Source organism: Camellia sinensis, chromosome 7, assembly GCF_055761805.1.
Source record: "Camellia sinensis isolate YWXY chromosome 7, ASM5576180v1, whole genome shotgun sequence".
Taxonomy (NCBI): Eukaryota; Viridiplantae; Streptophyta; class Magnoliopsida; order Ericales; family Theaceae; genus Camellia; species Camellia sinensis.
This window is the reverse complement of record NC_138967.1, coordinates 128318298-128390386: the sequence shown is the minus strand read 5'-3', so window position 1 is coordinate 128390386 and position 72089 is coordinate 128318298. Positions and strand designations below refer to the sequence as shown.

Genomic DNA, 72089 nt, shown 5'->3' with positions numbered 1-72089 from the left:
TTAACATTTTTCATTCTCTTCTTTTTCAAAACCCTAGAGCCGACTCTCTCTTTCTCTATGCTTGTCTTCTCTCTAAGGTATCATCTAACTAGAGTGTGAATCTACCCTAAGTTCTTTGTTAAAAAGATAGAGTGGGTTGACAGCTTTGTTTTAATCTGAAAAATTTGGGATTTGGAGCACGTTGGATTTTGGGTCTTCATCTCCGCTTGAGCTCAAACTTCGAGGTAGGGATACCCTAGTCCTCCTTATGAGCTTTCTCTTTCAATTTTAGCATTTTGATATGTTGGAAGATGTTGTGTAATTTTTGAGAAAACTTGGGCCTTTTGTGTAAATTTACAAAAGTTAGGGTTTTAGTTTTATTAAACCTATATGCATGTTTGGCATAGAGAAATGAGTTATATTGATGGGTTATGGATGAAAATGGAACCTTAGGGTTGTTATGTAACTTGAGGGAATAATGCCCTAACTACATTGATGAATTAATTTGTGAAATTGATTTAAGAAATGAGAAATTGGATTGAGAACGTTGGAATTGGGAGTGTATGGGGTTAAAGGGTGTAGTTGGATTATGTATCGTTCACCAAATTTAAATGTCGATGTTTTATCCATTGATGCATTTATTTCCTGTTTAGAAATAACTACTTTGGGCTATCGGTGGAGGATAGTCTTGATTGTTGTAGACAATGCATGATGATTAGGCAAACTAAAACTAATCGATTGAGTATGCTATCGAATATAGCGGTTGGAATAATACATTAACTTTATGTATTGATTGATTGTATATGATCTATGTTTATATACATGTGTTGTGTGGGAGGAGATAGGGGATATACTCCACGGTTTAGGGGAAGATAGGGGATGGACCTCTAAACCAGATTTTGTGTGACATTGATACAACACTACAATGTGTATCAAGTGTTGATTATGGAAGTGTTTAAATTGATTTGATATAGCACTAAAATGTATATCGTTATCAATTGTGAAGTTGATACAGCACCAAAATGCGTATCGTTCGTACAGTATGGAAGTGGTTTATGTGTTATTATCATGAATTTCGAAAGTGTTTTAAAGATGAGTCTTAATCTCATTAAGTTGATTGGTTAGGTGTTGAGCTTTGTTTTCAAACTCAAAGTTGAAAAATGAAATGAGAAGTGAAATGTAACATGGACTTAATGTCATGAAACCGAAATGTGATATAAGTGGATGTATCTGTGTTGACCATCTGTCAACTGCTAATCTTTCAGTCATTGTTCATAGCTGGTTTAGTGTATTTCTACTAGGCTGTGGCTCACCCTATATGGGATATCATTTTTAGGTACAGGTAGCATGCCACCTCCAAGGACATAGCTTGGGAGGCTAGAGACGGACAGGCTTTTGTTGTCTTATTTTCCCTTTTGATGTATTACATGTAAATTCAAGCTAAGGGCTTAAATGTGTAATTGAGTTAGCACTCTCTTTTTGTGACCAAGTGTTAACTTGGAAAACTGTAAGCCCGTGGGGCATTTGTTTTTGTTGTTAACATGTAATACTTTTTGTAATGAATTACTCTGATGAATAGAATGACGATTATCTTTTATATCAATGCATGTCTAGATTGATGGGCTTAATGTTATTAATTTGAGGGCGTTACAACTTGGTATCAGAGCGTACCGGGTTCGAATACTTTGGGTACGTGGGAAATGATTAGTATCACAATGGGTTTGTCTCGCTTGTTAGAGACCTATTTGTGACATTATTTGTTTGTTTGATAACAGGCTTATGTGACTATGTGGGTATGGAATTTAGTTTCTAGGATGTTGATTGGATCCTTGGGTTTCTGTGAGTCTTGTTGGAAAAGCACTTGATCAATGCTGTTTCTAATCGAAACTCTAGTAACGCCTCGGGACTATCATTATCCGGAAATGAAATTCGTAAGTGCTTATGTGTTTATGTGCTTACGTGGAGTGAATTACAGTTGTCCATGTATTAGGACGCGAGTGTTTAGTTTTGGCACATTTATGACTGTGCTAATGTTCTTCGTTACCTTTATTAGGATGTCAGGACGAGGAAGAGGTGGTAGACGTGACAGGCGTGGTAGGCAAGAGATGTCTTTACCGGATAATGTTCCGGCACAGCAGGAGGGAGTTGGCCAGGCCAATGTGGCTGAGCCAGCAGGTCAGCAAGCTATGGGCGACTTAGCCCGAGGAATAGCCGATGCTTTGAGGGAGGCTATGGGTATTCTCAGACCTGAGAATCCAGTTCAGGCTCCAGTGCAGGCCCAGGTTGTTGATGCTGGGCCTTCCTTCTTGAAGAGGGAGTTCTTCCGGTCTAACCCGGACAAGTTTATTAGGGATCCGAATGAGCCACTGAAGGCTGACGAGTGGCTAGAGCAAATGAGTAAGACGTTCGAGATGCTTGGCATCGAGGACGGAATGTTGAAGGTGACCTTGGCATCCTTCCAGCTAAAAGGGGGTGCGGGTCAGTGGTAGAAATACATGAGGGGCCGTATTGCTGGCACGTGGGAGGCTTTTGTGGAGGCCTTTCAAGAGAAGTACTTATCTCCAGTAGTCAGGAAGAAGCTGAGAGACCAGTTCTGTCAGCTTTTGCAGCTGAGTTCTTCAGTAGCCGAGTATGAGGCTACTTTTACTAGCTTGTCTAGGTTCGCACCTGAACTTGTGGCGTCCGAGGAACGCCGTTGTATTGAGTTCGAGAAGAGGTTGAGGCGCGGCCTCAAGTTGAGGGTTGGAGGTTCGATGATCCGAGACTATGGGCGCTTGGTTGATGCTGTAGCCCATATGGAGATCATGATATAGGAAGAGAAGGGACAAAGAGGCTCCAAGAAGAGCCATGATGGTCAGGGTGATGGTAGGAGACAGAGGAGTGCTAACCCTTAGCAGTCTCAGGGGGGTGTTGCTAGATCAACCTTTCCGGTGCCGAGTGCGGGCTCGGGAAGAGGCAATCATGGGGATTTCACCTGTTACAAGTGTGGTCAGCTAGGCCACAAGGCTTCAGTTTGCCCACAGAGGGGAGGAAGTCAGAGAGCTGCTTCATCTTCAGCTAGACCGCAGAGCCAGAGTCAGGGCAGGGGCCAGCCCTTGTCTTGTTATTAGTGTGGTCAGCCTGGGCACCTGAAGAGGTTTTGCCCACAGTTGAGTGCCACTTCGGGCGCGTCTGGTTCTAGGCAGACGCAGGGTTTTCAGCCAGCTCAGTCTGTGCAGGCCTCGAGGGCCAATCCGGGAGCTTCGTCATCACAGTCTGTGCAGCAGTCGTATGTTCCGAGAGGTGAGTAGGTGGATCAGGGGCCTACAGGGCGCGTGTATACTGTTACCGCGCAGGACCTAGTACCGGCTCCATCAGTAGTGAGAGGTACCTTTCTGTTTTGCAACTCGGTTGCTAGTATCTTGATTGATACGGGTGCGTCTCATTCTTTTGTATCTGCTGCATTTGCATCTGTTTTGGAATTGGAGTTGGCACAATTAGCATCTCCTATATGTGTAGTATCGCCTGTTGGGGGTGAGTTGATCTTGAAGCAAAGTGTTAGAGGTTGTGATATAGAAGTCGCCGATCGACGGCTTCCGTTTCCTTTTGTGGTTATGCCTATGTTGGGCTTTGATGTCATTTTGGGTATGGACTGGCTATCGTCATACCGGGCTGTTATCGATTGCTACCGCCAGAGGGTCACAGTATGTACCTTGAGCGGGGAGTGTTTCCATTTTTTGGGGGATCGGGTTGGTAGTGTGTTTCCATCGGTGTATGATCCGCGAGGGCAAAGTGAACTTAGTGGTCTACTTGCTAGCTTTTTGAGTAGTGAGTGCGGTGAGACCCAGACTGTATTGTTGAGAGTGGTCTGTGAGTACTCGGACGTCTTTCCCGAGGATCTCGTTAGTTTGCCACCTCATCAAGAGATTGAGTTCTCTATTGATCTAGTGCCCGGCACGTCGCCAATTTCTATGGCACCTTACCGTTTTGCCCCAGCAGAGGTGGTTGAGTTGAAGGTTCAGCTTCAGGAATTGCTAGATAAGGGCTTTATTCGCCCTAGTGTTTCGCCGTGGGGAGCACCGGCCCTCTTTGCTAAAAAGAAAGATGGTGCCTTGAGACTTTGTATTGACTACCGGAAGTTAAATCGGGTTACTGTCAAGAATAAGTACCCTATGCCCCGTATAGATGATTTGTTTGACCAGTTGAAGGGTTTCCATTGTTTCTCTAAGATAGACTTGAGATCGGGTTACCACCAGTTGAGGGTCAGGGAGGAGGATATTCCGAAGACGGCATTCCGCACGCGGTATGGCCACTATGAGTTTCTGGTGATGCCTTTTGGGCTCACCAATGCACCGGCAGTCTTTATGGACTTGATAAACCGGATCTTCCGGGAATTCTTGGATCGTTTTGTGGTTGTCTTCGTGGACGACATTCTGATTTATTCATCTTCGGAGGAAGAGCACGAGGGACACTTGAGAGTGGTGCTTGAGTTACTTAGAGCCCATAGGCTATATGCCAAGTTTGGGAAGTGTGAGTTCTGGCTAGGAGAAGTCAAGTTCTTAGGCCACGTGGTTTCTGAAAAAGGGGCGTCTGTTGATACATCCAAGACTGAGGCAGTGCAAGATTGGGCACAGCCTAAGAGTGTGTTTGAGATCTGCAGTTTTCTGGGATTAGCTGGGTATTACCGCCGGTTTGTGAGGAATTTCGCCAGACTAGCTTCGCTGTTGACTAGATTGACTAGGAAGGGAGTTAAATTTGTATGGAGTGAGACTCGTGAAAAGTCGTTCCAAGAGTTGAAGGTTAGATTGACCACCGCCTCGGTTTTGATTATTCCAGAGAGAGGGTTGGGTTATGCAGTCTATTGTGACGTCTCACGAGAGGGTTTGGGTTATGTGTTGATGCAAGAGGGGAAAGTGGTTGCCTATGGCTCACGTCAGTTAAAAATACACGAGAAGAATTACCCTACGCATGACCTAGAATTAGCAGCAGTGATCTTTGCCTTGAAAATCTGGAGGCACTACCTTTATGGTGAGAGATTCGAGGTGTTCTCGGATCACAAGAGTCTGAAATATCTATTTACATAGAAAGACTTGAACTTGAGGCAGAGGAGGTGGATGGAGTTTATTGAGGATTACGATTTCGAGTTGCATTATCATCCGGGGAAGGCCAATGTGGTGGCCGATGCCCTTAGCAGGAAATCCATAGGTGATGTAGCTTGTATAGCCATCCGGGAGTGGGAGATGTTGGGTGCTCTTGGCGAGTTTGATTTGCTTCTAGGCGAATCTGTTGAGGCTGCGGCCTTGTTTTCTGTTGTTGCGTAGCCTACACTTGTGACTCGGGTGTTAGAGGCACAGAGAGGTGATCTTGAGGTAGAATCCCTCCGAGAGAAGATCTCCAGTGGGAAGATTGAGAAGGGTTTGATGGTGTACCCTGACTTGAGTGTGAGATACCGAGACCGTTTGTTTGTGCCAGAGGCTTGCCGAGAGGAGGTACTCCGAGAGTTTCACCATTCACGCCTTACGGTGCATCTGGGAGGCACTAAGATGTATCGAGATTTGGGTCGCCAGTTTTGGTGGAGAGGCATGAAGAGGGATGTGGCAGTTTTCGTGTCTAAGTGCCTTACTTGTCAGCAAGTGAAGGCCAAACATCAGAGGCCAGCGGGTTTGTTACAACCCTTGCCTATTACCGAGTGGAAGTGGGAGCATGTCACTATGGACTTCATTGTAGGTCTTCCGAGGACTCAACGGGGTAGTGATGCCATTTGGGTGGTTATAGACCGGTTGACTAAGTCGGCGCACTTCATTCCTATGCGCGTGAGAGATTCAGTAGATCATCTTGCCCACTTGTATATTCGGGACATAGTGAGGTTGTATGGGGTCCCAGTGACGATCGTCTCAGATAGAGATCCTCGTTTTACTGCCAGGTTGTGGCAGAGTTTGCAGAGTGCCTTGGGTACTAAATTGACCTTTAGTACGGCTTATCATCCTCAGACTGACGGGCAGTTCGAGCGTACTATTCAGATCCTTGAGGATATGCTTTAGGGTTGTGTCCTTGACTTTAGTGGGACGTGGGAGAGGCACTTGCCCTTGGTGGAGTTTGCCTACAACAACAGCTTTCAGTCTAGTATCGGTATGGCGCCGTTTGAGGCCTTGTATGACCGACCGTGTAGGTCTCCAGTTTGTTGGGCCGAGGTGGGTGATACACCTTTGTTGGGTCCAGAGTTGGTGAGGGAAACGACGGAGAAAGTCGAGCTTATCCGTAGGAGGCTTGTTACAGCCTAGAGTCGTCAGAAATCTTATGCCGACCGTAGGAGGCGACCTTTGGTATTTGAGATGGGTGATCATGTCTTCCTAAAGATATCACCAAAGCAGAGATTGATGAGGTTTGGGAAGAGTGAGAAGTTGTCCCCTCGGTTTATTGGTCCTTTTGAGATCCTTGAGAGGATTGGCGAGGTTGCCTATCGTTTAGCTTTGCCGCCGCAGTTGTCCGGAGTTCATGACGTGTTCCATGTGAGTATGCTTCGGAAGTATGAGCCGGATCCATCGCATGTATTAGATTGGACCGACTTGGAGGTAGATGAGGATGCCTCGTATGAGGAGAGACCAGTTCAGGTCTTGGATAGACGGGATCAAGTTTTGCGAGGCAAGACCATCCCTTTGGTAAAAGTTTTGTGGAAACATCACGGGATGGAGGAAGCCACTTGGGAACATGAGTTGGAGGTCCGAGAGAAATATCCGGATCTATTTGTAGATGCTTGAGCACATGTTGTATATTTTGTTATAATATTGAACCTTAAGAGTGTGTTTGGTAACGTTTACGTTTTCAGTTTAAATTTACAAAAATTTTATAAACTGGTTTTTGTTTATTTTTAGAAAAACATAAATTACAAACGCGTTTGGTAATTGACAAAATGTTTAAAAAAATTTAAAAATATAAAAAAGAATGAGAAATAACAAGTGGTGGCAAGTGGCGGCGGAAGACGGTGGTGAAAAGTGGTGACGGTGAGTGGTGGGTAGCTGGTGGTGGTGGGTGGTGGCGGGTGGGTGGATGGATGACAGTGGCGGGTGGTGGATGGTAGTGAGTGGGTGGTTGTGGTGGCGGGTGGTGGTGGGTGGTGGCGGGCAGGTGGTGGGTGGTAGCGAGTGGGTGGTGGTGGGTAGTGGGTGGCGGTGGCAGGTGGGTGGCGAGTGGGTGATGGTGGTGGTGGGTGGTAGGTGGTGGTGGCGGATGGGTGGCAGGTGGCTGGTGGTGGTGGGTGGCTGTTGGCGGCAAGTGGTGGATGGTGGTGGCAAGTAGGTGGCGGGTGGTGGTGACGGGTGGTGGATGGTAGTAGCGGGTGGTAGGTGGTGGCGGGTGGATGGCAGGTGGGTGGTGGTGGTGGTAGTGGTGGCGAGTGGGTGGCAGGTGGGTGGTGGCTGGTGGTGGCGGGTGGTGGTAGGTGGCTGGTGAGTGGTGGTGACAGGTGGTGGTGGTGGGAGGTGGGTGGTAGTGGTGGAAGACGGTAGTGGAAAATGGTGGCAGGTGGTGAGTTGGGTGGTAAAAAAAAAAAAAAACTGAAAACTAAAAACGGAAACACATTTTTTGTGTTTTCATTTTTTGGCCAAATTTATAAACTGAGACCACTGATTTATAAATCAAAAATTTTACCAAACAAGTTTTTATTTGAGTTTTTTAAATTTTCGTAAATATAAATAGAAAACTGAAAACATAAGTGTTACCAAACGGCACCTAAGTGTATTGAATATAACTTAGGTTGTGAAACATGGTTTATGTTTGAGTTTACGGATGTATTGTAAAACTTGGCTAGAATTAGAAGTTTGATATAACATTGCATATGTTGAATGTGTTATAGAAATGAGATTATATCATGATTATTGAATATGATATGGAAATGAAAATCATGTTTATTGTCAACTATTGAAATTGAAAGGAAAGTGCATAATGATAATGCAAGTTGAAATATATGTTGTTTTACATATTGTGAGATGCCTCTTGACAAGAGATGGGATGACCGGTAATGAGTCGAGTTATTGAATGTTGAAATGTAACATTGTTTAAATGGAGAAAAACTTGTTTTTGAAAACTTGTATTTAATTTCGGGGTCAAAATTCTTTAAAGGGGGGAGGTTATAGCGATCCCGGGTTTTACCCCTTCCTGTACAGTGATCCGGACATGGTTCCGTGAATGTTAGTAGTTGTAAAAAATCTTGTTTATATCCTTTTATACTTCGTAATTGAGTTATAGGATGTGTTGGGCAGGTTTGTTACAGGTTAGTTGTGTTTGGGAACAAAAGTTGCTGCCCAGAATTCTGGTCCTTCGCTCGAGCGAGAAGTTTGTCGCTCGAGCGAGCTTCTTGTTTTGGTTATTCGCTCGAGCCAGGGTTTCTTCGATCGAGCGAGAGTTGAGTTTTTCTGTGTCTAGTGGGTCGAGCCAGAGTGGCTTCGCTCGAGCGAGCGTTTGTGTCTGGTTCTGGACCTGAGAGCTGTGTTTCTATGCTCGAGCGAGGTTTTCTTCGCTCGAGTGAGCGAGGTGTATGTTTTCGAGGTCCTCGCTCAAGCGAGCATTCTGTCGCTCGAGCGTGCTTCTGGGTTGCAGACCTGAAGCTTCGAGTTTTTGGCTTGAGCGAGACTTTTTTCGCTCGAGCAAGGGTTTCTTGTGTCTGGTCGCTCGAGCGACCAAGTCTTCGCTCGAGCGAGCCTGTTATATATCAGTAGACAGCAGCGGGTTACACTTAGCATTTTTCATTCTCTTCTTTTTCAAAACCCTAGAGCCGACTCTCTCTCTCTCTATACTTGTCCTCTCTCTAAGGTATCATCTAACTAGAGTGTGAATCTATCCTAAGTTCTTTGTTAAAAAGATAGAGTGGGTTGACAGCTTTGTTTTAATCTGAAAAATTTGGGATTTGGAGCACGTTGGATTTTGGGTCTTCATCTCCGCTTGAGCTCAAACTTCGAGGTAGGGATACCCTAGTCCTCCTTATGAGCTTTCTCTTTCAATTTTAGCATTTTGATATGTTGGAAGATGTTGTGTAATTTTTGAGAAAACTTGGGCCTTTTGTGTAAATTTACAAAAGTTAGGAGTTTTATTAAACCTATATGCATGTTTGGCATAGAGAAATGAGTTATATTGATGGGTTATGGATGAAAATGGAACCTTAGGGTTGTTATGTAACTTGAGGGAATAATGCCCTAACTACATTGATGAATTAATTTGTGAAATTGATTTGAGAAATGAGAAATTGGATTGAGAACGTTGGAATTGGGAGTGTATGGGGTTAAAGGGTGTAGTTAGATTATGTATCGTTCACCAAATTTAAATGTCGATGTTTTATCCATTGATACATTTATTTCCTGTTTAGAAATTACTGTTTTGGGCTATCAGTGGAGGATAGTCTTGATTGTTGTAGACAATGCATGGTGATTAGGCAAACTAAAACTAATCGATTGAGTATGTTATCGAATATAGCGGTTGGAATAATACATTAACTTTATGTATTGATTGATTGTATATGATCTATGTTTATATACATGTGTTGTGTGGGAGGAGATAGGGGATATACTCCACGGTTTAGGGGAAGATAGGGGATGGACCTCTAAACCGGATTTTGTGTGACATTGATACACCACTACAATGTGTATCAAGTGTTGATTATGGAAGTGTTTAAATTAATTTGATATAGCACTAAAATGTATATCGTTATCAATTGTAAAGTATAGAAGTGTTTCTATGTTGTGTTGATACAGCACCAAAATCCGTATCGTTCGTACAGTATGGAAGTGGTTTATGTGTTATTGATACAGCATCAAAATGTGTATCTATCATGAATTTCGAAAGTGTTTTAAAGATGAGTCTTAATCTTATTAAGTTGATTGGTTAGGTGTTGAGCCTTGTCTTCAAACTCAAAGTTAAAAAAGGAAATAGGAAGTGAAATGTGACATGGACTTAATGTCATGAAACCGAAATGTGATATAAGTGGATGTATTTGTGTTGACCATCTATCAACTGCTAATCTTTCAGTCATTGTTCATAGCTGGTTTAGTGTATTTCTACTGGGCTGTGGCTCACCCTATATGGGATATCATTTTTACGTACAGGTAGCATGCCACCTCCAAGGACATAGCTTGGGAGGCTAGAGACGGACAGGCTTTTGTTGTCTTATTTTCCCTTTTGATGTATTACATGTAAATTCAAGCCAAGGGCTTAAATGTGTAATTGAGTTAGCACTCTCTTTTTGTGACCAAGTGTTAACTTGGAAAGGTGTAAGCCCGTAGGGCATTTGCTTTTGTTGTTAACATATAATACTTTTTGTAATGAATTACTCTGATGAATAGAATGACGGTTATCTTTTATATCAATGCATGTCTAGATTGATGGGCTTAATGTTATTAATTTGAGGGCGTTACATGCTGTTCTTTTTGGGAACCAGAATTTTGAGGGTCGTGTTCATCCATTGACAAGAGTTAACTACCTTGCCTCTCCTCCTTTAGTGGTTACTTATGCCCTTGCTGGGACCGTGAGTAACAAAAACAAATGGTGTTGGTTTTTTTTATTTTTATTGTTTTGTGTTTCAAGGAATTTATTCATCATTTCCTGATGAGATTTAATGTGGGAACAAATGAAAAAAATGAAAGCTGAATCCCTTTGGTAGTAAGGACTTGCCTTCATTTGGTTTTTGAGTTAGATACTTGCCCCTTCAGTTGTCCTTGGAGGCATTTTTGTCATCTAATTGTAGTGCTTCGAGGTGGCCAATCATGTGGTCTTACGTCTTGAAATATGCCAAACACCCAATAGTTAAGTCAACCCCAAGGGGTTGGCTTAGTGGCAAGACCTTGGGTCTTGGGAGTGTGCTCCCTCCACGGTTCAGGAATTGAAACCTCTTAGGTACTAACAATTTGGGACCGTCGGACTGGGAAAAAACTCTTGAATTAACCATGGTGTACTTGTGGAAAACTCCTTGCCAAGGGCCTGTGTATACCTGGGGATTAGTTGTGCTTTGATCCAAGCACCTCGGTGCCAATCAAAAAATAAATAAAACCCTACTTAAGTCCTGATTTGTGAGAAAAAAAAAATCTATATGCCTCATGCTATATCATTCCCCTTATTTTTCCTCCCAAGGAGACTATTTCCTCAAGCTAAGGTGTCTCCGCCATCTGGTCCATTTTATCTATGCATGCCTCCTCCCATAAGGATCCTAATGATCCATAATTAGTTATAAATAGAATTATGGACCCATTTTTGAATTTTCACAAAACGCTTTTGGACATTAAGGTGGGTAAGTTGGACTAAAAAAAAAAGAGGATGGTTAAGTTAGCCAGTTATTGAGATTCCTTGGAGTCCTGGGTTAAACTTATAGGCACGTGCAAGATGCCATTCTAAGCTTGTGTTGGGTGCTACTAGGCAAGCTTGCATAATGTCATTCTCACATGAAACATGCACTTCACAAGGCAACATGATTAAGCAACGATGCACAACTGATATACAATATAACCTTTTCTTTAGGTGTCTAGGACTGCAAATGAACTGAACTGCTCACGAACAGACTCGGCTCATTAAGGGCTTAGCTCGTTTAATAAACGAGCCGAGTTCGAGCTCAAATATTAGGCTCGTTTAGTAAACAAGCCGAGTTTGAGCTCGAATAAGTTCGACTCGTCCAACTCAGATCGTTTGTCTTTATTTAAATTATATAATAAATATATTGTTTATATAGTAAATAATATATAAATAGTATTAAAAAAAAACTTATTGAGCTGAGCCTGAGCCGAGCCTGAGCCTAGTTAGTTATCGAGCCGAGCTCGAGCTTAGCAAAGCTCGGCTCGGTTCGTTTGTAGCCCTATGTTTAAAAGAGGCTTATTGTTAAGCATAATTTGAAAGTACAAGAAAAATGATAAAAAGGGACACAAAATAATAAGAATGCAGTTGGAGAGGGCATTGCGCATTCCAAGTGGCATGGAAATCCAGTTGTGACACTTCACCACTAAGAAGCACGGAGACGGATACGGATGCAGACACAGACACGGTAAGGACATGACAATAAAATATGTTTTCATATATTTTTATTTGCTATCTAAATTGATATTATACCCACAAACAATCAATATTATCAAAAATAAATTTAATTCTTTAAAAAAAAAAGCACTTTTAAATTAACACTTACAATTTATATCTTTTTATTTTTATTTTTTATGGATGATCTATTAAATATTTAAATCTAAGAAAAAAATAATAAACATTCAACATTCATCAAAAGCACTAAATAGACAATTTGGCGTGTCCCTAGTGTGTCCCATACGTGTCCCCAAAGTGTCCGCGTCCCTAAAGTGTCCGTGTGTCCGACACAGATACAATATTTGTTTTGAAGTTATGTTACCAGAAAATGTTAATATCCTAGTGAATTATGTATTGGTACGCATGTTTTAAAACATGGTATACTTTCATTCCAAAATGATAAATTTAGTGAATCGAAGCGATCTCAAAAGTTTTTTCCAATATATTTCATTAAATGTTACCTGAAGAGGGGGAAAAAAAAACTATAATGAATTAAAATCAAAGGTGAGTTAAGTTTTGACATGACAAAAACATTAAAAATGAGTCATAAAGAAATTATATTTTATTGGATATCTAATAGTTAAGAGAAAATTACTCTAGAAGTAATATATCAAGTCTTACTCTTATCGTACCATATTTTAGAGTATGTGACGTACCACGTTCCCATTCTCGTTCCCGTTTCATATACCGGAACGATTCACATTCTAGGTAATATCGGTGCTTCATAGCTTCACCATCTAGGTTGGCAGCTAGCATTAGTTTCACATAAATTACATATAATCCAAGTAGGGTTGATCACTTGGTACATAGTCTTTTATCTTTGTATTGACGTATTAATTGGTCACTTAAGAATAGTCTATTTGTGTTAGCTGCCACAGTTAGACATGTGCTTTAGCATCACATTAGTGACTAATAACCCAAGTTGGCTCGTGCATGGTCTTAACTTTTGCATTGGTATACTATGGATACTTACTTTGTGTATTGAGGATACTACTTAAGAAGAGTCTGGACATGTGTTTTGCACCAAATCTTCTTGGATTCTCTTGGTAACTTTTGACACGTGGTGTTACTTCTAATACCCTTCCTATGATGGTGGTGGCAGTAGTGGTGGCGATAATGGTAGTAATGAGATTATAATAGCATTTATAAATTCAGTTAGAATTATATAAGTTTCATATGATTTAAATTTTTTTTTTAAGTTTGACCTACATTTTAAGAGATTTAAATTTTTAAGTGATATCAATTGTAATTATTAAATAGATTTAATTGATTATTAATTAATATATTTAATTTTAAGTGTTGAATCAGATTATCAAACACAAGTGATGCAACGATAAATAAGAGAGGCACACAACTCTTATACTGTTCTAAATTATTTAACTGACATAAAAATAAGTACCAAAAAATATATGTATTATTGTGTCAAATTTTTTTAGTTTTTCATCAATTAAAAGATTTTATCAAGTGCTTTTAGTTTATGAAAAAAGAAAATTAATTTTTTTGCATAAAAATTATATTATTTTAAGTTCTTTTTGATATTGGACAAACAATTTGGGGGCAATTAAAAAAACTCCCTAGACTTTAGTTTTTTAACAAAATAAACCCTCAATTTTAATTTTTTCAATTTAAACTCTAATATTTTAATTTACTTTCAATCTAAACCATTAACCTATTTTTCATAAATAAAACAAATGAAAAAAATATATTTTAATCATTAAACTTAATGTAAGCATATATAAAATGTCTAAAATACTATTTATCATTGAGTTTAATGATTAAAATATATTTTTTCAATCAATTTTACTTAACAAAAATAGACAAATAGATTATGTGGGAGTCGAATATCAGGGAATTCAGATAGGCCGAGTACATATTTACAAAATCAGGATATATATTATATTCGCCCGTCTCGTACGTTCTAAGTGCCGAGTATATTAATCGGCCATGAAGCCAGTTGAGCGGGGGGTCGATTGGAAGTTGGAATACAGCAAAAGGAAGGCCGAATGAACAATCACACGACGGATTAAGAGTGAGCCCTACCCTGATGTAGACACCCCATTTTTGACCGGCCCTAAGACTTGGGCGCTTTCTTTTGATTACTCGATGATGACAATTAGAATGTGTTTCTCACAAAATTCTCAGTAAGAAAGATGGAATTTAAGTTTTAATCCCAACCTTCACCCATTTTTTGGCCAAACTATTTTAGACCTTAAAACCCTCTTTTCAAAATATGTATTTTTTAAATGTTTCTACGATGTCCCGAGGCTCCCATTTCGATTAAAATATTGCACTTTCCAGTAAACCGAGTAAGGACAAAGTGGAAATAAATGGAAGGGAGGTGAAATTTTTGAAAAATATTTAAAAATATCTTCTTTATAGGTTTGGAGTTGAAGGAAATAGGAGGGGATGAAAGAGAGCTGGTTTAGGAAAAGGATGAGTATCAAATCATTAAGAAGGAAATGAGCAGCCTTCACTAAATTAGGCATTTCTCTTTGTACACTTGGAATTTAAATGTGAGGCCACCACCATTGGAAAGTAGACTTCTGGGGCTTCAATTTAGACCCAAGAACCACCTTAGACCAAGTCTAAATAAGGGAGATATGCCCATTTGAAGTTAAGCTTAAGAGCAGATTTTGTTGACCCAGCCCGAGACAGCCTTCACTAAATTAGGCATATCTCTTTGTACACTTGGAATTTAAATGTGAGGCCACCACCATTGGAAAGTAGACTTCTGGGGCTTCAATTTAGACCCAAGAACGGCCTAAAACCAAGTCCATATGGCGGAGATATGCCCATTTGAAGTTGGGCTTAAAAGCAGATTTTGTTGATTCGACCCAAAACAACAATAGCCCATTTTTCTTGGTTTTGGTTCGGTTGGGGCAACCCATTTACCTATTTTTTGAGCCATTCAAGTGCATCCACTCATCCTCCATTATACCTAATCATCCTCCATTGTCAAAAAGAGGTTTTGTTTGCATCCATAAAGGAGTATCCCATGCAACCACCTTGAAAATTTGTCCTCCTATCACATTCTTGTCTCCCACCTTGTCTCCCACCTTCTTTTTGACCTTTACTCTCCCTCATTGCCTATATAGAATGATCATATTGTAAGAGAGGAGGAGAACCACGAAATTGAAGAGAAAGGAGTGAGAAAAGGGTGAAAAAAGTGAGAAAAATTGAGTTTTTGAACCAAAAATATTCTTATCTTCCATATACACCTCATACCTTCCATAGCTGCTGAAATTCCTCATTTCCATACACCAAAACCACTCCAAAAATTCTGATATAGCCAAAGATCAATTGCCTCGACCATAAGGAAGAATGTTTAGTGATTGAAAGTGAAAAAAAACTAGAGAGTTAACCACTTTTCATACCACAAACTCCATAAACTCCATAATTTCGAATTAAGGATTTGAGAACACATTTCCTACACTTGAGGGTAATCAAGAGGAAGTTTGGAAATCAAGAAGTTCAATCTTTCTTTGGAAGGTGAATTTTTAATCTTTCATTTTCTTATATTTTGTATCTTATATTTATTTTCTTACTTCTTATTTCATTGTGTTTTGTTATAATCCAAGTGGTTGTTTATCTCATATTTATTTTCTTACTTTATATTTCATAGTATGTTGTTATAATCCTAGTGGTTTGTTTAGCTCATAATTATTTATTTATTTTTATTCGCATACTTTAATTTCATATTAGTTTTGTTGTAATCTTGCATGTTTTACCTCATATTTATTTTTTTCGTGTATTAGTCTCGTATTAGTTCTGTTATAATCTTGCATGTTCTATCTTATATTTGTTTTATTGCTTTAGGTTTATATTGTGAGTTTGCATTTTTTATTTTATTTTATATTTATTTTCTTTTTTAATCTAACCGGTAGTGGTTAATTGAGCCACCTACATATTTTTTTTGTTTGTTCCTTTTCTTGGTTTTGCAACAAGACAGGTTTTGCTTGGCCTAGTTCGCCGGCCGGCCTATTTGGCCGGTCGGTTAGCTTCTTCCGAACAAGATGGCGTAATCTCCCAATATTGACCAATTTCCGCCGGCGGTTCTAAAGAACATGAAGCTTTTATTTTATTTATTTATTTTATTTTGAGTGTATCGTGAGGTTTTTATTTTGTTGTAATATTCTCCTCATCCCTCTCTAATTTGGTTTGTAATTGTTCTTTAAATGTTGTAATAATTCCCCGCCCCGCTTCTTTCTATCCCGTTCTTTTACTTGCTTTCTTTATTTGTACATAAACATCATATTTATTTTTCATCATAATTATGCTTTGCATCCATGTTTCATGCATCTTGATTCGGCTAAGTTTGCATTTATGGATTTAATCAATTCCTATGTGATTATGTGCGCTACCTCATGTTCTTGAGATGATTCACATATCATAGTTTAGAAGCCGAATCTTTAGTTGCATCTCATGAGTGAATTGCATTAGGATTTTGTATATAAGATCATGCATATTTTACTAACTTTGTTTTGCAGCTTGTTCGTGGGACGTCAAACATGTGAGTTTTTATGCTTTAGCATCCCGTGTGTGTGTGTTTTTCTTACTATGTCTAGCATTCTACCATGAGGCTAGTTGCTTATGTGATATAACTCTATGAATGCCAGTGGATGGAGGTTGTGTCGCTTAATTTGGAATGATGTTGATTTTTCATGCTTGTAAACTCAATTTATTTGGGTTGTACATCGTCAAAACTCTTTCAAAATGCATGATATCAAATTGTTCCAAAATGAATGGCATAGTCTATACTTGTATGCTTCACATAGTAAATTTTAGGATTTATTAACTAATCAGAACATGAACATATAAATAAAATAAAATTCATATCATGGTTAGTAAAGGCCGATCTTTGATCGGGTGAGCGGGGGTGCTCATTATTGACCTTCCCCTCTCATACCTAAGGTTCCGAGCCAAGAATCCTTGGTAACGACGAATAGTGGCCTTGGCACGAGTCATGGGTTTCCTAATTTTCCCAAAATAAATATTAGGTGGCGACTCTGAGATCTGATGACGCAGTCCATTTTTGACAAAATTGCAATAAAATAGATTTTCAATAAAAGTTGCCAAATCTGGACTCTCATCTATGTTTCACATTGCACTCATGAGACTAGATCAAAGAGATCTCGGGAGTCCAAACTGTTTAACGCGCGTGGGTACCCCCCGGGCATGTTACACCTGAGAACCAGGAGCGTATATAAATAGAAGAACAACAACCAAAGAGAGGTAGGTGAGAACAAGTAAGTTTAACTTGAGATATAAGCAATCAAGAGAGTATACACTGACGTATCCGTCGGAGTACTAATTCTAGCATCCCCAACCGAAGTATTCATTCCTTTTCAAGTGACTAGCTGAGGATCACGAGCGTCTTATAGGACCCAAAGAGTATTTCCGAACCACTTCTCCACAATTGGCGCTGTCTGTGGGAATACGCAACTACATCCATGGCGAGCGTAATAGAAGATCCTCTGATAGTCGCTGATGAAACTACACCGAGAGATGACCTCACTCCAAGAAACATGCTGGGACCGGAGAATATCGCCGGAAGACGTGCCTTGAACTTCGACTCAGTTGCCCAGACCTTACCATCGACTTCAGCACATGAGACAATGCAAGCGATCATGGAACAGGCGAAACAAAACGAACAGAGATTGGAAAACATGATCGCTGAGAACGAGTGCCTTCGTCAGGATTTGGCCTTGGAAGTGCCAAAATCCCAACAAGCTGCACGCCAAGATCTAGGACGACCTCAGAGAGAGGATGGTCGACGACCTCGAGTTTGGAGACAAGATAGTGACAGTGATTCTGACTCATTATCCCCAAAACCCAAAAAGAAGGGACGAGTCGAAATCTCCAGTTCCCCCAAAGAGAGTCTGCGTGCACAGAATAAGCGAAGACGAAATGGTTCAAACGAAAAGGACCAACATGATCCCTTTGTGCAACGGATCGCAAAGGCAGTACTACCCAAAAAGTTCAAAGCTCCATTGTTCACCCTGTATGACAAGAAATCGGACCCCACTGATCACATCTGCCATTATAAGCAAGTCATGACGTTGCATACGGACGACGAGGCCATCATGTGCCAAATATTTCCGAGCAGTTTGGAACCATTGGCTGTCAGATGGTATTATAAATTGGAACTGGCATTGATTAAGACCTTCCATCAACTCCAAAAATCCTTTAGGGCAAGGTTTATCACCAATGAGGTCCAGCCGAAGCAGGCCTATTCTCTCTGGAAAATGCAAATCCAACTAGGGGAAACCTTACGAGCGTATTCGACGCGCTATTGGGAATGCTTTAATCTCGTAGATGATCCTGCAATGACTCCATGGCCATCACCGCCTTTAAAATGGGATTGCATCCTGATAGTTCCCTCCACAGTACCTTGACCAGAAGGCCCCCCAAAACAATCTAGTCGTTAATGAAGAAAGTCGAGGAATATTTCAAAGTGGAAGATGACGCCCTGTGGGTCAAAGCCAGGCACAAGGCCAGCAAGACGGCCCCATCTGAAATCATTCACCTGATACATTCTGTACCGTCATGGAGCCCTGAACCATAGAGTCGGGCTAAATGAGACAAGAGGCGAGAATCGCGCCGATCAACTGACCAATGTTTCCACCGAGCTAATGAACAACTTCAAGTGGATAGCAAGCGCAAAAGGCGCGCGGACAAGAAATATACAGAGTTGTTGGAGTCGATTAGCACGGTTATGACTAAAGTTCAACATCTATCGTTCTTCAAATGGCCGTCCAAGATGGTGGGACCTCTTGACACGAGGAGACGGGATAGGCGGTGCGAATATCACAAAGATCACAGTCATGATACCGACAGTTACTATGCTTTGAAAGATCACCTTGAGGAGTTGGTATAAGACGGTCGGCTTCAGCAACACATCCGAAAGAACAACTCAACCAAAACAGTTACTTTACGGCAGGATTCACCTTCGCTCGGCGTAATCCATATGATATATAGCTTGCCGATGGCCTCCGCCGTACATACAATTCAGTCACATCTTAGCCCCCAAAAGCAAATCATTCCAGCAAAACGGCCCCATGAAGCTGCGAGCATTGTTTTCAATGATTCAGATTTGGCCGGCGTAACACTTCCCTACATTGATCCCTTGGTCATCGAGCTACGTGTAAATTGATTCACTGTTGAGCGTGTTCTCATTGATCAGGGGAGCACTTCAGAAGTTATGTATTACAAGACATTTGTCAAACTTGGCTTCACTAAGTCAGACCTATCTCCACCTCATTATTTATTATTCGGCTTCAACGCTAATCGGGAATATCCGTTGGGCAAAATCACACTACCAGTTCGGGCAGGCTCCCGATTAGTGGATATAGAATTTTTGGTTGTCAAGCTGCCTTCGCCGTATAATCTTATCATGGGAAGAACTTGGCTGCATACCATGCAGGTCGTGCCTATCACATATCACTAATTACTTTACTTTCTGACTGAACGCGGCATCAAGCAAATTTGAGGTTCCCAGAATCGGCGCAGGCATGTTATCTTCTTGCCACAAAGACATCAAGAGGGCTGGAAGTGAATTCTATTGAGGTGCCAGATCGAGAGAGCCTCGACAATGTTGGGTGGCTCCCAAGTGAAAAGGCAACGGAAGCCTTGGATCGAGTTGAAATTAACAGGAATCCTGACAGGTTCTTCATGGTCGGCGCCTCCCTGAATCAAGCCGACATGCAGTAGCTAATTTCCTTCTTGCTTGGCAACCTTGATGTATTTGTATGGACACCATATGAGATGCCGGGTGTGGATCCATCTGTTTCTCAGCACCGTTTAAACGTTTAACCCAAATGAAAGCCGATTATTCAGAAAAGCCAACAATCAGCCGTAGAATACCGCTGCCATTATTGAAGAAGTTGACCGGTTGCTTGATGCCGGGGCAATCCAAGAAGAGACCTATCCTACATGGCTGTCGAATATTGTGGTTGTAAAGAAGAAAAATGGGACTTGGCATATTTGTGTAGATTTTGCGAATTTATGCAAAGCTTGTCCCGAGGATTGCTTTCCTCTCCCTAGAATAGACTAGCTCGTAGATGCCACGACACATCATCAACGAATGAGCTTCTTGGATGCCAACAGAGGCTACCATCAAATTGCCATGCGTCTGGAGGACCAAGATAAAACTGCATTTCTCACCCCAAGAGGAACCTATTGCTACAAGGTTATGCCTTTCGGGCTGAAGAATGCAGGGGCAACTTACCAAAGATTGGTCATTGCCATGTTCAAAGAGCAACTCGGCCGTACTATGGAAGTCTACATTGACGACATGGTGGTCAAGTCCAAAGAAGAGCAAACTCATCTAGCCGACCTGGAAGAGACATTCAGCATTCTACGCAAGTACAAAATGAAGTTGAACGCTTCCAAATGTGCATTTGGGATCGGATCCGGCAAATTCCTTGGCTACATTGTTAATCACCGCGGAATAGAAGCCAACCCGAGGCAAATCACAGAAATTCTAGAACTTGGCTCTCCTCGGTCGATTAAGGAGGTTTAAAAGCTTATGGGGATGGCCGTCGCACTCAACAGGTTCATCAGTCGTTCCACAGATCGTTGCCAAAAATTCTTTCGTACCCTTCGGTAGGGTAAAGCTTTTGAATGGACCTTCGAGTGCGAAGCCACTCTGAACGGTTTGAAGACCTACCTCCGATTAGTCCCACTTTTGACAACACCTTCGGCAGGTGATCTGTTCATTTTATATCTGGCAGTTTCTGACCGAGCTGTCAGCACTGTACTGATAAAGGGAGAACTTGGGGAGCAGCGGCCAGTCTATTATGTGAGCAAAGCAATGGTTGATACTGAAACATGTTACCTTCCGTTGGAGAAACTCATCCTTGCACTCGTCATGGCAACAAGAAAACTGATGCATTACTTTCAAGGGCATACCATTGGGGTACTAACAGACTATCCCCTCCAGTCAGTACTTCGTAGTGCAGAAGCATCGGGGCGCGTCTCAAAGTGGGCTCTCGAGCTCAGCCACTACGATATTCAATTTCTGCCTAGGACCTTAATCAAGGGGCAAGTTCTCATCGACTTTGTGGCCGAATTCACTGGAGGCCTCGCTGACTTTAATCTGATCAAATTCAACCTAAGCCGAACTGGAGAATTTATGTTGGGGACATTTGGCAGTTGTATTGTGACGGGTCGTCCAACCAACGTGGCAGTGGGGCGGGCATATTGATCATGGCTCCCGACGGGGCAATAATCGAGCAGGCGGTCAAACTGGGCTTTGACGCATCGAACAATGAGGCCAAATGCAAAGCATTGTTAACTGGCTTACGGAATGCACTTCTACTTGGTGCTCGGCAACTGTTTGTTTTCTGCGACTCAAAACTGATCATCAACCAATTGAAAGGGGAATACATAGCTAAAAATGACCGAATGACAGCTTACATGAAAACGGCGAATTCTTTGCTGGCAAAATTCGACCATCATGAACTAAATCAGATAACCCGGGATCCGAACACACACGCCGACGCCCTGGCTTGCCTAGCCTCCGCTATCAACTCAGAAATTAAACGGACAATTGATGTAGGATTCATCCTTGAGCCGAGCATTGCCTTCTTAGAGTTAGTTCAGATCAATGTCATAGAATCAAGTCCGAGTTGGATGGACCCCATCGCCGCATTCCTATCTTCCGAACAGCTCCCGACGGATAAGAAAGAAGCACATAAACTGCGAAACAAAGCCCTGCAATATTACTTGGATCCGCAAGGAAAGCTCTACAAGAAATCCCTTTCTGGTTCATACATAGAATGCGTTCATCCGGATAAAGTCGAGGAACTCCTAACTGAAATACATTAAGGTAGTTGTGGTGCCCATTCTGGCGGACGCTCTTTGGCTCATCAAGCTATGACACAGGGATATTATTGGCCAATAATGAGAGCTGATGCCGAGTGTTACGTCAAGAAATATGAACAGTGCCAGAAGTTCTCCCTTTTAACCCATATGCCTGCTGAAGAGTTAAGCTCTATAACCAGTCCTTGGCCATTCACCCAATGGGGACTTGACATTGTCAGACCATTACCTCGCGCCCCGGGCAACAAGCGATTTTTAATTGTTGCGACAGATTACTTCACGAAATGGGTTGAAGCAGAGGCACTAACGCACATTCGAGATACTGATGTGAAGCGTTTTGTATGGAGAAATATCATAACACGATTTGACATTCCAAGAGCACTTATTTCAGACAACGACACCCAGTTGATTGCGGCGTCTACCGAGAATTGTGCAGCAAGTATGGTATTCGGCCCTATTTCTCCACCCCGGCTTATCCACAGAGCAATGGTCAAGTTGAAGCCTCCAACAAAGCCATTTTGGACAGCATCAAGAAACGGTTTGAGAAAGCTAAAGAAAAGTGGGTTGAAGAGCTCCCAGTGTATTATGGGCTCATCACACTACACCAAGGCGATCAACTGGAGAAACGCCGTTCGCCCTGTGCTTTGGAACTCAGGCAATTATCCCCCTGGAGATCGGCTTACCCACTCTGAAAACAAAGGTCTTCGACTTGGGCCGTAATGACATGATGCTAGCTTTGGATCTAACTCTGATTGAAAAACGACGAAATCGAGCCCTCGCGTCTATGGCACGGTATCAGCAGCAGCTTGTTAAATCATACAATCAACGTGTGCAGCTGCGACGTTATATACCCGGAGAACTAGTTCTGAAGAAAGTTCTTCCTGTTACTAAGAACCCCGCTGACGGAAAGCTAAGTTCCAACTAGGACAACCCATATCAGATTGAGTCAATCGCCGGCACAGGGGCATATCGGCTCAAAGACATGTCTGGGAGGAGTCTGCCACGCCCTTGGAATTCCACGCATTTGTGTAAATTCTATCATTAACCTGACCTGTGGGGCATGATACTTGTTTTGAATGTTCACCATGTACAAATTTTACTTTTGCAATGCAAAGTCTCTTATTTTCTCATTGTGAAATTCAGTTCGTTAAATCAAAAGTCTTCTGATTAAGCCTCCGGATTCGGAGCGCCCTTCATGGATATCACGATTGGCTAAGTTATAAGCCTCCGAATTCAGAGCGCCCTTCGTGGATATCACGATTGGCCAAGTTATAAGCCTCTGAATTCGGAGCCCCATCAGTGCATGACACTTTTGGGCCGAATGAGCCTTTGGATTCGGAGCGCCCTTCGTAGATATCACGATTGGCCAAGATATAAGCCTCCGAATTCGGAGCCCCATCAATGCATAACACTTTTGGACCGATTAAGTCTCCGAATTCGGAGCTCCATCAATGCATGATACTTTTGGGCTGAATAAGTCTCCGAATTCGGAGCCCCATCAGTGAATGTCACTTTTGGGCCGAATAAATCTCTGGATTCGAGGCACCTTTTGTAAAAGCCACGACTGGCCAAAAGTCTCCGAATTCGGAGCCCCATCCGTGCAGGACGCACTCGAAGCCAAATGAGCCTTCGAATTCGGAGCACCCTTCGTAGAAATCACGATTGGCCGAGTCGAAACGCCTCTGAACTCGGCGTTTCTTTCGTTTGAATAATGATTGACGAGCATAAACACAACAGATGAAAAATGGTAAATAACAGAAACAATTTGCCAACATTTAAAATGATACGTTTCATTAAATTGATCAAGTTTACATAATTTACATTCAATTTGTGTTAAAAATGCTACAATAGATGCAGCTTTATTCAGCGCCACCTTCGTCGTCACTCTTTTCGACTTCGTAGGCCGAAAAAGGAAAATAGTTACTCTAATATAACGGCGACGCCAAGTTGATGCCTGCTGCTCGAAGAGCCTCTGTGGCTTGGAGAGCCTTAACCCACCCGTGCTTGAATCCCCGATTCTCGTATTGGCAAACCTCCTCAGCAAGCTTTTCCTTCGTCTTGTCTATCTCAACTTTTCGGCCGTCGTGGAAGCCTTGTTCATAGGCCCTGGTCTTTGTAGACTCTATTGCAAACATGCTTGCCGTATCTCGATCGACAATCGCATGACTTATCAGCCGTTGGGTCACCCTTTCCTCCACAATTGGGTTAGCTGGGCCAGCTGAATGTGTCTCGACAGTCTTAACCTTCCTCAGTTCACGCTCAACCTTCTCTACGCGAGCTTCTAAATTCCAAATGTGCTAATCCTTTTGCTCTATCTCTAGCCACGCGGCACGTAGATGCATGCTAACTTCATAGGCGGTATACAACCCTCTCACCGCTCCATGGATGCCTTCCCGAAACACTTTGAAATCCTGTCGACCGACCATCGACTGTTGGACTTCTAGTGAAAAAATCTGTCGAGTGAACTTGACTGCCACATTTGGGTCGTGAACGATTAAATCCGCTTCCGTCATCGGTTTGTTCTCTACAAAAACCGCAAAACTCAACGGACGCGGTGTCGCACCAGATTCTCCTCTGGAGCGCGGTTGAGAGGATTTGCCCCGTTATTGCTTTTCCCTTCTGGGTGACCTACTTCGACGACGTGGAGACTGGCATCTCTCCCGCTCCCTTGACACCCTACTGCTCGTGCATATAGGCTCGCCACTTTGATTCATCTTTGCATCCAGCTCAGCCAATGTCCTCCCCTCTCCTCTGTTATTGAAGAATAGCCTATTTGACATTCACACTTATCTCTTCAATAGACTGGTGTGAGTTGAGTCTGAACACTCTAATGGGACCTGCACGCGCGAAGCGCTCACCCCATTTATTTCCTACGGATGCAGCACCCCCAAGGCAATCTCATTAATGCTACACTTTAAAAGCCTGGCCCCGATTGAATCATGTACCCCAGCCGCTCCATGGGCCAATATCATTCGGCGTCCCAGTTCATGCACCAGCTGGGGCAAGGGCAGATTCATTAATCTAATCGGCCATAAGGCAAGCCCTTGCGCCGAACAAGTTGAGTGCCCCAGCCGCTCTATGGGCCAATATCATTCGGCGTCCCAGTTCATGCACCAGCTGAGGCAAGGGCAGATTCATTAATCTAATCGGCCATAGGGCAAGCCCTTGCGCCAAACAAGTTGAGTGCCCCATCCGCTCCATAGGCAATATCATTCGGTGTCCTAGTTCATGCACCAACTGGGGCAAGGGTAGATTCATTAATCTAATCGGCCATAGGGCAAGCCCTTGCGCCGAACAAGTTGAGTGTCCCATCCGCTCCATGGGCAATATCATTCGGTGTCCTAGTTCATGCACCAGCTGAGGCAAGAGCAGATTCATTAATCTAATCGATTGCACTGAACAGGTTGAGTGCCCTAGCCGCTCCATCCCAGTTCATGCACTAGCTGTGGCAAAGGTAGACTCATTAATCTAATCGGCCATAAGGCAAGCCCTTGCGCTGAACAGGTTGAGTGCCCTAGCTACTCCATGGGCCAATATCATTCGGTATCCCAGTTCATGCACCAGCTGGGGCAAGGGCAGATTCATTAATCTAATCGGCTATAATCGACTAGACGCCGAAGCCTTAAGCTGTTTTATTTGTTAGTCTTGAATTTTCATGCACCTTTAGAAATTGTTAACTGCTGATTCTTTTAGTTATTCGGCTAAAGAGCAAAGAGGCCGAGGATGTTTAATTGATTCAGTTAACCTATTGGATATACTATTTACTCATATAACAAATAGAAGAGCATAAGGAATTGTCATTTATGAATTAAAGACAAATAGTATATGTAGTAAACTCGAGAGCATAGAAAATTTTTATTAATAAATTGAGCGCTAATAGTAGTCATTTTACACATGAAAATTAGCTTACATTTAAAAAAATGAAAATCTACTAACAAAAGCCTACAAAAATTGTGCATCTAAGATGCCTACCAAAAAAAATATGCCTTAATCAATCTTCAGGGTTAGATGCCAGCGGCTCAACGTCCACCTACTCGTATGGAATCGGCTGCGCCAATGTCACATTCGCAGCAGTGAGGGCTTTGACCCAGCCGTGTTTGAAGCCCCGATTCTTGAACTTCGACACTTCTTCCACGTAGCTTTCGAAAGTGGCATCCTTCCCAGCTTGGAACGCTTTGGAAGTCTCGGAGTGGGCTATTTTCTTTGCCTTCTTCGATTCTTCCAAGTCGGCTTCCAACTTGGCGATTACCTTCTGGGCTAACTTGAGCGCATCCTCGCTCTCCTTTGCCCTTTCCTCGGCGGCAAGCCTTAATTGGTCGGAACTCCTCGCTCACTTGGCCTCCGAGTCGGCTCTCGCTCGTTCCTCCGCCGCTTGCGCAGCCTCATAATCGGCCCTTTGAGAGGCTACCACAACCTTGTTCTTTTCATTGTCAATTTTGGCTTTCAAGAGGCCGATCTGTTCTATGGCGTCATGTTGACGACAACTGATCTCGGCTATCCTGCCCACCGTCTACAGAACAAGGAAATAGAGTTACAACAGACAAATAATAAGAAAAATATTTATACATATATATGTATTTAGACGAAAGACTGCAGATAAGGCAAGTAATGTACCAATAAGGCCGATTGAGCGACCAAAGCAATTAGCGTTAGATCTGGCTCCACACGAAATGTGGCTCTGTCAACCGGCAGGGATATTGAGGAGGCCATACTCAAGGCCACAATCGGGTCCTTCAAAGCCGAAGCATCAGAGGCAATCGGCGTATTCCTTATCCTTGGTTGAATAGTAAATGGAACAACCAAGTCCGATTCCTCAACGCGAGGCCGTTTGTCGCTTCGGTCTTCACCGTGGACGGCTTCTTGCTCTGCGGGGCACTTTTTCCCCATTTGCTCAGCCTCATCCGCCCATTCTACCTGCTTCATCTCGGCTGTTTCGATTTGAGCCATTTCTTCTGCAATAACAGGCGGAGTAGACTCAGCGACTGTGACGGGTGGATTTTCCGATCGAACGCTGAGAAGGTCTCAGCCATATCCACTTCCTTTCGGCGTTGAGTAGACTCAGCAAGTTGTGTAAGCGATTCCCCAGCCATATCCTCAGGATAAGCGCCGAGAAGGTCTCCTAAGTTTGTAAAAATGTCTTCGAAGGAGACGTCCCCTTGGCCTGATGTGGATGGAGGGTCGGACGAATTGAGTCCAGCTTCCTCAAAGGCCAAGTTAAGAGCTTCGTCTACCTCGGCTTCCAACTGATTCGGGTTCTCAGCGACCGGATCGGCTGTTTATTCTTCTACGTGTTTCGAATCGGAGGCTTCTAAACCAACCTCCTTTAGGTTTTTGAAGCCGGGGAAGATAAGGGCTGTAAGATGATCTTCGCTTCTCGGAATTGGAATATGGTCTGCCGCAGAAAACGTTGCGTAAGTCGGCGCGTATCGCAAGAGAATGTGGGCCGCCCTTCCTTGTTTCTGAAGGTTTGGACAGCCAATGAACTGTAGAGCGATTTTAATTTCCGCAAGTACACCATTGTCGGCTGAAACCAACACTTTCTTCAAATCGTTGCCTGCATAAACAAAATGGTAAATACATGGAAGGAAAGCCGAATACATATAAGGTGAAAATAAACTAGAGTGAGCTATACGGCTACCTGGTTCGCCTTTTCGCCTTGGCATGGGATCTAGGCGATCTTCACCCTCGCCAAATTCCTAATTGCCTCGGACAATGACCATCACGTCGTCGACACACTTGCCAGAGCTGGCAAGCATAGTCACTAGGTGATGATCGGTATCCTTGGCCTTGAGAAAATAACGTCCCAGCCGGCCAGTAGACTTGGCTGAGGCATAATAATGCCGAATTGCAGGTATACCTAGGTTAATCCTAAGACGACGATTCAACTCTATAATCTCCATTATGATGCGGAAAAAGTTCACGTTAGGCTGGGAAGGAATTAGACCCCAGTGTCGAAGGACGACCTTTAAAAATGGGTAAAGGAGAAAACGAACTCCGCCCTCAACAATCAATAGGAGAGGAAAGATGATTGTACTCTCATCGGTCCTCTCCATATCAGTGGTGCTATCTGCCACAAGTGATAGATGGACATCATCAGGGATGGAATAATGGCGTTGGAAGCTGGAAATTCGATCCGTAGAAAGGAGCTCTTTCAAATTTTTTGCCATCCAAGCCAGTCTAAGGATTATGCAAAACTAAAAGTAAACAAGGAAATGATATTGGGAGTGAAGGAGAAGAAAACTTACGAGAAGCAGAAAGGATAATGAGAAATAGGAGAAAGTTGCAGAGGTCGCGAAGTGAAGGAGTTGTACTCGAAGGCGAACCAGAAACTTTGAGTATTCAAAACATACATTTGAAGAGACAAAGTTTTAAATCACATTAAATGAAGGAAGCGTACGAAGGGGCGGGAACTTGTAATGATGACCAAAAAAACGTGTGCGTTTTGACACACGTTGGAATGAGGTTAACCGCCGAATTTTTGACTTTCCAAATTCGAAACCAAACACGCCGACTAACTGGTGTTAGTGGGGTATTTAGGGGGCAATTGTGGGAGCCAAATATTAGGGGACTCAGATACGCCGAGTACATATTTACAAAATCAGGATATATATTATATTCGCCCGTCTCGTACGTTCTAGGTACCGAGTATATTAATCGGCCATGAAGCCAGTTGAGCGGGGGGCCGATCAGAAGTTGGAATACAACAAAAGGAAGGCCGAATGAACAATCACACGACGGATTAAGAGTGGGCCCTACCCTGAGGACCAGGAGCGTATATAAATAGAAGAACAACAACCAAAGAGAGATAGGTGTGAACAAGTAAGTTTAACTTGAGATATAAGCAATCAAGAGAGTATACACTAACTTATCCGTCGAAATGCTAATTCCAGCACTCCCGACCGGAGTGTTCATTCCTTTTAAGGTGACTAGCTGAGGATCACGAGCGTCTTATAGGACCCAAAGAGTATTTCCGAACCACTTCTCCACAGATTACATAGAAAGCAAGTCAAAAGTTTATGGTTTAAATTGATAAAATTAAAAAATCATGATTTATTTTGTTGCAAGGGTCTAACTTTGAGGATTTTTGGTAATTATCCCAACAATTTATGACGGAGATAGTATTTTTTAAGGTAAATTACATTTACATACTACTTTTTAGGATAAATTACATTCACATTCCCTGAGATTAGGTGAAAATGCAGTGACCATCATATTTTTAATATAATTTCACTGATCTCCTTTATTGTTTGAATTCAAATAATAATTATATCTTTTTTAATTAGTAATTTATTAATTATATGAATTAAGAAAATGATATTGCCATACATTTTTTACTAAAGTGTATACTTATTTTGTTTATTTTAGTGTTGACCCATTATTTATATTAATTTTAATTACTTTAATCTGACTAAAAAAGAAGTAAATAATTATGTTAAAATATGAGATTAACAATCTTTTGTTCAAATCTCGTGGAGGTTATTGTAATTGGGCTGGGTTTCCCTCCAGTCCATGATCAGACTAAAGGGTATTGTTGGGCTTGTGAGCAGTGGCGGAGAGAGTGAGGGACCAGGGGGGTCACGTGCCCCCCATGGATTTTGGGATTTTTTTTTTCTTCAAATTTTGTAAACATAAAGAAAATATTTTAAATAAAAAAAATTACAAAAATATTATTAGAGTGAAATGTCAATGATATTTTAAAAATTATGAAAACAATAATGGTTGTTTTAATTAAAAATGAAGAGACTACTATAAACCATATTATCTATGAAAATTTTTGAATGTAACGGTGATGTTATTATTATTAACACAAGTATAAATAATCTCACTATAAAGATATGAAATTTATTGGATTGTTAGTTACATTTGACATGTGAGGTTCACTCTCTATATATTTATGTACTATTAGTTGGTGATATCACATATCAATAATGACATGATATTACCATTATATTGAATATTTAATCAAATTTTATATAAAAAAACATTTATCATTATATAATTTATTTTAAAACTTATATCCAAATTTTTTTGGTATTGTCCATTATATATTAGTTACAAATAACATTATTTTTTTGATATTTCTAGAAATCAATCGTAAAAACTTGCATGAAATATTTTTGAATTTTTTTTTGATATTGTAATTAATAAGTGTTCTCTCTAATTTAATTTTCTAATTTCGCCACTACTCGTGAGAGCTCACCACGGGTCCCGTTTCAATAATCCAAACTGTTCAATGTGTAGAACTCGTCGAGTACTACATACCTGTAAAAAATCACGTTGATCGGATATTGATGGCTATCTCATCGGATCAGATTTCTGTCAACAATTTATTTTTTTTACCATGCATTTTTTTATACAAAACTAATTTGATCACGTAACTATCGATATCCAATCAAAGCGATTTTTAATAAGTATATAATATTCGACGAGTTTTACATATTGTATGATTTAAATTATCAAAATAGAACCCGTGATAAACTTCACAAATTCAATAGTATCCCCTAGTTCAATTACGGGAGGAAGCCCGCCCCATTGTAATTTACTTTATTTTTTAGGCAAATTACATATACCCCTCGAGGTTTAGCTAAATTACAGATACCTCTGAGGTTTGAGAAATTACAGATACTTCTCTAAAAGTTATATTTTCATAACAAATTAGTGGGCAATTTATTATGAAAATGTAAACCCCAAGAGGCAATTTGTTATGAAAATATAAATTTCAGGAGGGTATCTGTAATTTCTCAAACCTCAAGAGAGTATCTGTAATTAGCTAAATTTTGAAAGTGGTATACGTAATTTGCCCTATTTTTTAATATTGCATATGCTATTAGTACGGAATTCACGTGTTTCATATACAGTATAATCAGCATTTCTTGTCCTTTTGGTTGACGTGGATAGATCTCAACGACCCTTTATTTTTCAAAATAAATAAATAAATTTAAAAAAAAAAAAAACCAAATAGATAGCCCTAGAAATGCTCCATCATATTATGGGGTCATTTGGGAAGTTGCCAAAAAAGTCAATTTTTTGACTTTTCAGTTTTTTTAATCAAAAAATCGCTTTTTTTTATCTAAAACAATCCAGTTTTTTGTCAAAAAATTAAAAAATTAACTTTTTACCAATTTTTCAAAACACCACTATATGTAACTTATCACAAAATATATAATTTTATTATAAAATTGTGTAATATTAATTATAAAATATATAATCTCGTTATAAATTAACATAATAAAATTGTCGTAACTAAATTATAAAATTTTATAACATTAATTACAAAATTACAAACTTTTGCAAGACCAATTACAAAATTTTTAAAATTTTTGTTACGTCAATTTGTAGTGAGATTACACATTTTATGGTTCATATTATAAAATTTTATGATAAAATTATACATTTTTATGATAGGTTACAGATAATGTGCACCCCTAAATGTGCGCACAGGAGAATTTCCCCTCACTGTTCAAAGTAGCGTGAGAGGTGAATAAATACAGGCTAGAATGATTCTTTACTGAAGTTACAAGACTATTCTGAGAATACATTTGGAGCTCTCTTTTAGCTGGGAATATATTTGTGTAGAATTGTTATGTTTTGCCCTAGGCATTCACCAATATCATAATATTTATGTATATATTTATGGACAGCAACAAAACTAATCCAGAGCTGGGTTTCCCAGGAAATCTTGGTTTGCACCCTTCACTACTTTTGAGGATCTCTTATTTATTGACAATTTCTATCTCTTCCTATCCATTTATTTATTCATCCATGTGGGGTTTTGCAATACAATTGAATAATGATTCTCCAAGTTGTTTGTTTTTTAATAGATATATATATATATATATATATATATCCATATACATGTGCTTATATGTGTGCATATATAAACATTAATATGATTACAATAATGGGTAGCTAAAATATTGGGACTTGGATTATTCCCATTTAAACTTGTTCTAGTTCCCCTTCCCCATGCCGGTTTGTTCTTGTATTCTGGATTTAAGAATCAAATTATTCTATGCATTCAATTTTTCCATTTTATGCGCTAAATCTCCCTACATTATTTGGGTTTTCTTTTTTCTTTTTTATGTTTTTTTCTTTTTTTTCTTTTTTTGAGGACTTGGGTTCTGAGAGTTTTGTGACCCACTTTGTTTGGTAATCTTGAAAATTTCACTTGCTTGTTGTATCTGTTACAAAACTCGAGCATGATTCTGTGGGTCACAAAACTGGGTCTCTTACGCCGAGCTAAATTTCACGCTCGAGCATGATTCTGTGTCTTACGCTCGAGCGGGGCTTTCTACGCTCGAGCGTAGAGTCGATTATATCAGTCCGTGATTTCACTTTTTGGATCACTTTTTGACCTACTTTTCCTTCATAACTTTTTAAAAACCGCCCCTGGAGTGTTTTTTTTATCTCTCTCTCCCTCTACACACCTTCTCTCTTTCGATTGATCTACTTAGAGTGAGTTTCTACCTTAGATCCTTTATTAAAAAGTTAGAGTGAGTTGAGGGCTTCATTTTAATCTGAGAAACTTGGGTTTTGGAGCACGTTGGTCTTTGGTCTTCATCTTCATCTTCTCCATACGGGTTATTTTCTTCGAGGTAGGGATTTTCCTACTCCATTTTATATGCTTTGTTCTAAGTTTGGTATTTTGATAGGTTGGGGACACTTTGAAAATTTTGGGAAAAAAACCCTAGTTGAATTGCTAAATTGATTTGAGTAATTAATTTAAGAAAATTGGGGAATTTGGTTAAATCCATGAAATTGGGGAATTTATTGATTAAATGGTGTAGTTGGATAATATAAATCACTCGCCTATTGAATTGTTAGTATATTTATTTTTCGAGTCTAGAAATAACTGATTTGGGCTATCGGTGGAGGATAGTCGTGCTTGTTGTAGACATTGCATGCGGATTAGGGAAAATTGAAACTAATCAATTTGTTAAGTCATAAATTTAGACTATTGAATTAATACAGAAATTACATGTATTGATTGAGCATTGCATATGCATATTGTTTGGGAGGAGATAGGGGATGTACTCCACGGTTTAGGGGAAGATAGGGGATGGACCTCTAAACCGGATTTTTTGTTTGGGAGGAGATAGGGGATGGACTCCATTAGCACCATTTTTATGTGTGCTTATTATATTGAAGTGTTTTTACATGATTATTGATACAGCACTAAAATGTGTATCAAATGGGAAGTATGAAGTGTTTTGATATGAGCATGAGTCTCATTTGTTTTGTTGATATTGGAAGTAATGGGAATATGATATATAATTCACAGTTATAAGTTTGGCTAGGTTCTGAGCCATGTTGATAATAATGGAAAGTGAAATGTGTCTTAGACATTAGTGTCATGAGACTGTTTAATGATAAAATTGATTATCTTGGTTAACCATCTATTGAATGCTATAGCTTTATTCAATGCTTATATTTGGTTTAGTATTTTTCTACTGGGCTGTGGCTCACCCTTTATGGGAACATCATTTTCAGGTTCAGGTGATAAGCTACCTCCACGGACTTAGCCTGGAAGGATTTGATGTTTGGGATTTTGAAGACTTGTCTTTAGTTATATGTTTTATTTTGTTATTTTTGAGATTTCATGTAAACATTCAAGCCTAGGGCTTAACTTGTAAATGAGTTAGTACTCATCCTTTTTGTGTCCAAGTGTTAGCTTGGAAAGATGTAAGCCCTTAGGGCATTTATTTTGATGTTGCAGGATGTTACATGTGATGTCTTTCAATAAGAATACTCTGATGAATAACTCAAATGATTCGTTTTCTTTTATAAATGCATGTTAATGTTACGGTTATTATAGGTTATTTTGAGGGCGTGACAGTTCTTGCTGGGATGAAATTGAATCTTATTTTGCATGACACGAATTGCAGTGGCTTCCTTGGAACTGTGGAAGGTAATCTCTGAATGTATACACTCGTATTGACAAAAAACTGTCTTTACTTGAGACAACCAAAACAGAACATGTTATAAGGATTAGTTATTTGCCTTGGCATAATAGGAGTTCGCTACTAATTACATTTTTTTGTTGAGTATCAAGTTCTTTCTTGGATGTAGAGTCTCAGTATAAGTTTCTTATAACTACACTATTTTTTGAAGATCTATGCTTTTAACGGCATGTTCCTAGTCTTCTTAGAAGACTAGTTATATAATTGTGACCAAACTGCCGACTTTGTTGAGCATATTTTAGCCTTGATCTATGGATATTGTCCTACTACACCAACCATTGACAAAGAAGTCTTTTGATGTCTTTGTTGTAATTTTTTATGATAACTTGAATGCCCAGTTTGGCATAAGGGCATTTTCTGTTTGCTCTTGGTTTGGTATGGTACTTTCAATTCTTTCTCTTTGAGTGACATTTGAGTTTTCATTCCTGAAAGTTATGCCTAATGTTTCTTAGATATGACAATGAAGTTGTGCTAATATTTCGTATGAACAATGAATTATAAGCATGTATAAATAAAATGACATAGGGTAGAACCCTCAAGTACTGATCTAATTAGATATACTCCTGTGAAAGCATAGTTGTTATCAAATCATTAGTTGTTTTGGTATTAATAAGAGAAAACTATATCAAAAATAATTTATGTTTTCTAGACCACAAGCAGCACTCATTAACCTACTCAAAGATGGTAAAAAAAAAAAAAAACATTTATATTCAAATGAAATTTATCAATAATGAATAAATTCTATGTGAACGACAACTCCTTTCAATGAAAAACAATGATGACTACGCAAGAAAATTTGAACTAGCTTCTCTCTCTCTCTCTCTCTCTAAAAAAACAACGTTCAATTAGTACACATTAATGTGTGTTTGGGAGGGGAAAGATTGAGTACATACCGAACCTTTGGCATAATGCATAAAGTGGTGGTCCCAAAACTTGAACCCATAACCTTGAGGTTGTTAGGCCAAGTCTTAACCATTGAACCAATAGTCACCCCCTTCTCTCTCTCTCTCTCTCTCTCTCTCAAGCATCAAAATAAGAAATGAGAAATTTTGAGAAGTTGTCTTTAATTACCTATGTAACGCCCTCATAATGAACCCATTATATTTACATCATTGACATGCAATATTTAAAGAAAACACTTTGATAATTCATTATAATATTCATCAGAGTCTTACTAAACAAAAGCATTACATGTAACATCAAATTAAATGCCCTACAGGCTTACATCTTTCCAAGCCAACACTTGGACACAAAAGTATGAGTTCTAACTCAATTACAATTAAAGCCCTAGGCTTGAGTGTTTACATGTACTAACAAATAAAAGCAAACAACTAAAAATAGTCTTCAGAATCCAAGTCCTTCAAAGCTAAGTCCTTGGAGGTAGCTTATCACCTGAACCTGAAAATGATGTTTCCATAAAGGGTGAGCCACAGCCCAGCAGAAATATACTAAACCACATATAAGCAATGAATAAAGCAATAGCATTCAACAGATGGTTAACCAAGATAATCAATTACTTCATTTTACAGTCTCATGACACTATTGCCTAAGACACGTTTTACTTTCCAACTTTATCAACATGGCTCAGAACCTGGCCAAACTTACAACAGTGAATTATATATATCATATTCACATTCTTCCAATATCAACAAACAAATGAGACTCAAGCTCAAATCAAAACACTTCATACTTCCAGATTGATACACATTTTAGTGCTGTATCAATAAAACACTTCTATATAAATAAGCACACATAAAAGTGATGCTAATGGAGTCCATCCCCTATCTCCTCCCAAACAAAATCCGGTTTAGAGGTCCATCCCCTATCTTCCCCTAAACCGTGGAGTACATCCCCTATCTCCTCCCACACAAAACAATGTATGCAAATGCAATGCTCAATCAATACATGTATTTTCTGTATCAATGCAATAGTCAAATTTAATGACTTAACCAATGTGATTAGTTTCAGTTACTCCTAATCCATATGCAATGTCTACAACAATCACGACTATCCTCCACCGATAGCCCAAAACAGTTATTTCTAGACTGGAAATAAATATTTCAACATTTCAATAGGCGAGTGGTTTAAATTATCCAACTACACCATTTAATCAATAATTTCCCCAATTTCATGAATTTAACCAAATTCCCCAATTCCCTTAAATTAATTATACAAATTAATTAATTAACACAACTAGGGTTTTTCCCAAAATTATCAAAGTAACCCCAACTTATCAAAATACCAGAACTTAGAACAAAACTTATAAAGTGGAGTAGGAAATCCCTACCTCAAAGACAACAACTCAAATGGTGAAGACAGAGATGAGTGCCCAAATACCAATGTGCTCCAAATCGCCAAATGTTCAGATTAAATGAAAGCCCTCAACTCACTCTATCTTTTTAATGAAGGATCTAGGGTAGAAACACACCCTAAGTGGATCAAATCTAAGAGAGAAGGTGAATAGGGAGAGAGAGAAGTCGGACCTAGGGTTTGGAATCAAAAAGAATATGAAAAAGACTAATCAAAACCCGCTGTTGCGTATATAAACTGGACAGGCTTGCTCGAGCGAAGACTTGGTCGCTCGAGCGACCAGACACAGAGAAACTACGCTCGAGCCAAGGAAGCCTTGCTCGAGCCAACAACCCAAAAGTTCGCTCGAGCGAAAGAAAGCTCGATCGAGCGAAGAACTCAAACCCTCAGGTCTGTAACCAGACACACGCTCGAGCGAAGGAACTATTGCTCGAGCGAAGAACGAACTAACTCGCTCAAGCGAAGAAAAGCTCGCTCGAGCCAAGAATGCAAAGCTACAGGTCCAAACCAGACGCAAACTCTCGCTCGAGCTACCAAACCCCGGCTCGAGCGAAGAACCAAAAACAACAGCTCGCTCGAGCGACAAACTCCTCGCTCGAGCGAAGATCCAAAATTCTGGACAGCAACACTTGATTTCTAAACCCAACCAACCTGAAACAAACCTGCCCAACACATCCTATAATTCCAAAAGAGAAAATAAGGGACAACAACAACCATTATACAATGACAGAATCTACGGAACCTATGTCCGAACACAATAGTCAAATGGGAAAAGACCGGGGTCGCTATAACCTCCCCCCCTTCAAAGAATTTCGTCCCCGAAATTAAGCATAAATTTTTGAAAACAGTTTTTTTTTTTTTTTATAAGACAGTTCATTAGTAAACATCTTGACCCAAAACTGGTCATTTCATCTCTTTATCAAGAGGCATCTCACAATATACATATAAAACAACATATATTTCAACCTGTATCATTTATTATGCATTATTCCTTTCAATGTTAACAATTCTCATATCATATTCAATCGCATGATATATACAACCCATTCAACAATGTACTCAACAGATGCAATGTTACACTAAACTTCTATAATGAAGCAAGTTTCAAGATACACTCTTTTACCAAAACAAACTCAATGTTTTACAACTTAAGACATATATAAAGCTCTTAAGTTCAACAATATAACAGAATCTAATTATAAGATTACAAATCAATAAACATGTCCGGATATTTCTCGCGGACTTCTAACTCACGTTCCCAAGTGGCTTCTTCCACTCCGTGGTGTTTCCACAAAACTTTGACCAAAGGGATGGTTTTGCCTCGCAAAACTTGATCCCGCCTATCCAAGACCCGAACCGGTCTCTCCTCATATGAAACATCCTCATCAACCACTAAATCGGTCCAATCCAACACATGTGATGGATCCAGCTCATACTTCCGAAGCTTACTCACATGAAACACGTCATGTACTCCGGACAACTGCGGCGGCAAAGCTAAACGATAAGCAGCCTCGCCAATCCTCTCAAGGATCTCAAACGGACCAATGAACCGAGGGGACAACTTCCCGCTCTTCCCAAACCTCATCAAACCCCGTCTAGGTGATATCTTCAGAAAGACGTGATCACCCGCCTCAAACACCAAAGGTCTCCTCCTACGGTCGGCATAAGATTTCTGACGACTCTGTGCTGTAACAAGCCTCTTACGGATAAGCTCAACTTTCTCCGTCGTTTCCCTCACCAACTCCGGACCCAACAGAGGTGCATCACCCACCTCGGCCCAACAAACAGGAGATCTACACGGTCGGCCATACAAGGCCTCAAATGGTGCCATACCGATACTAGACTGGAAACTGTTGTTGTAGGCAAACTCCACCAACGGCAAGTGCCTCTCCCATGACCCACTTGTAACGCCCTCAAAAAAATAACATTAAACCCATCAAATAAGACATGCATTGACATATGAACTAGCCACATTCTTTTATTCATTAGAGTCTCATTACATAAGTATTACATGTTAACATCAAAACAAAATGCCCTACAGGCTTACAGCTTTCCAAGTTAACAATTGGTTACAACAAAAGAGTACTAACTCGTTTACACATTAAGCCCTTGGCTTGAAGTTACATGTAATGCATCAAAAGTAAAACGACAAAACATGTCCGCCTCTAGCCTCCCAAGCTATGTTCTTGGAGGTGGCATGCTTCCTGCACCTGAAAATGATATTCCCATGTAGGGTGAGCCACAGCCCAGTAGAAATACACTAAACCAACCATGAACAATGACTAAAATGTTAGCAATTGATAGATGGCCAACACTGATACAATCACATAAATCATATATTTATGTCAAACGACTTACAAGTCCCAATTACCTTTCATTTCCCCTTTTTCAACAGATAGGCATATAAGCACTACCCACATGCTCAACAGATATGTACAATAACAATATCCACATTCTCAGATAAGCAAATAGGCTATATCCACATTCTATAACAGATATGTATAACAACAATATCCACAGATAAGCATAAAGGCTATATCCACACATCACAAAGATAAGCATATAATCTCTATCTTCACTTCTTTAGACAAGCATATGAGCTGTATCTACGGAGTTCATCCCCTATCTTCTCCCAACACTATCCGGTTTAGAGGTACATCCCCTATCTTCCCCTAAACCGCGGAGTGCATCCCCTATCTCCTCCTCTACACATAACGTATATAAACACATTGGTTCTATATACAATCACCCAATACATACAGTTAATGTATTCTATCAACCGTCAAGTTCCATGACACATTTCACTGATTAGTTTCAGTTTGCCTAATCATCATGCATTGTCTACAACAATGACGACTATCCTCCACCGATAGCCCAAAGCAGTTATTTCTAAACAGAAAATAAATGCACAATGGATATTCAATCAACATTTCATTTCTTCATTTTTCTCAATTAATTATCCCAATTAATTAAACAATGTAATTAGGTCAATTCCCATAATTAACATTTCAACCTTTAGGTCTCATTTTCATCAATGATTCAACAATCATTCCATTTTTTTATGCCAAACATGCATCTAGGTTTATTATGAATAAAACCCCAACTTTTGTAAAATTACACAAAAGCCCCAAACTTTCACAAAATTACCAAACCAAGCCCAACATCTCAAAATACCAAAATTTAAAGACAAAATCCATAGAGAGGAGTAGGATATCCCTACCTTGAAGTTTTAGCCAAAAAGGAGATGAAGACTCGAAGATCAACGTGCTCCAAATCCAAACTTTTTCAGATTAAATCGAAGCTCTCAACACCCTCTATCTTTTTAACAAAGGCCCTAGGCTAGATTCACACTCTAGGGAGATCAAATCTTAGAGAGAGTGTAAGTGTAGGGAGAGAGAGGCTCGGATTTAGGCTTTGGATCAAAAAGAAAGTGAAAAAGTGATGTTTAAAATCGCTACTGTCCGCTGATATAAAACACGCTCGCTCGAGCGAAGGCTTGGTCGCTCGAGCGACCAGACACAGAAAACTCTCGCTCGAGCCAATAAGTTCTCGATCGAGCGAAGAAAAATCCAGACCGCTCGAGCGAAGGAAGCTCGCTCGAGCCAAGAAAGACAGCTCTCAGGTCCAGAACCAGGTGCAACCGCTCGCTCGAGCGAGCCACTCTGGCTCGACCCACCAAACACGAACCCCACTCTCGCTCGAGCGACCAACTACTCGCTCGAGCGAAGGTCCAAAATTCTGGGCAGCAACACTAGGCTCCCGAACACAACCAACCTGTAACAAACCTGCCCAACACATCCTATAACTCAAATATGAAGAAAAAGGAATGTAAACACGATAATAACCAACTACCAACATCCACGGACACATGTCCGGATCACTGTACAACAAGGGTAAACCCGGGATCGCTATAACCTCCCCCCCTTAAAGAATTTCGCCCCCGAAATTAAGCACAAGTTTTCAAAAACAGGTTTTCCTCCATTTTAGACAATGTTACATTTTAACATTCAACAATTCGACCCATTACCGGTCATCCCATCCCTTTAACAAGAGACATATCACAATATGTAAATAACATATGTACTTTTAACATGCACCAACATTATGCACTAACTTTCCAATGTCAACAATATACTTAACACATATAATGTTACATTCAACTTCCATATGAGGCAAGTTCCAAAACATACTTCCAATAATCAAAACATTTTCAATGTTTCACGACTTAAGACATATATAAAAGCTCTTAAGTTCAACAAAATGTAAAATTTAAATACAAGATTACACATCAACAAACAAGTCCGGATATTTCTCACGGACTCCCAACTCACGTTCCCAAGTGGCTTCCTCCACTCCGTGATGTTTCCACAAGACTTTCACCAAAGGAATGGTCTTGCCACGCAGGACCTGATCCCGCCTATCCAAGACCCGAACCGGTCTCTCCTCATACGAGGCATCCTCATCTACCTCTAAATCAGTCCAATCCAGCACATGTGATGGATCTGGCTCATACTTCCGAAGTATACTCACATGAAACACGTCATGCACTCCGGACAACTGCGGCAGTAAGGCTAACCGATAAGCAACCTCACCTATCCTCTCAAGGATCTCAAAAGGACCAACAAACCGAGGGGATAACTTCCCACTCTTCCCAAACCTCATCAGGCCTCGTCTAGGTGATATCTTCAGAAAGACATGATCACCTACCTCAAACGCCAAAGGCCTCCTCCTACGGTCGGCATAACTCTTTTGTCGACTTTGGGCTGTAACAAGCCTCCTACGGATAAGCTCAACTTTCTCCGTCGTCTCCCTAACCAACTCCGGACCCAACAAAGGTGCATCACCCACCTCGGCCCAACACACTGGAGACCTACACGGTCGGCCATACAAGGCCTCAAACGGTGCCATACCGATGCTAGACTGAAAACTGTTGTTGTAGGCAAACTCTACCAATGGCAAGTGCCTCTTCCACGTCCCACTGAAGTCCAGGACACAACCCCGAAGCATATCCTCGAGGATCTGAATAGTACGCTCGGACTGCCCGTCAGTCTGAGGATGATAAGCCGTACTAAAAGTCAACTTAGTGCCCAAGGCACTCTGCAAACTCTGCCACAACCTAGCAGTAAAACGAGGATCTCTATCTGAGACGATCGTCACTAGGACCCCGTGCAATCTCACTACGTCCCGAACATACAAGTCGGCAAGATGATCTACCGAATCTCTCACGCGCATAGGAATAAAGTGCGCCGACTTAGTCAACCGGTCTACAACCACCCAAATAGCATCACTACCCCGCTGAGTCCTCGGAAAACCTACAACGAAGTCCATAGTGACATGCTCCCACTTCCACTCGGCAATAGGCAAGGGTTGCAACAAACCCGCTGGCCTCTGATGCTTGGCCTTCACTTGCTGGCAAGTAAGGCACTTTGATACAAAAACAGCCACATCTCTCTTCATACCCCGCCACCAAAACTGGCGACCCAAATCCTGATACATCTTAGTACCTCCCGGATGCACCGCAAGGCGCGAATGGTGAAACTCTCGGAGTACTTCCTTTCGGCAAGACTCCGGTACAAACAAACGGTCTCGGTATCTCACACTCAAGTCGGGATAGACCGTCAAACCCTTCTCAACTTTCCCACTGGAGATCTTCTCTCGGAGGGATTCTACCTCAAGGTCACCTTTCTGCGCCTCTAACACTCTAATCACAAGTGTAGGCTGCGCAACAACAGAAAACAAGGCCGCAGCCTCAACAGATTCGCCCAGTAGCAAATCAAACTCGCCAAGTGCTCCCAACATCTCCCATTCCCGGATGGCTATACAAGCTACATCACTAATGGATTTCCTACTAAGGGCATCGGCCACAACATTGGCCTTTCCCGGATGATAGTGCAACTCAAAATCATAATCCTCGATGAACTCCATCCACCTCCTCTGCCTCAAATTCAAGTCTCTCTGTGTAAACAGATGCTTCAAACTCTTATGATCCGAGAATACCTCGAACTTCTCACCATAAAGGTAGTGCCTCCAGATTTTCAAGGCAAAGATCACAGCCGCTAACTCTAGGTCGTGTGTGGGGTAATTCTTCTCGTGTATTTTCAACTGACGTGAACCATAAGCTACCACTTTCCCCTCTTGCATCAACACACAACCCAAACCCTCTCGTGAGGCGTCACAATAAACCGCATAACCCAACCCTCTCTCCGGAATAATCAACACCGGAGCGGTGGTCAATCTAACTTTCAACTCTTGGAACGACTTTTCACAAGTCTCACTCCACACAAACTTGACTCCCTTCCGAGTCAGTCTAGTCAACGGTGACGCTAACCTGGAGAAATCTTTCACAAACCGACGGTAATACCCAGCTAACCCCAGAAAACTGCAGATCTCAAACACACTCTTAGGCTGTGCCCAATCTTGCACTGCCTCAACCTTGGATGTATCAACAGACACCCCTTCCCCGGATACCACGTGGCCTAAGAATTTGACTTCCCTCAGCCAGAACTCACACTTCCCAAACTTGGCATACAGCCTATGGGCTCTAAGTAATTCGAGCACCACTCTCAAGTGTGCCTCGTGCTCCTCCTCAGAAGACGAATAGATAAGGATATCGTCCATGAAGACAACCACAAATCGGTCTAAGAACTCCCGGAAAATCCGGTTCATCAAGTCCATAAAGACTGCCGGTGCATTGGTAAGCCCGAATGGCATCACCAGAAACTTGTAATGGCCATACCGCGTACGGAATGCCGTCTTAGGAATATCTTCCTCCTTGACCCTCAACTGGTGGTAACCCGATCTCAAGTCTATCTTAGAGAAACAACGGGAACCCTTCAACTGGTCAAACAAATCATCTATACGGGGCATAGGATACTTATTCTTAACCGTAGCCCGATTCAACTTCCGATAGTCAATACACAATCTCAAGGCACCATCTTTCTTTTTAACAAAGAGGGCCGGCTGTAGATACCCCATTTTTGACCGACCTTAAGACTCAGACATCACCGATTGAGCGCTTGGTGATGTTGCATGTTGTGCTTGTTCAGAGGTCTCAGAGTCGCGGCTACGAGCCCCGCCTCCGGACTTCCGAACCCTCTTCTGTACCTTGTCTCGGTTTGCGAACCGGACTCGATTTTCTCTGTTTCTTTTCCTAAGGGAAGGGAGAGGTCCCGTAGACCCTCTCTCAATGTTCGTAGGCTACATTTGGTGGCTGTAGGCCATTTTTCCCATTTCGGAGTCCGGTTCCCGGTTTTCGGAGCCGTCAGGCCGTGTGCCTCGGCTCGGGACCGCTTAACCATCTCCTATTGCTCTGATTTTTGGCATGCGTCTTATTTGCTCCCTTTTGAGGGACACTGGGGTCTGAGAAACCCACTTCGTGGCCGAACGCCACTTTCGGTGTTTAACGGGCAGTTTCCGGGATCCCGAACTGCGTGTTTTGGCCCCCGAACATTCGTTTTGCAACGGTTTTCGTTCATTTTTGGCAGGTACCTCTGTTTTATCACAGGAAAGGTCACTGAAGGACGGGAGGCTAGTAATTGTTGCAGCAGCCAGTTATCTCTCCTCCGGAGCCTCCCGGCGCCCGTTTTTCCAACTTCCGGGCTAATGTTGAACACCTTGGAGTTAATGTTGCCAACTTTGAACCACATATCTGTGATCTACACACATGAGAGGCCACTAAAAGTTGGTGGCCGGCCATTAAGGTCACCTGACCCTTTTGACCCCTTTCTTCCGGGCTAATGTTGAACCCCTTGGACCATTTTTCTTGAACTTTGAGCCACATATCTGTGATCTACACACATGAGAGGCCACTAAAAGTTCATGGCCGGCCAGTAATTCAAATTGACCCTTTTGAACCCCTCTTTCCGAGCTAATGTTGAACCCCTTAGACCCACTTTCTTGGAATTTTAACCACATGGTTGTGTTGTACACACATAGGAGTACCTCCCCAGTAGCTGGCCGGCCAGAAAATCTCATTGAACCTTTTGACCCCTAGCCGGCCGGCTAGGGGGTGTGGCCGGCCGGCCACCTCCAACAAAAGTAATGGGTCGGCCTGCTTCCTTGCACTGTGCACTTTACAGCTGTGGGGCAATATCCCCCAGATATTATCTGTATCCGGGGGATATTTTGTGGGGGAGTTTTGCTCTCCTTCTCCCCCACCTTTACACCCCCTTTTGAACCCTTTTAACCAGCTGGTGGCCTCACTTACAAGGGTTAGAAAAACTCTCCTTCAAGCTTCCATAGCCAACTCCATCTTCTTCCTTCTCAATTCTTCAAAAAACCCTAAGTCCCTAACCATCATTCCTTCTACACCACCAAGCTCTACCACCACCATCTCATTTCCAGCAACAAGGAAGGATTCTTGAAGGCTAAAGAAGCTGCAAATCCATCCAAGAAGCAACAAAAGTTTGATTCTTCAAGGGTAAGTAATACTTTTACCCTTTTGAACCTTTTTCTTGATCTATTTCTAAGCCCCACTTCTTTTTGGTTTCAAGCTCCGGCCCTAACTGAAAAGGGCCATCTTTTGAGCTCATCTTCACTTCTCATTAAGGGCTCAACCCTGTTTGAGCCCTCCATAATATACTTGCTTCATTGATCATTTTGTATGTCATGATTTTGCATGCTATTTTTGGCCCATGAGCAATCTGTTTTTGAGCATGTTATAAACTGATATAAGGCTTATTTTGAGCCCCTCTTCAACATTTCAGAAGGGCTCAACATTGTTTGGTGCTTCCATGTGTCACTTGTAGTTATATCCCCTATTTGGCCCCATTTTTGCATAAATTGGCAACCCTCTTCGCTTATGTTTTTGGACCTTGGTCCGAACTGAAAGTGGTCTTATTTTGGCCTATACTTCATGTTTCATTCCCACTTTTTTTCTTTTTGGTGAATATTTTGTATACTTCATGTTATAGCCATTGTTGAGCCTTGTCTTGCATCACATTTTTGGCATATTTGTATACTGATTTGAGGTCTTCCATATACTGTAAATGTTCATATTTTTGGTCCATATTCAGTGTTGTAGAAGGAAATTTTTCAGTTTGGGTTTTGCTTATACCACTTGCTTCATTACCCCTCTTTTGGCCCCTATTCTTGCATGCTATTTTTCCCCTACCTATACTTGCTGTTTGGCCATGTTTATAACTGTGAAAGTGCATCTTTTGGGACTGTCTAGCTTCTGTCTTTGCATTTCATGTCCATATTGTGCATGTTTGGCATAGCTATAGGCCATTTCGGGTGCCTAATGTTGCATTTCGGGACATTTCTTTGCATTTCATGTCATTTCGCTTCATTTCGGGACTGTTTTCCCCCATATTTTAGTGCTGAAATTCCATCAGTGTGCTTGCATATCATTTTTGCCATATTTCATCACATTTTTGCATCGCCTCGATTTGCGTGCCAGTGTGCACGCATTTCGAGGCACTTCATTTTCTGCCAACGGCATCCTATGTGAGTGCGGCTGAGGCTCTCTCATGTTAGTATAAGTCCATTTGTCATTTTCCATGTCATTTGCATTGCGTATGCACCGCCTCGGTTTGCGTGCTAGTGTGCACGCATTTCGAGGCACTTCATTTTCTGCCAATGGCATCCTATGTGAGTGCGGCTGAGGCTCTCTCATGTTAGTATAAGTCCATTTGTCATTTTCCATGTCATTTGCATTGCGTATGCACCGCCTCGGTTTGCGTGCCCGTGTGCACGCATTTCGAGGCACCTCATTTTCTGCCATCGGCATCTCATGTGAGTGCGGCTGAGGCTCTCTCATGTTAGTATAAGTCCATTTGTCATTTTCCATGTCATTTCATAACATTTTGTCACCGCCTCGGTTTGCGTGCCCGTGTGCACGCATTTCGAGGCACTTCATTTTTACCCGCCGGCATCCTATGTGAGTGTGGCTGAGGCTCACTCATGTTGGTATAAGCCCATTTGTCATTTCCGTGTCATTTCATCATATTTTATCATCGCCTCGGTTTGCGTGCCCGCGTGCGCGTATTTCGAGACACATATCATCGCCTCGGTTTGCGTGCCCGCGTGTGCGTATTTCGAGACACATATCATCGCCTCGGTTTGCGTGCCCGCGTGCACGTATTTCGAGACACATATCATCGCCTCAGTTTGCGTGCCCGCGTGCACGTATTTCGAGGCACCTCATTTTCATAGCATTTTACTATCGCCTCGGTTTGCGTGCCCGTGTGCACGCATTTCGAGGCACCTCATTTTCATCATTCTTGCATTCTCTCGGTTTGCGTGCCCACGTGCACGCACTTCGAGGCATCTCACTTTCATAGCATGGTGTATGTTAGGATTGTATCTTAGTCGCATTTCATGCATATCATGCATATTGCATCATGTTCGGGATAGAAGTTAGCCCGGGCACGGGAAACGAGGTACATTTCGTACTCCGAGTGACGGAATGTGTCTCAATTCCCCCAGTCACCGACACTCCGGATTATCCATGATGGAGTTAGGTTTTAGCTGTAGTTTCATGTGCATTCATCCTATATTGAGTTGTGCATTTCGACTCCTCGGCCATCATGCCTCGGTATGCGTGATTGGTGGCACGAGATTCGAGACATGCATATATCTGTGCAAATACATTGCTATGCCCCTTTCCTGCTCTCTGTTGCAGCAAAATCAGGAATCAGCAACCTTCCGGGACTTGGCACGCTTTTCAAGAACAACTGGTGTAAACAGAGGCTAATTGGGGCATTCCGGTGGATTTTCGCGCAAGACAATCCGGACATGCATCATCCATCAGAAGCAAGGCAGTCCTTGGCCTGCACGCCAGTTTTATTTGCTTTCTTAGTTAATTCTTTAATTAATTAGAATTTTGTAATATTTTGGACTGTAATATTCTTCTATTTGGGACTGTAATATTTGGACTGTATATTTATTCGGACCCTCCGAGTGGGGACACAACTGTAATAAGTGTGGGTGAGTGTGATGTATGTCTTCCAACCCCACGTCTTTCTCCCTTTTATTTATCCGCTTTTGATGGTTAGATTAGGGCATATTTAAATTAGCATACAGTATGACAGCATGCTTGCATCATTCATTTGTATTACATGCACCGGGCTCGGCGCATCATACTAACTGCATCGCACTTTCAATTCTAAGTTGAATACATGGTAGTTGTAGCATTTCATATACCATCTTAAAATAGCCGAGCCTGCTATAGTTGCATTTTGCATGTGTTGCACTAAGCATTTTTGTATACTTAGGATCATGCATGATTTCTAATGTGGTTTCTATTTTGGCTTGGAGTACTCGGTAAGCTTTATGCTTTAGCATCCTTGCATGCGTGTGAGTGACTGCCATGAATAGCATGCTTACCATGAGGCTATATGCTTATCTGATATATCTGCCTGAATGCCTGTGGGTGAAGGTTGGGTTATCTGAATTGGAATAAATCATCAAATGTTTCAAGCCTACCTGCGGGTAGCAAACCATTTTCAAAAACAAGCATGAAATGTTTTGTTCCATTTCGGGCGATCCAGTCTATACTTGTATGCTGTGAGCATCACATAGTAACCTAGGCTAATAACCGGAATAAGAACTCACAATGTTTCCAAAAATGGATATCATGGTTAGTAGAGGCCGATCTTTGATCGGGCGAGCGAGGGTGCTCACGAAGTGACCTTCCCCAATCGTACCCAAGTTCCCGAGCCGAGGCAACTTTGGTGACGACGGACACGTGGCCTTTTGGCACCGAGTCAGGGTTTCCTAAATTTCCCAAAATAAAATATTTAGGTAGCGACTCTGTATCTGGCAAAGCAGTCCATGCTTGGCACTACTTTTTCAAAAATCAGTTTCTCAAAATGATTTGCCGGATTTGGACTCTTTGGTTCAGATTAGGAACCGTGACATTCAAGAGTCCGAGCTGTAGTGACCCCAAAATGAACAGAACGGGAGCTCAACCCTCCCGGGGCGTTCGGGGGACGTCTACACCGGCGCTCCCCACGGTGAAACACTAGGGCGAACAAAGCCCTCATCGAGCAATTCCTGGAGCTGAACTTTCAACTCAACCAACTCTGCTGGAGCAAAACGGTAAGGTGCCATAGAAATTGGCGCCGTACCAGGCACTAAATCAATAGAGAACTCTATCTCTCGGTGAGGTGGCAAACTAACAAGATCTTCGGGAAAAACATCCGAATACTCACAAACCACCCTCGGCAACACAAGCTGGGTCTCACCACTCTCACCACTCTCAAAGCTGGCAACTAGACTACTAAGCTCACTTCGCCTTCGCGAATCAAACCCCGGTGGCAAAACACTACCAACCCGGTCTCCCAAGAAATGGAACCACTCCCCGCTCAAGGTACATAACGTGACCCTCTGGCGGTAGCAATCAATAACAACCCGGTATGACGATAGCCAGTCCATACCCAAAATAACATCAAAGCCCTTCATGGGCATGACAACAAACGGAAAAGGAAGCCTATAGTCGGCGACCTCTATATCACATCCTCTAACACCCTGTTTCAGGATCAACTCACCACCCAAAGGCGATACCACACAAATAGGAGATGCTAACTGTGCTAACTCCAATTCCAAAACAGATGCAAATGCAGCAGATACAAAAGAATGAGATGCACCCGTGTCTATCAACACACTAGCAACCGAGTTGCAAAACAGAAAAGTACCTCTCACTACTGATGGAGCCGGTACTAAATCCTGCGCGGTAACAGCATACACGCGCCCTGTAGGCCCCTGGTCTACCTGCTCACCTCTCGGAGCAAAAGACTGCTGCACAGACTGGGATGACGAAACTCCTGGATTGGCCCTCGAGGCCTGCACAGACTGAGCTGGCTGAAAACCCTGCGTCTGCCTAGAACCAGACGCTCCCGAAGTGGCACTCAACTGTGGGCAAAACCTCTTCAGGTGCCCAGGCTGTCCACACTGATAACAAGTCAAGGGCTGCCCCCTGCCCAAACTCTGACTCTGCGGTCTAGCTGAAGAAGAAGCAGCTTTCTGACCCCCACCCTTCTGCGGGCAAACTGAAACCTTGTGACCCAGCTGGCCACACTTGTAACAAGTGAATTCTCCCTAACTGCCTCTCCCTGAGCCTACACTCGGCACTGGAAAGGTCGATCTAGAGACTGCTGAGGGTTATAACCCTTCTGTCTCCTGCCATCACTCTGACTATCCTGGCTCCTCTTGGAGCCCCTCTGTTCTTCCTCCTCCTCCTGCATCATAATCTCCATATGAGCAGCAGCATCAACTAGGTGTCTATACTCTCGGATGTAAGACCCACCAACTCTCAACTTGAGGCCCCGCCTCAACTTCCGCTCAAACTCATAGCAACGGCGTTCCTCAGACGCCACCAGTTCCGGTGCAAACCTGGACAGACTGGTAAAAGTAGCCTCAAACTCGGCCACTGACAAGCCCTGCTGTTTAAGCCGGCTAAACTGATCCCTCAGCTTCTCCCTAGCTGCTGCAGACAAAAACCTCTCCTGAAAAGCATTTATAAACGCCTCCCAAGTACCACCAACACGAGCCTTCTCGTACTTCCACCATTGACCCGCATCTCCCTTTAGCTGGAAGGATGCCAAGGTCACTTTCAGTGCTCCGTCCTCAATGCCAAGCATCTCGAACGTCTTACTCATCTGTTCTAACCACTCATCAGCCTTCAGTGGCTCCTTCGGATCCCCAATAAACTCATCCGGATTAGACCGGAAAAACTCCCTCTTCAAGAAAGAAGGCCCTATCTCAGCTACCTGATTCCCAGCTCTAAGAATACCCAAAGCTCCTGCTATCTCTCTGGCCAAGGCACCCATAGCCTGCTGACCCACTGGCTCGGCCACATTGGCCTGCCCAACTCTCTCTTGCACTGTCGGAATCTCACCCGGTAACGGTACTTCCTGCCTCGCAGGTCTACCACGCCTAGCTCCTCTTCCTCATCCTGACATCCTAATAAAGGCAACACAGAACGTTAGCACATTCACAAATGTGCCGAAACTAAACACTCACGTCCTAATACATGGACAACTGTAATTCACTCCACATAAGCACATAAACACATAAGCACTTACGAATTTCATTTCCGGATAATGATAGTCCCGAGGCGTTACTAGAGTTCCGGTTAGAAATAGCATTGATCAAGTGCTTTTCCAACAAGACTCCCAGAAACTCAAGGATCCAATCAACATCCTAGAAATTAAATCCCATACCCACATAGTCACATAAGCATGTTATCAATTAAGCACATAACATATGATACTACATCTAAGTCTCTATCAAGCGAGACAAACCCATTGTGATCCTAATCACTTCCCACGTACCCAAAGTATTCGAACCCGGTACGCTCTGATACCAAGTTGTAACGCCCTCAAAAAAATAACATTAAACCCATCAAATAAGACATGCATTGACATATGAACTAGCCACATTCTTTTATTCATTAGAGTCTCATTACATAAGTATTACATGTTAACATCAAAACAAAATGCCCTACGGGCTTACAGTTTTCCAAGTTAACACTTGGTTACAACAAAAGAGTACTAACTCGTTTACACATTAAGCCCTTGGCTTGAAGTTACATGTAATGCATCAAAAGTAAAACGACAAAACATGTCCGCCTCTAGCCTCCCAAGCTATGTTCTTGGAGGTGGCATGCTTCCTGCACCTGAAAATGATATTCCCATGTAGGGTGAGCCACAGCCCAGTAGAAATACATTAAACCAACCATGAACAATGACTAAAATGTTAGCAATTGATAGATGGCCAACACTGATACAATCACATAAATCATATATTTATGTCAAACGACTTACAAGTCCCAATTACCTTTCATTTCCCCTTTTTCAACAGATAGGCATATAAGCACTACCCACATGCTCAACAGATATGTATAACAACAATATCCACATTCTCAGATAAGCAAATAGGCTATATCCACATTCTATAACAGATATGTATAACAACAATATCCACAGATAAGCATAAAGGCTATATCCACACATCACAAAGATAAGCATATAATCTCTATCTTCACTTCTTTAGACAAGCATATGAGCTGTATCTACGGAGTTCATCCCCTATCTTCTCCCAACACTATCCGGTTTAGAGGTACATCCCCTATCTTCCCCTAAATCGCGGAGTACATCCCCTATCTCCTCCTCTACACATAACGTATATAAACACATTGGTTCTATATACAATCACCCAATACATACAGTTAATGTATTCTATCAACCGTCAAGTTCCATGACACATTTCACTGATTAGTTTCAGTTTGCCTAATCACCATGCATTGTCTACAACAATGACGACTATCCTCCACCGATAGCCCAAAGCAGTTATTTCTAAACAGAAAATAAATGCACAATGGATATTCAATCAACATTTCATTTCTTCATTTTTCTCAATTAATTATCCCAATTAATTAAACAATGTAATTAGGTCAATTCCCATAATTAACATTTCAACCTTTAGGTCTCATTTTCATCAATGATTCAACAATCATTCCATTTTTTTATGCCAAACATGCATCTAGGTTTATTATGAATAAAACCCCAACTTTTGTAAAATTACACAAAAGCCCCAAACTTTCACAAAATTACCAAACCAAGCCCAACATCTCAAAATACCAAAATTTAAAGACAAAATCCATAGAGAGGAGTAGGATATCCCTACCTTGAAGTTTTAGCCAAAAAGGAGATGAAGACTCGAAGATCAACGTGCTCCAAATCCAAACTTTTTCAGATTAAATCGAAACTCTCAACACCCTCTATCTTTTTAACAAAGGCCCTAGGCTAGATTCACACTCTAGGGAGATCAAATCTTAGAGAGAGTGTAAGTGTAGGGAGAGAGAGGCTCGGATTTAGGCTTTGGATCAAAAAGAAAGTGAAAAAGTGATGTTTAAAATCGCTACTGTCCGCTGATATAAAACACGCTCGCTCGAGCGAAGGCTTGGTCGCTCAAGCAACCAGACACAGAAAACTCTCGCTCGAGCCAATAAGTTCTCGATCGAGCGAAGAAAAATCCAGACCGCTCGAGCGAAGGAAGCTCGCTCGAGCCAAGAAAGACAGCTCTCAGGTCCAGAACCAGGTGCAACCGCTTGCTCGAGCGAGCCACTCTGGCTCGACCCACCAAACACGAACCCCACTCTCGCTCGAGCGACCAACTACTCGCTCGAGCGAAGGTCCAAAATTCTGGGCAGCAACACTAGGCTCCCGAACACAACCAACCTGTAACAAACCTGCCCAACACATCCTATAACTCAAATATGAAGAAAAAGGAATGTAAACACGATAATAACCAACTACCAACATCCACGGACACATGTCCGGATCACTGTACAACAAGGGTAAACCCGGGATTGCTATACCACTAAAGTCTAAAACACAACCCCGAAGCATATCCTCAAGGATCTGAATAATACGCTCGGACTGCCCGTCAGTTTGAGGATGATAAGCCGTGCTACAGGTCAACTTAGTGCCTAAGGCACTCTGCAAACTCTGCCACAACCTGGCAGTAAAACGAGGATCTCTATCTGAGACGATCGTCACTGGAACCCCGTGTAACCTCACTATGTCCCGAATATACAAATCGGCAAGATGATCGACTGAATCTCTAACACGCATAGGAATAAAATGCGCCGACTTAGTCAACCGGTCCACAACTACCCAAATAGCATCACTACCCCGCTGAGCCCTCGGAAGACCCACAACGAAGTCCATAGTAACATGTTCCCACTTCCAGTCGGCAATAGGCAAGGGTTGCAACAAACCCGCTGGCCTCTGATGTTCGGCCTTCACTTGCTGACAAGTAAGGCACTTAGATACGAAAGCTGCCACATCTCTCTTCATACCCCGCCACCAGAACTGGCGACCCAAATCCCGATACATCTTAGTGCCTCCCGGATGCACCGCAAGGCGTGAATGGTGGAACTCTCCGAGTACTTCCTCTCGGCAAGACTCCGGCACAAACAGACGGTCTCGGTATCTCACACTGAGGTCGGGATACACTGTCAAACCTTTCTCAACCTTTCCACTGGAAATCTTCTCACGGAGAGATTCTACCTCAAGGTCACCTCTCTGAGCCTCTAACACTCGAGTCACAAGTGTAGGCTGAACAACAACAGAAAACAAGGTCGCAGCCTCAACGGATTCGCCCAGAAGTAAATCGAACTCCCCAAGTGCACCCAACATCTCCCATTCTCGGATGGCTATACTAGCTATGTCACCAACAGGTTTCCTGCTAAGGGCATCGGCCACCACATTGGCCTTTCCCGGATGATAATGCAATTCAAAGTCATAATCCTCTATAAACTCCATCCACCTCCTCTGCCTCAAGTTCAAGTCTTTCTGTGTAAACAAATATTTCAGACTCTTATGATCCGAGAATACCTCAAATTTCTCACCATAAAGATAATGCCTCCAAATCTTCAAGGCAAATATCACAGCTGCTAACTCTAGATCATGCGTAGGGTAATTTTGCTCGTGAATTTTCAACTGACGTGAGCCATAGGCAACTACTTTCCCTTCTTGCATTAACACACAACCCAGACCCTCTCGTGAGGCGTCACAATAGACCGCATAACCCAACCCTCTCTCTGGAATAATCAATACTGGGGCGGTGGTCAGTCTAACTTTCAACTCCTGAAACGACTTTTCACAAGTCTCACTCCATACAAATTTGACTCCCTTCCGAGTCAATCTAGTCAAAGGCGAAGCTAATCTGGAGAAATCTTTCACAAATCGGCGATAATACCCCGCTAACCCCAGAAAACTGCGGATCTCAAACACACTCTTAGGCTGTGCCCAATCTTGCACTGCCTCAGTCTTGGATGTATCAACAGACACTCCTTCCCCAGAAACGACATGGCCTAAGAACTTGACCTCTTCTAGCCAAAACTCACACTTTCCAAACTTAGCATAAAGCTTATGGGCTCTAAGTAACTCAAGCACTACTCTCAAGTGTTCCTTGTGCTTCTCCTCAGAAAGTGAATAGATAAGGATGTCGTCTACGAAGACGACTACAAAACGGTCTAGAAATTCCCGGAATATCCGGTTCATCAAATCCATAAACACTGCTGGTGCATTGGTAAGCCCAAATGGCATCACCAGAAATTCATAGTGGCCATACCGTGTACGGAATGCCGTCTTCGGAATATCCTCCTCCCTGACTCTTAACTGATGATAACCCGATCTCAAATCTATCTTCGAGAAACAACGGGAACCCTTCAACTGATCGAACAGATCATCAATACGAGGCATAGGGTACTTATTCTTAACTGTAGCCCGATTTAACTTCCGATAATCTATACAAAGTCTCAAAGCACCACCTTTCTTTTTAACAAAGAGAGCCGGTGCTCCCCACGGTGAAACACTAGGACGTATAAAGCCCTTATCTAGCAACTCCTGGAGCTGAATCTTCAACTCAACTAACTCGGTTGGGGCAAAACGATAAGGTGACATAGAAATCGGCGCCGTGCCGGGCACTAGGTCAATAGAAAACTCAATCTCCCGATGCGGTGGCAAACCAACAAGATCCTCGGGAAAGACGTCCGAGTACTCACAAACCACCCTTGGCAACACAATCTGAGTCTCATCATTCTCACTAATCGAAAGGTTAGCAATTAGACCACTAAGCTCACTCCATCCTCGCGGAACAAACCCCGGTGGCAACACATTGCCAACCCGGTCCTCCAGAAAATGAAAATACTCTCCGCTCACGGTACAACAAGTGACCCTCTGGCGGTAACAATCAATAACTGCCCGGTATGACGATAACCAGTCCATACCCAAAATAAAGTCGAAACCCCTCATAGGCATAACTACAAAGGAAAAAGGGATCCTATGATAATCAACCTCTATGTCACAACCCCTAACACCTTGTTTCAAAATCAATTCACCCCCAAGAGGTGACACTACACAAATAGGAGATGCTAACTGTGCTAACTCCAACTCCAAAACAGATGCAAATGCAGCAGACACAAAGGAATGAGATGCACCCGTATCAATCAAAACATTAGCAACCGAGTTGCAAAACAAGAAGGTACCTCTCACAACTGATGGTGCTGGCACCAGATCTTGCGCGGTAACAGCGTACACGCGTCCAGACGACCTCTGATCAACCTGCTCATCCCTAGGAGCATAAGATTGCTGTACCGACTGGGACGATGAAGCCCCCTGATTGGCCCTCAAGGCCTGACCCGACTGCGCTGGCTGCTGACCCTGAATCTGCCTCAAACCAGATGCACCAGGTGTGCCACCCAACTGCGGGCAATACCTCTTCATATGCCCTGGCTGACCACACTGATAACACGAGAGTGGCTGGCCTCTACCCTGACTCTGACTCTATGATCGAGCCGAAGATGATGCTGCTCTCTGCACTCCTCCCCTCTGAGGACAAACTGGAGACTTGTGACCCAGCTGGCCACACTTGAAACAGGTAATGTCTCCCTGACTGCCTTTCCCCGAACTAGCACTCGGCACAGGAAAAGTCGATCTAGAAAAGCTACCCTGAGACTGCGGAGGATTAAAACCCTTCTGTCTCCTACCATCACTCTGACCATCCTGACTCCTCTTGGAGCCCTTCTGTCCTTCCTCCTCCTCCTGCATCATAATTTCCATGTGGGCTGCAGCATCAACCATACGCCCATAATCCTGAATCATAGTTCCCCCAACTCTCAGCTTGAGGCCACGCCTCAACTTCTTCTCAAACTCAATACAGCGGCGTTCCTCAGACGCCACCAACTCAGGTGCAAACCTGGACAAGCTAGTAAATGCAGCCTCAAACTCGGCCACTGAAGAACTCGACTGCTTAAGCTGACAAAACTGGTCTCTCAGCTTCTCCCTCACTGCTGGAGATAAGAACTTCTCCTGGAAAGCATTTACAAAAGCCTCTCATGTACCTCCTATACGACCCTTAGTGAACTTCCACCACTGACCCGCATCCCCCTTCAACTGGAAAGATGCCAAGGTCACTTTCAACCCTTCGTCTTCGATGCCAAGCATCTCAAACGTCTTCGTTGTCTGTTCGAGCCATTCATCTGCCTTAAGCGGCTCTTTAGGATCACCCACAAATTCATCCGGATTGGACCGGAAGAACTCCCTCTTCAGAAAGGAAGGTCCTGCATCTGCAGCAACATCCCGAGCTTGATTCTCAGCTCTGAGAATGCCTACTGACTCCCTGAATGCCCCTGCTATCTCTCGAGCTAGAGCACCCATAGCCTGCTGGCCTACTGGCTCGGCCACATTGGCCTGGCCAACTCCTTCCTGAACTACCGGAATCTCCTCTGGCACAGGCACCTCCTGCCTACCCGGCCTACCACGCCTACCGCGTCCTCGTCCTCATCCTGACATCCTAATAAAGAAAACAAAGACATTAGCACATTAATAAATGTGCCGAAACTAAACACTCGCGTCCTAATGCATTGGACAACAATAATGCATTCCACATAAACACATAATCACTTAAGCACCTACGAATTTCATTCCCGGATAATGATAGTCCCAAAGGGTTACTATAGTTCCGGTTGGAAGCAGCAGTGATCAAGTGCCTTTCCAACAAGACTACTAGAAACTCAAGGGTCCAATCAACATCCTAGAAACTACATTCCATACCCACATAATCACATAAACATGTTATCACATAAGCATATAACATTACACTAAGTCTCTATCAAACGAGACGAACCCAATGTGATACTAATCACTTCCCACGTACCCAAAGTATTCAAACCCGGTATGCTCTGATACCAAGTTGTAACGCCCTCATAATGAACCCATTATATTTACATCATTGACATGCAATATTTAAAGAAAACACTTTGATAATTCATTATAATATTCATCAGAGTCTTACTAAACAAAAGCATTACATGTAACATCAAATTAAATGCCCTACAGGCTTACATCTTTCCAAGCCAACACTTGGACACAAAAGTATGAGTTCTAACTCAATTACAATTAAAGCCCTAGGCTTGAGTGTTTACATGTACTAACAAATAAAAGCAAACAACTAAAAATAGTCTTCAGAATCCAAGTCCTTCAAAGCTAAGTCCTTGGAGGTAGCTTATCACCTGAACCTGAAAATGATGTTCCCATAAAGGGTGAGCCACAGCCCAGCAGAAATATACTAAACCACATATAAGCAATGAATAAAGCAATAGCATTCAACAGATGGTTAACCAAGATAATCAATTACTTCATTTTACAGTCTCATGACACTATTGTCTAAGACACGTTTTACTTTCCAACTTTATCAACATGGCTCAGAACCTGGCCAAACTTACAACAGTGAATTATATATATCATATTCACATTCTTCCAATATCAACAAACAAATGAGACTCAAGCTCAAATCAAAACACTTCATACTTCCAGATTGATACACATTTTAGTGCTGTATCAATAAAACACTTCTATATAAATAAGCACACATAAAAGTGATGCTAATGGAGTCCATCCCCTATCTCCTCCCAAACAAAATCCGGTTTAGAGGTCCATCCCCTATCTTCCCCTAAACCGTGGAGTACATCCCCTATCTCCTCCCACACAAAACAATGTATGCAAATGCAATGCTCAATCAATACATGTATTTTCTGTATCAATGCAATAGTCAAATTTAATGACTTAACCAATGTGATTAGTTTCAGTTATTCCTAATCCACATGCAATGTCTACAACAATCACGACTATCCTCCACCGATAGCCCAAAACAGTTATTTCTAGACTGGAAATAAATATTTCAACATTTCAATAGGCGAGTGGTTTAAATTATCCAACTACACCATTTAATCAATAATTTTCCCAATTTCATGAATTTAACCAAATTCCCCAATTCCCTTAAATTAATTATACAAATTAATTAATTAACACAACTAGGGTTTTTCCCAAAATTATCAAAGTAACCCCAACTTATCAAAATACCAAAACTTAGAACAAAACTTATAAAGTGGAGTAGGAAATCCCTACCTCAAAGACAACAACTCAAATGGTGAAGACAGAGATGAGTGCCCAAATACCAATGTGCTCCAAATCGCCAAATGTTCAGATTAAATGAAAGCCCTCAACTCACTCTATCTTTTTAATGAAGGATCTAGGGTAGAAACACACCCTAAGTGGATCAAATCTAAGAGAGAAGGTGAATAGGGAGAGAGAGAAGTCGGACCTAGGGTTTGGAATCAAAAAGAATATGAAAAAGACTGATCAAAACCCGCTGTTGCGTATATAAACTGGACAGGCTTGCTCGAGCGAAGACTTGGTCGCTCGAGCGACCAGACACAGAGAAACTACGCTCGAGCCAAGGAAGCCTTGCTCGAGCCAACAACCCAAAAGTTCGCTCGAGCGAAAGAAAGCTCGATCGAGCGAAGAACTCAAACCCTCAGGTCTGTAACCAGACACACGCTCGAGCGAAGGAACTATTGCTCGAACGAAGAACGAACTAACTCGCTCGAGCGAAGAAAAGCTCGCTCGAGCCAAGAATGCAAAGCTACAGGTCCAAACCAGACGCCAACTCTCGCTCGAGCTACCAAACCCCGGCTCGAGCGAAGAACCAAAAACAACAGCTCGCTCGAGCGGCAAACTCCTCGCTCGAGCGAAGATCCAAAATTCTGGACAGCAACACTTGATTTCTAAACCCAACCAACCTGAAACAAACCTGCCCAACACATCCTATAATTCCAAAAGAGAAAATAAGGGACAACAACAACCATTATACAATGACAGAATCTACGGAACCTATGTCCGGACACAATAGTCAAATGGGAAAAGACCGGGGTCGCTATAACCTATGTAGCTTTGCAGTTGATGGAGAATGATGTGGTTGTAATTGGCCTTTAGCCCTCTGGAATAGCACATGTTATTTCTCATGTTGTCAATGAACTTCATGTGTCACTCATATCATTTGCGGCGACACCCAACACTTTCGGCATTGCAGTTCCCTTACTTCCTCTGCACTAGACATAGTGACTATTTCCAAATGTATGCAATTGCTGATTTGATCAAATTTTATGGCTGGAGAGAGGTGGTCACCATCTTTGTCAATGATGATTATGGAAGAAATGGGATTTCCGTATTAGGTGATGATGCCCTTGCAAAGAAGTGTGCCAAGATTTCTTACAAAGTTGTCTTTACTCTCGGAGCCTCTAGAAGTGACATCAATGACTTGTTAGTTAGAGTAAACATGATGGAATCTCGGGTTTATGTTTTTCATGTTAATCTAGACTCCGGCTTGACAATTTTTCTGTAGCAAAGTTGCTTTGGATGTTGACCGCTGGCTATATTTGGATTGCTACAGATTGGCTTCCTTTTGTGTTAGATTCATCAGAATCAGTTGATCGTAACATAATGAATCTCTTATAAGGGGTTATTGCACTTCACCATCACACCCCAAATTCTGATCTCAAAAAGAGTTTTACATCTAGGTGGAAAAACTTCACGTATAAGGAGACCTCGAGCTTCAATTCTTATGCACTCTATGCTTATGATTTCATTTGGCTACTTGCCTGTGCACTTGATGTTTTCTTTAGCGAAGAAGGAAGCAGCTCATTCTCGTACGACCCTAGGTTGCACGACACTAATGGAAGCACACTGCATTTGACAGGACTTTGTACTTTTCAAGAAGGCCAAAAACTGCTCCAAATACTTCTTGGAATGAACTTCACAGGTCTAATTGGTCAGATTCAATTTCACTCAAAGAAGAATTTAATTCTTCCAACATTTGATATTCTTAACATTGGTGGGAATGGGTCTCAGAGGATTGGTTACTAGTCAAACTATTCTAGTCTTTCTGTTATTGCTCCTAAAATCTTGTATATAAAGCCTCCTAAGATTTTTACCAGTAACTGACATCTTGACTATGTAATATGGCTTGGAGAAACCACAAAACAACCTCAGGGTGGGTGTTCCATAACAACGGAAAGCCTTTGCGAATTGCAGTGCCTAACCGAGTAAGTTATTTAGAATATGCAACGAAAGACAAGGGTCCCCTTAGGGTGAACGGATACTGTATTGATGTCTTTGAAGCTGCAATAAAATTGTTGCCCTACGCTATACCCCACACGTATACAATATATGGTGATGGTTTGAGAAATGCTTCCTACAACAATCATGTGAACGATGTAGCCCAAAATGTGAGTATTTTCTATTATTATACTCAAAATTATGGTATTGGTATGAACCAAGTAGATTAAAAATATATGTTGACTAGGTTGCTTTAGGGTTTCGAAAATATTGTCCTGATCTTCTTCCTTCTTTAGAAAGATGATGCAGCTATGGGGGACATTATAATTATAACAAACAGAACAAGGATTGTAGCTTTTACGTAGCCTTACATGAAATTTGGACTTGTCATAGTTGTTCCTATCAAAGAGATAAAATCTAGTGCTTGGGCTTTCCTCAGGCCTTTTACTGTGGAAATGTGGTGTCTCACTGGTGCTTTTTTTCTTTTTGTGGGAGTTGTTGTTTGGATTCTTGAGCATCGAATGAATTCTGTAGCCCACCAAATCAATAACTTATAACAATCTTTTGGTTAGTATCTCATAGCACATACTTCATTGAAAGTGTCATGATCCGAACCCATCCCTAGAGGTTTATCATAATCGATCAGTAATCATGAGATTACCTACAGCCTCGGACAAAAATTTCAAAACATAATTAAGTATATGGGGCAAAAAGTAGAAGCACAATAATAAAATTGTCCAACGAGCTGTGTATATATGGCATAAACAAAAACATCTTATACGTTAATAGCTCACATTCATACATACACATATTCATTTTAGATTGCATATTCAAAGACTTATACATAAGAGTACAATTCATCATCTTACAAAACTTAAACTCTCGTAAACAAAAAATGATCAAGCATGACCAATAAAAACAAAAAGGCAAAGGCCTCATTCGAGAGGCATTCCTTGGTGAACATCACAAAAGCTTGGGTAAACTTCAAGGGGAAACTCTAGGGCTGAACATCCTACTACTCACCTACATACATATATATATATAACGAAGTAAGCTAAAGCCCAGTGAATAGAATCAAAGTAAAGGGGTAATGAATGAGTTCCATTGCTTACACATAATCATTTTCATATCATATTCATTACATAACAGAACGACTTCTGGTCCAATACATGATGGAACGACCTTTAGTCTAACAGATAACAAATATACAGAACAGAACATATCATAACTTGACAAAACGACTTTGGGTCCAATTGATTACAGCTATATCTGATCAAATGACCATTTGATCGACACATAACAAATATCTCAGACTTATTAGATATACAAAACGACCTTGGGTCCATCCTCTCAGATATACAGAATGACCTTTGGTCCATCATATACATTCATACTTTGTCAATCACATTTACAAATATCATGTTGATCGAACAGATAGAAAGCTCATTCATATTTACAAAACATAAGTTCAGAAAAGCACACCACATTGAAACATTTAGAAAATAGAATATATATAAAAATATCTTGACTAAGATATTACTCACAGCGATTAGATTGTTGTCACGTCTCCGTGGATCAACCTACACAACACATAAACATATACATACATTGTAACTCATAGCTTACTTGAATCATTCCTTTCTATTCAATTCTTTTATGTCCATTTCTAACTTATTAATTCATTCATGAGGCTTAATTCATGCCTAAAAATGCTCAGATAGGAATGAGAATGCAATTATGATCAGGATGTAACTTTTTAAAATAAGCTGAAATAGGGTAGTTCACTTGAGCGCACAATTGATTGCTTAAGCGGACTACACAATCTGCAAAAGTACTGGATGCACAAAATCTAGGCTCGATGGCCGCTCGAGCCAAGTCCAATGAAAGCTAAGGTTGCTTGATTGGACACTTGGTTGCTCGAGTGATGTGTAATGCTTTGTAAAAATACTAGAAGCTCTCATTGTACACTCGAGCAGTGACTTCATTGCTCGAGCGATCAGGCTGAATTTTGGGTTTCCAAAATAGAATTTTGAGCTTCAAAACTTGGGTCCAAAATGTAAAGCCTTGCATAACACATTATACCATGAAAACACTTCCAAAAACATGGGTATAAAGTCAATTCTAAACCTTTAGCTTAAAACTCCGTGATTTCACCAAAATTGAAAGTCAAATCTCCATGCATGTATGAATTTGTTTCAAATTCTTTTCCATAACTCTCAAAACTTGAAATTGAACTTTAAAATTCTAAGAATCATGGATGCATGTATGATTCAACTCCTAAATTCAACATAAATGACAAAAATCATAATCAAAATGATGGAACTTTACAAAATTATGCATGCATGTATGTCTAACTTCAATTTAACTCATCTTTAAGCCATTTCTTGTGTTTAATCTCATATTCTTCTTGAATTCATAAGCTAGGTAAGTTATCTTCATGAATTAAGGTTGGATTCCATACCTAGAGTCTTGAATTTAGCTTGCTTTAGCAAAATCTTGAACTTCTCTTCTTAAATCTTCAATTTCCTAGCAATTCTCCAAGCTTCCTAGCTTCTCTCTGTCTAGAATGAATTCACTCTCTCTCTCTCTAAAACTCTCCAATAGAAATTTTGAGCTCAAAATGAATAATTCTTTCTTCTCTTATCATATATATACATGTTGATTAACTTAATACACTAATTAGGGATAAACCTAACTAATTAGAGCTTAAGGCTAACTAAACAAAACTTAATTTAATTAAACTGAATCAATTTTTAATCATACTTTCCAATAGGCTCTAAAAATCATGACATCCTAATTAAACTTGTCAATTTCTGTTTCTAAAGTCATTAGGGCTTTCAAGTTCAGATTCAAAGCGTAAATCATAACAGATAATTCACAAATCAGACAGATACACACAAATTAATTACAAAACACATAAGCACAATTCAAAATTAAATAAATATAAATATGTTACATGGTGGGGTTATCCCAGAAAGCCCTCTGATATATAGGATTCACAAATGATATTAAAAACCTTGGTGATTGATCTTGATGCTGTCTGAGTGACCAATTTCTCTTATCAGTCTCTTGGCAAATCATAATATCTAATGTGTTAAAACTACTGCTTATTCAATGAATGCTATAAATAGTAAGACATGCTTCTTCTTCTTCTTCTTCTTTCGGGATTTTTTTTTTTTTGGAGATCATATAGTGCGAGTTTACTAGTTCAATTGACTACTCTTGACTATAATGAATTACATCATAGATTATGTAGTAACAATAATTTGTATAAAACTGGTGTGGTTATTTAAGCATCTTGACCTGACACTCCATTTGCTTTGTGGATGTTAGAGAATTACTTATATGATCGCTTCTAATGTTGTAGGTTTAGTTTCTCAATAATGTTTTTTGCACACAGTATGTTGCCTATTCTATTGTGTTCACTTTTAATTATTGCATCATGACATTTTTAAGTGGCAATACATTAATATTTCTCTGCTTGGAGTTGAACACAAGAGAGAACACTGTGAGCACCCTGGGATGTTTGGTGCTGATCTTATGGTTCTTTGTAGTGTTAACTATCGATTCAAGATACACAGCTAGCTTGACATCAATCCTTACAGTGCAACAGCTGACGTCAAATATTAAAAGGATTGACAGCTTGATCTCAAGTACTGATTCAGTTGGAGTTGAAGATGGATCATTCTGATTGAAAAGCTCAACATAGCAAAGTCAAGAATGAAAACATTAAAAAACCAGGAAGAATATGTTGATACCCTTCACAAAGGTCCAAAAGCAGAGGGAGTAGCTACAATTGCTGACGGCTTCCTTACATTGAGCTCTTATTGTACAAGACCAACTGCTAATTTAGATCTGTGGGACAAGAATTTACTAAAAACGGATGCGGATTTTTAAGTATTTTCTTAGTTTAATCCTAAACGAGTAATCGTTGATGTAATATTTGAAATGGCTAAGCCAAACTTTGATCAGATAAGTTCTAAGATGTCATGTTAATATCAATAGAAAACAAAACCCATGAGATGTGACCAAAATATATCCTCGTTACATAAATTTGATATTTATCTTATATCAAACTTGACTTTTGGCTAAATCTTTATACGCTTCTAGGCTCTAGTATTTATGTTACCCTTTTCTTTTTTTTTTTCACTTTCATTTATCGAATAGTGCTTATGTCTATGATTTGATTTCCAAGAAGAAAGTAAGATTGTGAGGGTTCTTGCTATGTGCTTATGTCTATGATTTGATTTCCAAGAAGAAAGTAAGATTGTGAGGGTTCTTGCTATGTATAAACGTTCCGTGTGTAGTGAGATTTTCTTTACAAAGTTATTTTTAGGCTATGTTTCGATTAAGGATTTAAGTGGGAATTTTATGATGGAAATGAAAAGGAAATAAAAATTAACTTTCATTTCATTCACTTTTTGTATCATTTTTTTCTTGCTCTACAAATCCTTGATCCAAATACATAGCCTCCATGTAACTTGATTATGATGTTTAATTTCCTGACTCAGGCAGTTTAGAGAGACTCTCCTCTTGTGGTGGACTTGTCGATTGCTATTCTATGACTCTTAGAGAACGGTGATCTCCAAAGAATCCACGATAGATGGATATTGCTCAATAGGTGCTTTGCACAAGCCCACCAAGTTGATGAAAACATTCTGGGTATGTTTGGTTTGAGTTTGGGAGATGAGTTTTAGAGATAAAAAGTACGAAAAGTTGTTTGGTTTGGTTTTTTTAAAAAGATGTTTTGGAAAATTATTTTGAGAGAGAGTTTTGGAAAAAGTGATTGATTTGATGTGTATGAGAGAGAGATTTGTTTGGAAAACTTGTAAACCAAACAAGTTTTGGGAAATTTTTTTGAGAAAATTTGTTTGGTTTGATTACTTTTGAAAACTTATTTGTAGAGAATTTTTCCCAAAAATTTTTGGGAAACACAAACCAAACAAGCCCTCTGTCTCTCACTAGCTTCTGGGGCCTATTCCTTATATATGGCACAACTTGCTTCCTTGCCCGTACAATATTTTTCTGTAAGTGGTGCTAGCAATATCGCAGGTACACCCGGAAGGATGAGGAAGAAGATATCGATGAGCATGAATCTATTTGGCCTAAAAGTACATTGCTTGTGACTAGCTTCAAGGATTTTGTTGATAAGAAAGAAGATAAGGTCATGGAATCAATAAAACAAAAGAGTGATAGCAAAAGACAAGCAAGCCAATGCTCTGATAGGCATCCTAGTTCACCTTCTAGGTAAATTTTTGCCCATGGGCTAGTTAAGTATAATATCAACACAAAATCTCATATTCTTTTATACCTATTTCGACCCTTCGATATTCAAAGTTAAGTAGCTAGGTTGAAAATGTCATGTATAGGATCTATGATGAAATTGAGAAAAATTTGGCAAGACAATTTCTTTATTTCAATGTTTTTATTATACAATTTTGTTTGTACTTTGTAATTTTATTATTATTTTTAATAAGGGGGCTTTTGGAGATGTTAAAAGTTACTGTCAGGTTTTTGTTTAGTGTTGGATTAGAATGGTATATTAGCCGGTAGTTGTGATTCCCCCTGAACTTGAAATATTGAAAACAAAACAAAAATGAGGCCATGAAGTTGTTCGTCTAATGGAATTTGGTTGGCATCCCAATTCCCAAGTGACTTGGGACGATGTTTTTTTGAGTTCACCAAGGAATTTGCATAGAAAACAAAACAAAATAACAGTGAAGGGAACAAAGAAAAAAAAGAGGAAAAAAACTTTTACTTCGTTTCTCTTTGCTCTGCAAAATTTCCCAATCCAACCGCAGCCTTAAATTTAGGAGGTGGGGATCTCAAGCCATCCCAAGTGACTTAACAAATGTTCTCATCTCATGCTACCAACTTACCAAAAGTGAAATGAAAATGGTGTTATCACCATTAATATGTGCTGATGCTGCAAAGATGCTCTAATCAAGTTAATATTGAAAGAGACTTGGAACCATGTTGTAAGTTATTGAATTACTAATGTGTCAATGATATTCATTCTCATCACTACCCAAACATTATATGATTGTCAATTGAAATTTTGGTTTTTGGATTTTTGGTATGTTTTTTATAATATATTTAAATATTTTTATATTTTAATTCTTTAAGCATTAAAAGATAGGTGACTAATCATACAAGTTTTGTAATAAAATTAGGGAGGAAAACATTTATATAACTACTTTTATCATTTTTTTTTCATTTATTCTGAATATGATATTCTTCGAGTTTTTATAAAAAAGCCCTGGCTTGTCTCCAGTCAAAATGGGACTAGAGTATGTTATTGGGCTTCATTGGCCCACTACAGAGTCAACATCGATAATCCAAACCGTTCAATATTTAGAGTTTGCCGAGTTCTTCATCTCTACCAAAAAACCACGTTAACCAAATACCGATAACCACCTGATCAGATGAAATTTGTGTCAACGGTAACTATGATTTCAAAAATAAATTGTTGACACAAATGTTATCTAATCAAGTGGCTATTGATATCTAATCAACATTATTTTTTACATGTATAAAGTGCTCGACGAGTCCTAAATACTGAATGGTTCGGATCATCGATATGGGCCCCATCGTGAGCCCACGGAGGCCCAACTTCAATTGGAAAACCCAACTGGAGAGAAGCAATGTCCTTATTAAAAATAAAAAAAAAAACCCCTATTGAAATCACATGTGAGTCCTTCTTCTACATCAAACCGACAAAACTAAAGAAAAATCAATCCGCAATCCATTTCTTTTCCTCAACCAATAAAATCAAAAGGTTCACTTTGATGTTAGTTTTTTTCTCAATTCGGACCGAACCAAACAGTTTACAGTCCCAATATATATATATATATATATATGTATGTATATATGAAAAACACAATACAACCATTATTACTTCTTTTATAAATTTTAGCCTAAGCTTAATAAGATGCATAAATAAGATGTCACATTTAAACAAGTATTAGTAAAATATAATTTTATAAATTTTTTAGGCCCTTCATTGCATAGTAAATCCCAAATATCCAGAGTCAAGTTGCAAACCGTGTGTCCATTAAGTCCATAAGTTTTAATCAATAATTATATATGAGATTTTCCAAATTACAATAATAAAGTATTTTAATTCCACCATTCAACCAATGTTGATATCTACTTAGTAACCATACAATTCTAATTCTTATTTTTATACCTTATGAATATGATATAAAGCTCTTGAACCATGTGATTCCATTAAACAATCATTGGAATAGCATATTCCTTGAAAACATGTGGAATGCATTTATATGATTGGTCAATTTTTGGGGAAGAAAAACCAAATTCCAATCATGAAAGTTGGAAACCATCACAAGATTATACTAATTAAAAATAGAATACTTTACAGTAAATGATGATCACATGTCTTGATAAGGTTAAGCCACATTTTTCCGAATCATTTGATGGAGCACAAATCTCTTTCAGCTTGTTTTATCCACACCTATCAAGATTCTCTCATTATTCAATTAATTTAATCAACCAATTGGGGGATTAATGAAATTTCACTGTAAGATATTGACACACCACTATTATTCTAGCAGACACCATTACTAAAAAAAATATAAAAATATAAAAAAATTAATTGTCATTGTGTCCTCAAAGAAAATTACATTTTTAGAAAAAAAATCCTAAAATCAAATATTTCAATACATAGCATTACAAATCACTAGACGTTGCCGTCTATGAACCCCCTTCTTCATTTGCCACTTCTTGCCCATCCCCAGTCCTCCACCACCAGTGGCGAAGCCAAGAAAATAAATCAGAGGGAGCACTTCTTAATTACAACATTAAAAATATTTGTAAAAATATTTCACATAAATTTTTACGATTGACTTCAAGAAAGATAAAAAATAAAAATAAATAAAAAAAATCAGTGTGATTGGTTTGAGTTTTTTGAATTAAGTTTTTATTTTTTATTTTATTTTTGTTTTTAGTGAATATTTTTTAGATTTTAAGCATTTTTTTTTTTACTTTTTTAGATACATGATGTATCTAAAAAAAATAAAATATTTGCGAAAAAATATTTTAAAAAATTAATAAATACATAAAAATATGAAAAATGTATTGATTTTTTGTATTTTTTTATATTTTTGGTATTTAGTGAGTTTTTTAAAGATTTTTTTCGCAAAAATTATGCTTTTTAAGTATATTTATGTTAGGTGTGTCTAAAAATTAAAAAAATTACTTAAAATATTAAAAAAAATTCAATAAAAACAAAAAAATACGAAAAACAAAAACGTAAAATTTTTTGAAAAGTACTTTTAGAAAACTCAAACCAAACAAAGTGAATATGTTGTTTGTAATTAGTGTATCATGGACAACATTAAAAAATAGTCATGGATATAAAGTTTTAAAATAAATTATATAATGATAAAGTAATTTTTTTATACAAAATATGTGTAAAAATTCAATATAATAGTTATACTACGCAATCATTGACAATCAGATTACCAACCAATAACAAAGAAACCATAGAGGGTGAATCCTGCATATTAAATGTAACTAACAATTCAATAAATTCTATATTTTCATTAAAATTAATTATGTTTGCATATCAATAATGATAGAAATCACCATTATATTCAAATTTTCATAGGTAATAATATCGTAGTCTCTTTATTTTCAACAAAAACAATCACTATTGTTCTTATAATTTTAAAAATATCATTGACATTTCACTCTAAATAATATTTTTATAATTTTTTTTTATATAAAATATTTTCTTTATGTTTGTAAAATAAAAAAAAAATTTAAAAAAAAAATCCAAAACTCAGGAGGGGCACGTGACCCCCCTGAGCCCTCCTTCCCTCCACCCCTGTCCACCACCACCTCCAACTAATTCCCAGCTCTAACAACTCTCTTTACCCTAAAACCAAGACCATAGCAACTCTTACCACCGCACAACCACTACTATCGCAACTATAACCCTGCCGAGACCTACCACCCCCATGACATACAACTTGTACAACCCCTACCTCTACGACACATAAACCATTATCTTCTTCTTCTTCTTTTTTTTCCTTATCCTCTTTCCAAAACCATAGATTTGGAAACCCTAGATCTACGGTTCACGATGGAGAAAGGCTAAGAAAGGGTTTGCCATTGAGGAAGGTAGAAAAGGTAATGAAATAAACACTCAAACACAGAACAACTATGATTTGATAAAACGATATACTCTCTCTTGTAATGACATTAATTCTCCAATATAGCTGCCTGGGTTAAGACCTGACCATTTTATACTCTTTGATTTTGAGTTCTATGTTCTGTGTATGTTGGTGTTATTATAGTCTGTTTTTGTCCTATATTATCAATTGGGAGTTGAGAATGTGGTTTTTGAGTTTGTTTTGAATAGGTTGCGACTTAGTATTTCTGGGTAGGTTTTGGCTGTTTGGGTTGTGTTCGCTCAAGCGGTGAGTTGGTCGCTCAAGCAGTCTTTCATTCCTTTCGGAATTAGTGTTTGTAGGCTAAACTTCTAGAAGTGTTCTCTCGAGCGGTGTTTTTATGACAACCCTCGCTTTATCTTAGTCGTGCTCACGTGCATTGCATAATCTTTGTCTTGATTAAACTTGCATTTTTGCAGACCTTGATTTGTTCTGTTTAAGTGTTTCTTACATGCTTTGTTCCTTGTTTGGTGTGTGTTTAGCTGAGGTCATCTCAAGCCTAGGTTACACCTTTGAACCCCTTGCACCTAGGACCATCTTGGAACCATTTTGGTTGACCTCCACCTTCATCCTGGCATATTGGCTGAGATGTCATCGTCTAGGCTAAAGTGTGCATCACCGAGGCCGAGATATGTATCATTTAAGCCGAGCTGTTATTCTTTAGGTATTTTAGATCTTTGATCCCTGCACCTAGTGATCTTATTCTTGGACTGGAATGACCTAGACCGAGGTGTGGCACATCTAGGCCGATGTGTGGCATAGCTAGGCCAAGTGTTATCCTTCCTAGCCGAGATCATTGAGACCTTACTTGCCGAAGCCTATGTCCTAATCCGGGATCATTACCTTGTTAGAGTGCCCTTGTCACCTTACTTGTTAGACACACTTTGTCATGCTCTTGTCTTATCACTCAGTCACATTTTTGAGGAAATCCAATCCGACGTTGCCATGTGTCCCAGCAGAGGGTTAAGTCTGCTGGCAGTAGAGAAACCCGCATCATTTTGTCATATCTTTTGCATGGTAGAGAGAGAAGCTCTAGGAAGAGAGGAAGAAGAGTTCTTGAGAGAGAAGTAGATTTCCAATCTTGATCCTTAGAGTTTGAGCCGTTAGATCCGTGTTTGAGGTTAGATTCTTGATTTACTCTTGTTGTTCTTCATGTTTATTCGATTACATTGCATGATCTAGCATGATTCATGAGCCATGCATTGATTTAAAGTTTGCTTTAGAAAGAGAAAATGATGTTCTTGTGTTCTTGAAATAAAACCAAGTTTTGATCCGAAAGTTTATATCAAGATCTATGTTTTTGTGTTTGTTTTTATAAGATCTTCAAGTATGGGTACCCAGGTCTATGTTTTCGAACTCACCTCATGAAATCTCAGATTTTCAGTAAAAAAGTTATGATTTTAGCATTCATGTCCTTTATGATCTTCATGTTCATATTCTTCATGTTCATCAAAGGAAACCCAGATTTTTCCCAGACTTTATTTCCCTGAATGTGGTCGTCGGGACCACACCTCGGCCAAGAGGTGTGGGACCTCGGCCAAGACCTGGTTGGTACCTGGCATGTTTTCTGAGATGAAAATCAGTGTTTGACTCCTAGCACATGACTGCTTTGTTTTAACTTAGTTTTGAAAGAAGTGCCGAGATCATTTGCACACATGTAAAGTTTGTCTAGGGATGCATTTCATATCCATCTTTGAGCATCTCTTCTTGACCTCTTGAAGTGCATTCAGTGGGATTTATTATGTGCTTGTAGGCCTTGGATCCTTGCTTGTAATCCCCACACCCGAAGAACTATGTGAGTGGTATTTTTAATAAAGTTATGTTATAAAGTTTTGATAAAGTTTTGCTTCGTTTTAGAAAAATATTTGATCAAGCATGAATGATTATCCCAAGTTTTGTATCAAATATTATCTTGTTTTGTTGACATTCTCGGAAAGTCCTTAGTGCCAGGGGACTATAATGCAACTGCACCCTTGTTTTGAAAGTCCTTAGTGCCAGGGGACTATAATGCAACTACACCCTTGTCTTGAAAGTCCTTAGTGCCAAGGGACTATAATGCAACTGCACCCTTGTCTTGCCACTGATGGTTTTCTGCGTGGGTTTGTTTGTCCAGAATGTCATCCTTTTGTATTATGTAGATGTTATTAACATCCAAGAAGCTTTGAAAGATGTGATAGATGAACTTGGTTCATCCCTTTGTTTTGTAAAGTTATGATATGTATTGTTTTGGAAAAGATCTCGGATATCATTCATTTAACCCTTTATTACTAATATCATTCACTGAGTATCCAAGCTCACCCTCTCCTTATATATATGTAGGTGATGAGCAAGAAGGCGGCGACGCCTAGATGATTATTTGCAACTTGTTTTGGATTCGCATTTTTGTAGCATCTTGAAGATCATGCTTCTTGGCTTGTAGTTTATTTCTTTTGTTTATGTCGGCTTGAGAAGCCTTTTGATCAAGATGTATTATGTACTTTTTTATTTGTATTCAAGTTATAAGACCTTGATAAGATGTATGTCATTTCATTTAATCTATGCACAGCTCTTATAGACTAATTAGATTTGAATTTATTGCTTCCGCACATGTAGGCCCCATATGTATACTCTGATTGTGTGTGAATCCTTGTAAGTTGGCCTTTGGTAATTTCGGATTACTGACCATCACGGTACCATTCTACTAGGGGCGGAATGGGGTCGTGACAGTTTTGGTCACTCGAGCAGTCTGTTTTGTAGGGATAATCTTCTGGGAGTTTGGTTTGCCTAGTTTTGGTCGCTCGAGCGATGATCTATGTATGATGCCTGAGCCGTGTTTTAGTCACTTGAGCGGTCTGTTTATATAAAGCTACAGGAAAAGATCTTTTCTAATTCCTATCTCTCTTTAAACATCT

The 72089-nt window shown here is 40.6% G+C and overlaps 1 long non-coding RNA gene and 1 pseudogene across 1 annotated transcript; both read left to right on the top strand.

The window, feature by feature from the left end:
- The first annotated feature begins 15144 nt into the window (after positions 1–15144).
- On the top strand, positions 15145–33613 carry LOC145795309 (uncharacterized). Its single transcript, XR_014336060.1, has 2 exons — positions 15145–15492; positions 33316–33613. It is a non-coding gene; the product is annotated as an uncharacterized LOC145795309 (long non-coding RNA).
- Positions 33613–63159, top strand: LOC145796091 (glutamate receptor 3.4 pseudogene; annotated as a pseudogene).
- The last annotated feature ends 8930 nt before the right edge of the window (positions 63160–72089 follow it).